A 68,751-nucleotide genomic window follows, 5' to 3' on the forward strand; every position below is an offset into this window, starting at 1 on the left:
GCTCTGTGGCAGACTGTTTCAGTACTGTAAGGTGCTCTGACTCACAGACCTTCGGACTCTACCTGTGTTTTAGGCTGTTTTTATCTCAGGATCCTCCCAGTATTTTATATTGATACATTCAAGTGGCGTTCTTCTACAAGGTCTACTAGCTTTGATGCATTCTGTCCTTTTCTCCTTTGTGATAAAATTTCTAATGAAGTCACTTTTGCCAAGCTTTGCTAGTGTAGTAGATATGATTATGTAGGTAGGTTGATTTCTCAGCCCTTTTTTTATTCATCTAATACCATTGTCTACATTTAGTATCTTTTGAAATTGTAGGTAATTATTTTTTTAATACATGGGAATTAAACCCAGAGCCTCGTGCATATTAGAGTAGGTAATTTTTATTACTCTGTTCCTTTGCACAATCTGATGTTCTGTAGCACTTTCTATTCTCTTGGACTTTGTCTTTATGGTCATGGACATTGTATAATGATTCTTCTTCCCCAGATTAGCTCTAGGTAGAGTGATTATATTGCATGTGGTACATATGAATTAGAAGAGTACTTTTGATTTCAAGATAATTAAGATTTCCCCTTAGGGTTGCAGGTGATTGGGGCCATTGGCTGAACTCAATTTAAAATTACGTTGATACATTTAGGGCAGGAGTAGCAAGCTGTGAGAGTAGAATTTCACCCAGCAGCTGCTTCTGCTTGTAATATGAGTGGACCTTGTATCATCTCACATTTACAGTACCCCTCCCCCAGAAGCATTTGATAGTATCAGACTAACTATGGGGAGGGCAGGATCATCCCAAAGTTAACCATGCCAGGTGTGAGTCAGTGCTGAGAGAAGAGCAGCATTGGGCAAACTCCTCATGCTTGATGCATCTTAGCGGCTCCAGTGCACAGTGCAAGTGCTACTGCTTAAATTCTAGAATGCCCATCTCTTCATATTCTTCTCACTATTCATTTTTAAAAAGTAGACTGTGCAAAGCCAAAGTGAAATGAAAACCAAGATCTTAATCCAGGTAGTAAGTAATCCAGGCCATCTGGCTCCTGCTTCTTTGCCTGTTAGAGATCTTCTGAAGAGGGTGTGGGACCTGCAGTGGCAGGTGTCCCATGCATGGCCTCGCCATTAGTATGCCAACAAGTGCATGGCATTCAGGGAGTTGCCAGCATGCCTAAAGGAAATTGTGCCCCGTTCCTGGACTCCAGCTTTTCGCATTTGATTCCCCCTCTCTCTCTTTTCAGTAGCATAGCTTGTGTGGGACACTGGAGCCGTTGTGATGGCAGCAGAAGTGTTTTCCCCTTAAAGCCAAGCCCATTATTTTTGATGGAACAGCAGGACGTACAGGGCATGTCTGAAGGGCAGGACAGCTGGCACGGCGGACGACCCACCCCTTGCCCCCTGGGAGGTACTTCACTTCTTGTGCTTAACCCTAGCTGTAGCCTGACTTTCATTGAGGAGCTTTCACTAGACTGAACTGACCCAGCTCTGTGGATCCCATACCGGCTGTCTGCTCCCAGAAGGTCCTGAGTGGCTTGCTCCTATTGGAGGGCCGGCCCTCCTTGCCTATCTTATGGCCACATCATCTTGCCTGGTGGTGACTGGCGGCCCCTATATTTTAATGTAGAGCAGTGGCCTGGTGAATCAGAGAAAATGCCCCAGTGTCTGGATACCACATTTCTGTCTTTAAAGATGAGAACGGTAGGGGTTGGTCTCAGTAGCCTCCGAGGTTGACTTATATTCGTCCCTCTTCTCCTTACTGAACAGTCCTGGGATTGTCTTTTCATGTTGTACCAGTGTCAAACTGGGGATCTCTCTGTGCCAGAGTAAAATCTCAGCATTGGGACTGGGTTTGGCTTTAGAGCTGTCAGAGGGGTTTTTTGCTGATTGTTTTTGCTACTTTATAGCATATTTCGATATTTTCCCCCTTTAGTTCATTTTATGTTTTCTTTCTTACAGTGCTTACTTTTCTGGTGCAGAAAGATTGTTGGGAACAGACAGGAGCCAATGTGGGAGTTCAATTTCAAGTTCAAAAAACAGGTATGTGGTCTTTGCTGTCCTCTCATTGTCTTTTAGGTAATATCTTTTTTCCCTTTAATGGAAAAAATAAGTTTATGTTGATTGTAAAAAATAAAGTGATGTTTTAGCCAATAGTTTTATGTGCTGAAAAAAGTAACATCAAAGTTCATTAAGTGTGTGATAATGATAGTAAACATAAAAAGAACACACAGGGGGGCTGGGAATTTAGCTCAGCGGCACAGCGCCTGCCTGGCAAACGCAAGGTCGTGAGTTCGATTCCCAGTACTGGAAAAAAACAAAACAAAACAAAAAACAAAAAGAAAGAAACAGAAACTGAATTACGTACGTAACATACTATCGTTAGTCTCTATCAAGTGGATTATAATAGGGAAGTATGAGTAAAAGAATAGTCATTGGATTATAATGTGTAGTAGCAAGAAATTGGAATAAGGTAGTGTCTTGTTCTAATGAATTTCAGTAGGTATATTAGGACGTTTGTGGTGCTATATGAAAATACCACAGAGTAATTTTTTATTTTTTTAAATTTTTAAATTTTATTTTATTTTTTGCTTTTTGAGACAGGGTCTCACTGTGCAGTTCAGGCTGGCCTTGAGTTCACTTTGTAGCCCAGGCTGGTCTCGAACTCACAACAATCCTCCTGCCTCAGCCTCCTGAGTGCTGGAATTACAGGCATGTGCCACCACACCCAGCCATATTTTTTGGTTTTTTGAGACAGGGTCTCACTATGTAGTTTGGGCTGGGCTTGAACTCACTATGTAGCGCAGGGTGGCCTTGAACTCATGATCAGAATTTAATTTCCTTATAGTTCTGCAGCTAGGGAAGGTCGGAGTTAAGGCACCTGCAGGTTCTGTGCCTGGTAAGGCCCTGGTCTCTCTGTTCCTTATTGTCTCCTCCTTCGTTGGAAAGGAACACTGTCATCACATAGCATGGGTGAAGGCTGAAAGGGGCTGAACCTGGTGTGGACCTTCATGAGGGCCTTAATCCCCTTCATGAAGGAGGAACCCTCGTGACCTCATTGCCTCACCTCTCAATACCACTGCTTTGAAGGTTAATAGATGTTCAAACTGTAACATTAGGCATATAATGACCTTACTAAAATCAAATAATACGTTTCAAAACTTATAATACAGTATACCCTCATGAAATCATGGTTCAGAGTTCATAGCCTCAGTCTTTGTGGATTTTCTTTAGAACTTAACTAATAAATGTTCATGGAAACCCTTGCAAGTCGAGGAAACTAATAAATGTTCATGGAAACCCTTGCAAGTCGAGGAAACTGCAAATATCCTCCACAGTTGTTTTTTTAGTGGAGGTTTGCAGATAGCCAATGCAAGAGCATTATTCAGTTCTCCTTGCTGCTGATTCCCTGTAACCCATCTCCAGCAGATGCACCAACATTTCTGCATCATGACAGGTTGCTATACCACTTGTAGCTATCTCGAGTGTTCTTGGTTTTGTTCTTTAAGCTTTAAGATCCCTAAGATCCTGCCAAAATGCCCCTGCACCTTCTAAGGCTTTATTAATACGGTATTTTATTAAATTACATAACTGCAGGAGACAAGCATATTTAGGGTTTAAAGTATAAAGATAGGCATTTTTCTGATCACATCGAAATACATTTTCATGGACTAATGACAAATTTTATATATGTAAAGTAGAAACAACAGCACTTAGGGCATTTTTCTGATCACATCTGAAATTGTTTTTCATAATTCACAGGTGTTCTAGGAATATAACCCCTGTGAATTTCAAGAGTCTACTTGTGCCATGAAAAGAAAAGGAGTAGGAGCTATTTTGTATTGAGAGCTTGTTTTAGAGTTTTTAGCAGGGGAGCACAGGTACTCTTAGACTTTGACCAAATAAATATTCTCCTCCATCGGGAAGCGTGATCCTCTTCCACCCAGCTGGCAGCATCAGGAGGGACTCACATAAGGTAGTGGGGGAGGAAGGGGCCACCCACCTAGCCAGCCAGATTCATCAGATCAACCCAATCAATGAGGTGACAGATGCTGTAGCCAGATCGCCCTCATATCCAACTATTTTATATTGAAAGACAAAGAGAACAACCTAATGGACAGAGTAAGCCTGAGTGGATCTGGGATCAGAGAACAAATATAAAAGATATTTGGGGGCAACTGAAGAAATTTGAGTATGCTGTGGTTATTAGATGATTTACAATGTGTGAATTTTCTTATTCGTGGTAATGATATTGTGGTTATGTCTGTCTTTATTCATGCTGGTTTTTTGTTTTTTTTTGTTTTTTTTTTTTGTACTGAGAGTCGAACTCACAACCTCACACCTGCCAGGCAGGTGCTATGCCACTGAGGTATATCACCAGCCCTCATGCTGAATGAAGGGTGGAGTGTTAATATTATTTCTAAAATGTTATTTCCAAATGGCTTTTCACCTCTTCTTTCCCAAAGTGTATTAAATATGTAGATAAAATGAGAAGGAGGAGTGAAAGAATTAGATATGACAAAATATCCAGTGATAGCATGGATACAAGAATTTAGTACACTATTTCATTAACCTTTTTATATTTTCAAGACTTAAGAGGGAAACATTTATAATAATGTACTGAAATTGCTAACCTAAATTTATTTTTGTGGTTCAAAATGAATGTGTTTGTAAATGAAAATAATTTATATGGTTTTGTGTCTGACGCATTTTGGGGAAGCCATAGTTCCCTTTGTCCACATTTTGCTCCATCTGTACTTATATTGGGCCACAGTAAGGATCTGTTTTGCCTGTCTTTACTTCTTAGCCTCAGTAGCTTCATTTTTTCCACCTGTCTTTTCTCCTTAACAGTTTACTGTGAGACATATTACAAGTGACACTCACTTGTCATTCCAAGGACACTCATTGTCCCTTTTTTCAAAGGGCAGGTTTTCCCGGAGCTCTGCATAAAAACCACTATGGTTACAAAGAGGTGATAAATAAAATTGTATCTCATTAGCTTTAGTTGAGATGTTGAATTTTCATTATTGGGGTCTTTGAGACGTTAAGTATTTCCTCTAGGCCATTAATTAAGTTAAGTTAATTTTCTTCAGTCCCCTAGATTAAAGAGCAAGTGTATGGAGCGATTGCAGCCTCCCATTCAATATGAAGATGTTCATACCAATCCAGACCAGGACTGCTGCCTTCTGCAAGTTACTACCCTCAATTTCATCTTTATTCCAATTGTGATGGGGATGATATTTACCCTGGTAAGTGGAAACTCAGGATGTTATCTCCTGCTGTCTATAGATTGTTACTATACCTAGAGCTTGAAAGAAGTTTGTAAATTTAACCATTGAGGAAGAAATCTCAGGAATAATGAAATAGGTTGAAATCAAACGTATATTAGAGAATATATTTTGTATATTATATAAACTTGTATATTATATTAATTATAACGTGAAATGTTTTACTTCTGTTTTCTTCTCCTTAGGAAGGGAAATGTTTTTCCATCTTTGTGTGTATGCAGTGATCATTAGTGATTGAGAAACTTATCATGAAAGGAATAATAATGAAGCACACGGGCACTGTATATCAGGACCTTTGACACATGCATATAGTGTCATAAACAGAATATTAAAACATAGGGTAATCAGCTCTGTCCTTTGTATGATGCTGTGACTACTCAAAAGCTTGATTAAGAATTAGATTAGTAAATGACGTATGTGCCTGTGGCTTATTTTTCCATATTTTAAAATATTTTAATTGGATTGTCAACTGGAAAGTTCATGTTGTCTTCTCTGTGTCTTAGGCTTATGTTCAGAGATACATGGTGTTCCCCTCAAAATGAAAATAGTTTTTTAAAATTGTAAAATAATAATGTATGCTTATGTAAAGAATTTAAATTATACATACATATATTGAAAAAGTAAAGGTGACTTAGATTTCCACTGTCTTACAACTGCATTTAAATTTCTGAAAACTTTTTTAATGTGTCCGTTAATATGCTCATGCATACATTCTCTCCCAAATAATTTGGTGTAATTGAGATTATGTCACACATGGTATTCTTAGTGAAGGTCCTTCTCCCAGCCCCCAGGTTAAGCCACATGGATGGCCAACTGTCTGCTTCTATTCCATACACCTCATGCTAATTCTGTGTAAACATACATATATATACTTGGGGATTTATTTTATGGTTTATTTTATAAAAAATGGGATCAGGTTTATGTTTTGTGCATCTTGCTTCATTTGTTCAACAGCACCTCATCAAAATCCCTCCAAGTCATCTCTCTGAGTTCTAACTCAATTTAAAGGAAAATTGCCTCTGTTGGTGTCTGTGTGTGCATCCTAATTTATTCACCCATCTGTGAGGCTTTCTTTAGTATAGTTTAAATGTATGAAACCGAGAAGACCTTACAAAATCATCCTAAGTTTTTATGTCTTTACAAAGGTGTTGGTATTCTAACCTAGAAATTCATCTTCTGTCCTAGCCAGTGTAAATTATATCTAGACTGTCTCGTTGTAGAGAAATGATGGAAACCGTGGTTACATTGGGTACTAAGTTTGCTTTTCCCTTCTAGTTTACAATCAATGTGAGTACGGACATGCGGCATCATCGAGTGAGACTGGTGTTCCAAGATTCTCCTATCCGTGGTGGGCGGAACCTGCGCAGCGAGCAGGGTGTGCAAGTCATCCTGGACCCAGTGCACAGTGTTCGGCTCTTTGACTGGTGGCATCCGCAGTATCCATTTTCCCTGAGAGCGTAGTTACTGCTTCCCATCCCTTGGGGCAGCCCTGAGTCTAGTCCATTAGTAATCAGATTCCAGTTTGGAAGGGGCAGCCGAATTGTATATCTGATTAGTAATGCACACGCTCTTTGGATTCCTGGGGCTTCTATTACAGGAAGGAGAAGGGTTCAATCAAGAGGAAGACTATGATTTATAAACATATTTTAATGTAAAAATTTGCATTTGAAAAGATAAACCTGACCCTGTTTTCTGTGTTAAAACCTAGTTTGGTGCTATTGAGTTTGTTTCTTTATTCTTTCGTACCAGTGGAAAAACGGATGATACTACTCTAGGGAAAAATTAAACTCAAATCTTCAAGCAAGGAAATTTCCCTCTATGGATCAGAGGAACCCCAAGGCCTAAAATTGTTCTACTGTTGCTTCCAATGTAGCTGTCCTTCAATTCAAGTGAATACTTTCTCTTCTTCCTTTACCCATCTCCAGAAATAAAGCAGGTGACAGGGTTTTCCGAATCTTACAAGGTTGACTTGTGTATCTTTTCTTAAAAACAATGTTTGGATATTTATTGTATAAATATTTTGCCAATTTGGGATTTTAGATGTTTTATTTTGTTTTGTTTTTACATAAGGCTGATAGTGATGATAATGACTGAGTCCTTAGTACTGTCCTGGGAACTTTAGCCTCAAAGGTAGGTGAAACTATTTACATTTTATGGTTGAGAAGCTGAGCTAATGACTTACCCAGGGCCGTAACAGCCAGTAAATATAGAGTGAGGGCTCTGACCCAGGTCTTTTTTGCTATCCACAATTTAAAAGCTTAGACTTTTAAATTGTGGGACTTTTTTCTTGTGGGAGATGTTGGTAAAAGGGAGCATGCAGAGTGTAATAGACCAAAAAATAAAAAATAAAATGGTGAGTAAAAATTGATCATGGTATACATAAGTCCTGACCAGGCTAAAAAGTATGTAAGAGTGATGAAAGAATACGTATATGTTATTGAGTAAAATGCAAAACAAACCAAGGAAGTTATTTTACGAAGGACAGTGGCATTTTTACGAAACTGTTAGGTATTTATCATGCTACAGGTGATTTCAAAAGTGTATGGTGCGTTAGAACCAGCCTCTGGAACCAGAGGTGCCCTGACTTTGCTCTGCTCTGCCCTGTGCTGTGCTACGTCTGCTGCTGTTGTCTGCGTCTGCAGGAGCCTGGCCTTTTGTTCATACAGAAATGCTGGTGTCTGCCTGGTGTGCTCTAAGAAGAGGGCCATGGGTGTTTTTGTTTGTTTTTTTTAAGCAGATAATCTTTCTGTGCCCACACTAGCACCACACCTCCCCCCTGCCCAAAGTAATCAGTGAGCTGGATGTTGTCAGGAATTGGGCATTAAGACAAAATTCTTTGAACATGAAAGCGCTGTTGAAAGCAGGTATTTTTGTGAGCCAAACTGCTAAATTAGTATGTTGTTTTATTCCTTACCCTCCTCCCAACCCCCTGCTATTTAAAGAACATTGTTAGGAAGCATCTGTTTATTTCTGTGACTAACAGTCTTACCCCACGTTGAGGGTGGTGCTGAAGCTCTTTACACAGAAAATGAGCCTGGGTCAGTGAAAAACAGAAGTTGGGCATTTAAGGAATAAAAACAACCTAAGGACCAAAAGCACTTCACAGATCTGTGCAATAAAAAGTTGCCTCTTTAGGGGCTGGGGATTTAGCTCAGTGGCACAGTGCCTGCCTGGCAAGCACAAGGTCATGAGTTCGATTCCTGGTACCGGAAAAAAAACAAAACAAAACAAAAAGTTGCCTCTTTGAAGCAGAAGGAAGGAAGAATGCAACCACTCATTCCCTGAACAGAAGATGCCGTGGAGCAGGAGGAAGTTGTCTGGGTGGAACACGTGCCTCCAAGTTAGGAGTCAGTTTAAAAGGGAGAGAGAGAGAAAGAGTGTGTGTGTGTGTGTGTGTGTGTGTGTGTGTGTGTGTGTGTGAAATAAAGTGGGCTTACTAATTGTGTTTCAACTTCTGAGTTTTTGGGTCAAATTCCATGGTGTGATGTTAGATGTAATGTTGGCTATTGCTTCTCCTGTTCTTTCTTACACATTAGGGGAAGGGTGTTGTCAGTGTTGTCCTGGCTTCAGCCTTCTTGCACTTTGGCTGAGTTACCTTTTCTAGTATGATTTCCTTTTGGTAACTCCAGGCCACTTAGAGTTGGAGCTTTCTGGACTTCAGGTTAAAAACTGTTTAATAATTTTTACTTCTTTAAATAGATTCATGATTTTGAAGGTCAAACAAAATATTACAAATTTAGCATTAGTCCTCTGCCCAAATTAAATCAGAATTCCAGCCAAATATTGGAGGAAAAATAATAAACGGTTCTATGTGTCATTGATCTCAATTATAGCCTTTGCTGCTGGTAGAGAACACACACACGCATATATTCGCGCATATGTGAACATTATGTGTGTATAAAAATTCTTCACACTTCCAGAGTGCTTACTGGGTATTTGTAAAGGATTGAGTAGGCACTGTGATGAAACTTCACAAACCAGATGGGCAAGATGCATTAATAGCCACAGGGTATTACACAGGACAGGGTAAGAGAGCAATTCAGGAGGATTTTAGATACAATTTGTCAGGAATTCTGGCATCTGAGTCTGTTTTCATCCTATCTATATATAATAGACAAACAGTGCATTTTATAGTAACAGCTTTAGAGCTGTCGGATGCTTGCAGGCAAATGACACGATTCACTGAAGAGCATATTACCCATGTATCCTGGTTTAAAGTTTAAGATAAAAAAATGGGTGGGAGAGAGCAGATGAGAAAGGTGACAAGCCAGTGGCCAATTGAGGGAACAGGTGGTTACACTAGAGACAGGGTGTGTGCTGCACCCCTGACCCCTACTGGGATCTTGCTTCTGCCAGGTAAAGCCCTGGCACTCTGTCACTGGTACAGGCCGAACCAAGATGGCGCACAGCATCAAAGCAGCTCCCGCATCACGTGCCAGCGCCCGGGGCAGGAGGCGGGGCCTCAGGAGAGGTGGCCAGGCCCCGCCCTTGGGGGCGGGGCCAAGGTGTCTGCGGAGGAAGGGGGCGGGGCCTCGGGGCCAGGCGCTAGGGCGGCGGAGGTTTCAGCTACCTCTGCTCCAGCTTGGCTCTCTAGGACCTGTCGCGCTGCCTGGGTCTGGGGCAGCTTCCTGTTGCCTCCGAGCTGAGCTGCCTGCTGCCGGGCCTTCAGCGACTGCAAGCAGGTGAGCCCGTAGAGGCCGACCCGGGGGAAAGATGCCTCTTTTCCCCAGCTCTCGCTCCCTGCAGTTTCGGGAGGGTCTCTGCCTAGCGCGTCTTGGGAAACACCCTCATTTTACCCTGTGTATGTTTCTGGCAGGCTTAGATACTGCTCGTCTTCTGCCCCTCGCCAGCCTTGCGGTGCCCTGTGCCCTTGGGGATGAGAATGGGGGTGATGCCCGATTTGCAGCGAGGGCATGGAGTTCTCTTTCAGCTTCTTTGCCTTCGCGGGAGGGGGTGATCTGGCTCGTCTCCTGGTGGGAGCTGGGTGTACTGCACCCCCATTTCCCCTCCAGAAGAGTCAGAAAAAGCGCCTCTCGGCTCACTCGAGGGCCGACTCTACTCTTTTGGACAAGCGCTACTGAGGGGTTGAGGTCTGTGTGGTTCCCAGGGGTTTTAATCCTTCCTGCTTGCTTCATTACACCCCTTGTTACTGCCTACCGCCAGCTCTCCATTCCTGGAACTGCCAGTTTCAGTCTGTGCCAGAGATGTCCCAATCTCCGCAGTGCCAGGGCGGTGGGGTAGAAGGAGCGGCCACTGGAGGCCTGGTGGGGGTGGGGATGAGGGTGGGCGCAACAGGAAGACAGCTGGAATAGAGAAATTCCTGAAATGGGAGGGTGGGAAAGGGGAGCTGACTTTTGGTCACGCAGTGGGGATGGTTTCCAGTACAGATCTTGAGGTTTTGATAGTGGGTAGCGAGAGAGGTCGGGCTGGAGGACTTGGGAACGTGGTGTAGGTGGTTTTCTTGAGAAGGAGTGATCCAGGACAAAGTGGCACTAGATGCTGATGTCACCTTTGAGAGAGATGTGCTGGTAGTGTTCCTTAGAGGGGTAGGAGACTTGAGGCTGCCCTTCAGCTCTATGAGGAGAGCAAGTGCTTAAGGAGGAGGTTCTGGGTAGCAAGGAGATTCCTTCCTGATGTGCGCTGAAGGGACTCCCGCAGGAGCCCGGTTTCAGGGTTCTGCAGCTCTTTCCAGAGTTCTTAGAACTGTTTCACTTAGTACTGTGTTCAACATCCACCCAGCATTTATTGGGTACCTACTCTCTGCCCAAGACCATGCTACCTGCTTGGTCTTGTGAAGGCAATTTAGGGTGGTGGAACTGTTAGAAGATACCCATAGTAGGCACACATAAAAGGCATTCTGTTAACATTCCCCGCTCCTACACACAAATTAGTTACAGGGCTACTGGATTAGCAAAAGAAAAAGTTTTAACTTGATTCAAGCCCATGAAGTTCCTACCACTAACTAGCCAGGTAATCCCAGGGAAGCTGCCTTAGCAAAAAGACAGTTTGAATGATTTTTCTTGGTTATTTCCTGATTGAGTCCTGAGGAGGCTTTCTGGGATAAGTGATAGCTTGGGGTAATGAAAGGATGGATTGCAGAGTGGTTATTGGGGCTCAAGGATGCACTAGATACAGAGGGAGACACCATCTCTGGAAGATGGAGGCGTATGGGGGCAGGGCACGGAGGGGAATCTCATCCTGTGGGGTTTGGGGTGTGCCGCTGAGGCTGTCATGATGTCAGAGGGTATGAGGCCTGTTGGCTGGGTTGTAAAAGAGGGATTGATTGAAGGGGCAGGGCAGGGCAGGGCAGGCAGTCAGGCTTCTGGATCTCCTCTCTGAGCTGATTGCTGAAAGCACAGAGGTAGAAAGTGTTATCAGGGATTGCTATGCGTACTTTGTGATAATCTGAAAATAGTAGGGCTGGAGCTAGGGACAGGATGAGTAGTGGAGCTGTGGTGGCAATGAGTCAGGGGTGAAGACTCACAAGGACCTGGGAGTAGGTGCAAAGGGGGCGTGAAGATACAGGGGAGGGCTGGGAGTGTAGCTCAATGGCAGAGACCTTGTCTAGCCTGTCTCGTTTGATCCTCAGCACTGAAAAATGAAACACAAAACCACAAGGAATTAAATAGCCCCCAAACACAGATGCACAAAACCTTCAAGCAAGATGTGAGAAACTAGCCGAGGCCTCCTTATGCACAGTATACTCTCCCTGGGGCCTTAGATGCTATTGTGTTGAGCACAAGGTGTGGTGACCAAATGGTGTAGAGTTGTGTGGGTGTGTGTATGTGTGCAAGAGTGCGTGCATGGGAGGGGGTGTCCCGAGGGGAGGAGTTACTGAGGAGCAGGCAGGATTAAAGGAGTAAAAGCTGCCTCAGGGTCTGGGTCCCAGATAGGGAATTAAGAGAAACAGAGGGGAAGGAGTGGGGTCAGAGGGAGGACCAAGTGTGTATTGCAGCCACATGAAGTCACCATCTGTGCCCTCTTGGCCTGCTAGCTCACTGACCTATAATTAGCTCTGGAGGGCAGACTGTGCTGGCTCACAGGAGCATGGCACTTAGGGTGGCCAGCAGGATAAAAAGGACTCAGATGGGCCATGGTGCTATGCTGAGGAATGTACGCCCATGATCATGGCCTCTTGAGTAGTGTACTCCAGGAGAGGTTGCTTCTAGGTACCTCTCAGCATTTGTTGTCCTGCAAGGGGCCTGAGGGAATTGAGAATGTCACCTGGGGGGGGGCGGTGGGCTGGTGGGAGAAACAGCAGCAGGACCAGGAGCTCCAAGCAAGGCTGGTATGAAACTCAGGAGCAGTCAGACCCTGAGGACTCCCTGGTTGTCCTCCCCTGGCCGCTGCTAGCTGTACACGCATGACTGCTACCCAGAGGTCTTGAGTCCTGCAGACCTGAGACCTCCTCCAGGTGTCCCCCTAGAAGTCAGCTGTATCACAGCTCTGCCTTTCCCTTGGAGGCTGAGAGGCCTCGGTTGGAGCATCTTCATTCTGAGAGAGCTGGGGGAGGAACTGCTACCAGTTAATTCAGTTGGTCATACTCCAACTGGTGCTTGGTACTGACCCCTGGGCAGGGCAGAGACTCAAGATTTGGTCACATGCTATTCTGTACTGCTCTTGAACAACTACATGTGTGTCTGTGTTCTCTCTCGTTACCTGTGAACTTCCTGAGGGTTGAGATGTATCTCTTGCATGTCTTGTGTAACAGTACTGGATTGGTGGAAACCACTCAGTCAGTGAGCATTAGATTGAATTCAAGAGGTTCTGGTCTCCTGGGTTCCTTGAAGCAGAGCTCCTTGCAGCTAGAAATATTTAACCTGGAGCATAGAAGCCTCTATAGACCCAGTACACCCCATGGGGGAATCATATTCTGTCAGTTGTCGATAAAGTGAAAATCTCTCAATCCCTCACAAAACATGGTCTGTGGGTTTAGGTTTATAACCTCGAACAATACTATGAATGTATAGATTATATACATTCTTTGTATAAATATATAAATATGTAATGCATATATCATAATTGTATGGTGATTAAAAATAGTATGTCCAATGTAATTTTGTAGTTAAGTGTTCGATGAAATCGCTAGTTTTTGTTGCTTCTTTTGCCCAGCCAGAAGAGTTGAATTCTTGTAAATTAAATGCATACCTGAGGAACTTTCTTAGAATGATCCAGCTTTCCTTATTTAGTAGTGAGTTCTTTGTTCCTGAGGGCTAATGGAGTAAAGGTTAAGCTGAGGGATGTTGTGAAGGGAACTCTCACACTGGGTGGGCGAGGGACTCTGTCGTCCCAGGTAGGGATTGGCTGGGGGTGTTGCTGGATGAAGAGGTCCTTGGCTGCTGCTTCGGGAAGAGAGCTCCCCTTTGTTTGGCTAAAAGGAGCACTGCTGAGAGTAGAGGCTTGGGAGGGAGGCCAGGCCCAAGGCTTGGCCTGTGCTGTTCCATGAGAGTAGGAATTCTGGGAGATGCAGTGGTGACTCCAGCTGTTTCTCATGGACAAGGAGCCCTGGGCCTGGGAGATCCTGTAGTGCATCCCTGATGGTGTGTGTGTGTGTGTGTGTGTGTGTGTGTGTGTGTGCTGGGCTTTGCTCACACCCTGGATGAAGCTATGGAGTGCTTGAAAGTTTTGGCCCCATGTGGGGTGGAGCACCCCATCCGCTTTCATCCCCGAAGTCCTCCCCACTGCCCCATGCATTCCCGCACAGGCTCAAGACCATCGGTACACGCATGCGTGCACAAGCTCTCATGGACCTCCCGTACTGTTAGGGGCATGCTTGATTTCATGTCTCCCAGATGTATGTGCACACACTCGCTGTCACAACTGCACACACTCACACATGCACTTCATGACCACAATCATATGCAGTTATGAGCCCTGATGCAGAATTACCAGTACACACATCCACATACTTTTCACATTATGCACGCCTGCTCACTTTCATGCACACATATAGGACTGTTTTCACAACCACACTCTGTACACATTCCCTGTCCTTCTTCCATGACCACACACATATACCATGGATTCTCATGACCACACACTTAGGTGACCCCCCTACATTCTGTTTTTCACAAACACGATCTTGTGACCACATACACATGTGCACTTTTTGTGATGCCTGCATTTCTCAGAGTGGTTCTGTACTCTGGCCCTTTTATGCCCTGGCACCTGGCAGCACCCTGGCCAGTCCTGTTTTTCCCTACGTGATAGCGCCCTAGTCTCATGGCTGATCTACTAATGCAGTGACTTCTAAGATTTTTTTTTTTTTTTAGCCACTGGAGGACGCTGTTTAATATTTGCCTCACACAGACTCCTGGTTTTTAAAGTGTTTTATTCTCCAAATCTACCACACTTACTGCTTTGTTTCTCCTTTGGCAAATATTTGAGGACGTATATGTTAGTTAGTTAATTAAATAATTAGTAGAAGATGGCTTGGGATGCTGCGCTCAGTAAGTTTTGGAAAAGCTGCTTATATTCAGTGGTGCAGGCTTAGATGATGGCTTGGGTAAGTATATCATCTCTACGAGACAGCTGGATTGTGGGAAATGAGTGCTGGGTCCTGGTGTCACCTATCTGGCCTTCCCAAAAGAAAGAAAAAGGGGACACAAACTAAGAATTTCTACAAAAACTATTTTAAAGGATTTTTCTATCTCTCTCTTTCTCTCTCTCCAGCACTGGGAATTGAGTGCAGGGCTTTCACACTGAGCTGCATCCCTACTCCATCACCATCTCCAGCCCCTCATCTTTTTTAAGTGTCTCACTATTAGCCCATGCTGGGCTCAAACTTGGGATCCTCCTGCCTCATCCTCCCAGAATGCTGGTAGTTTTCTAACCTCATTTAGGCTGGGATTTTAGACTGGGAATCCTTTTATACTAATGAAACTTAATCAAATGTCCTATAAAACTGACAGATTTGGAGTTTATTCAATCAAGTTGATGAGATTAAACAAAGAAGAGGGAATCAGAGTCCTTGAGGCTTATCACACCACTTCACACCCCCCACCCCATCAGCCCCTAAAAGAACTCTGTCGTAGAGCCAAGTTTGTAATCTCTGTCTGAAGTTTAGAGGGAGCTCTGATGGCTGTAATGTAGGTGTGACTGAGGAGGAACTATTTTAGATGTGCACAGAGGCTTGTATCCCTCCCTTTCTCACTAGTACCTGACATTAGTCTATTTGGGGTGGCGATAGTTAGGAGCATACTGCTGCATGTGTCCGGCACAGATGTGGTGTCCCACGTGAATGTCACCAGTGCTTCCTTTCAGTCAGATGGCCAGGCTTGAAAGATTATACACTCACTAAGCTCAAGGCTGAATCTTGGGAAGAGGCAACCCATTACTCCAGGGCAGCTGGAGAGTTGGACTTCTTAGACTCAGGTCCCCGGGAGCCCCTTGGGTAAGCTGATGCCTCCTCCTCCTGCATCCTCTGAGAAAGTGCCTGGCATTAGGGGACTGAGGGCCACAGGCAGCAGCTGGCATCAACCTGTGCCTGGCTTGCCAGTGCTACTTCTCAGAACTGTTTCTTGCCTTTTATTCTTTCCTGTGAGCCTCATGACAACCTGTGAGTTTTCTGGAGTGTGTTATGTGCTGCAGCCTTCATGTTCCACCTCTATAGACTGCAGCTGGGGAGGCTGAGTCCTGCTGCTGGTCTTGTAGGAGGCCGGAGGACTGGGTGCCTTTGTGGCTAGCAGGGAGAAATTCTAAATAGAGCTTGTCCAAGATTTGATTCTCTGGGAATGGATTCCTGTAGCTACATGGATTTTTTCTTTTCTTATTGCATTTAGAGTGGGCCCAGCTTGAGGGCTTTGGAGTGTGCTTAGTTCTCAGCCACTGTGAGTTAGCAGAGCATGCGTGTCCATCCGCTGGGCACCAGGCCCAACACTTATGGATGATTACTTTGGTCATTCTCCTGCCAGCTGTCTGAGGTGGGATCCGTTAATTACCCCTATTTCACAGAGGGAGAGCTGAGGCTCAGAGAGGTTAAGTGTGTTCCCAGGGAGAAGCCTACATGGACACCTGTGTGCCTGTGCCAGAATCTGCCTTTCAAGACAGGACTGGCCCCCAGCTTGCTTCCAAGAAGAAGATGTAGCTTTCAGAGGGCGAGTTAAATGACCCTATTCCCAGGCCTGGAGCCAGGTCTTCCTATTTTGGATTTCTGCTTTGAAGACAGCTTAGGATGGACTTTGCAGAAATCACTCTCGCTGTCACACGTATGCACTCAGTTCCATTCAGGTTAGGACCTGTGTTAGGGCATCTAGAGCCAAGTAGTATGTGGTTCTTACTGCACATGAGATGATGTAAAGTAGGCTAAGTGCCAGGAAGAGGTGCAGAGAAAGGCCTGTACTGAGTCAATGCAGGGCAAACCTTACCTGTTGGAGGAAATCAGAAAAGGCTCCCTGGTGGAAGTGGTGCTCGAGATGAGCTTAGAAGGGCGATCCGATCCAGGTTTACTAGAGAAGAAGGGAGATGAGGATCAGGCCAGGAGGGGCACAGCAGGCTGTGAGCAGGAGTGGACCCCGGGAGCGAGTGAGTGAGTGAGTGGGGCTGGGGGGTAGTGGCTGGGGGTGGGACAGGGGGCTGAGTGGGCCTTTTGGAGGAGAGTTTGAGTGGAAGCTGGTGTTCTTAGGGTGCTGAGCTGGACAGGGGTAAAAAGAAGCAGCTTCAGGGTTAGAGGAAATATGGGTAGCCTCAGGGCACAGGTGGGGGACTTCGGTGTGCCTGAGGTTAGTGTGTGAAAACCCACAGGAAGCGGAAGCAGTGGCCCTAAGGGGTGTCTGTCTCTGTCTCCATAGTGCCTGCAGCAATGTGGGATGGGTGTCGGGGTTCAGGGAGGCAGCTCATACTTGGTTGAGGAGTGTAAGTATGGAGCCATCTAGGGGGCTGAGGGAGAGATGCGGTTGAGTGGTGGGTGGGGCTGTGGAGACAAGTCATTGTCGGTGGAGAAGTGGCCGGCTGTGACCAGGATGGCTCCCAGCAGAAAAGCTCCCAGGCTTGAGGAGGAGAGGCAGAGGGAGGGCCAAGACGACTTGTCCCCAGACTGCCATCACCCTGATGAGAGTGGGAGGCGCTATGGCCCAGGGGCTTTGGTTCCTTGGAGACAGGATGTCATCTTTACACTTCCTCTTCTGCTGTCCCCCCCTTTCTTTGGAGTCATACAAAAGAAATGAACCCTGCTTCATCCTTTTACTTGCTGTGGAGACTTACAGATCTGTCTTGGAGTCCCGGTTCTCACATCTGTGAAATGGGAAGGATTACATCCTCCTCCTAAAGAATCTTGAGGTTTAAAATCAGTACATTTCAGCTGATTATGTAGTCCTGGGCATGTGGTAAATGATAGCAGCTATCAGAATCATTCTTATTTTCCTGGCCAACCACCTTCCTCTCCATTTCTTCAGGCCCTAGCTTCCCTGCAGTTGAGGGGTGTATGACCCTCCCTTTTTCCCCTCAGCTCTGAAGGGGTTCCCACCTCAGGCTCCCTCTGCCCAGCTTATGGCCACTCAGACTTGAGTGCAGTTCCCAGCACTTTGGCCTGGCCCTGCAGCCTCTATAGGGGCTAGCAGCCTTGGCCTTGCTGAGCTGGCTCACAGTGGTGGGTCTGGCCATCTGGTAGGACAGTGGGGAGCCAGGCCTGCGTGTGTGTGACCAGCTGGAGCATCAGACACAAGTACCCGTCCTTCCTGTTTGTTAGGAAAAGATGGAGGTGTCTTTGGGAAACCAAAGATGCCTCCGAGTTCTCCTTTCTGTCTTTTAAAAGCCAGAGGCCTACTTTTCCTCTGACCCTTGCCCTTCTCTGTCTTTTTCCACCTCTCTCGCTCTCTCCCACTTGCCCACTCATTCTTGAGCCTCCTCTGCTGTTTCATGGTCCTCCAGCAAAGCCCCTTGCACATGCTGGCTTGTCGTGGGGAGTGGCTCACAGCTTTCACCTCTGAATCAGGACCTAGGAGTGTTACTTAGAATTGTGCAGGGAGCTGAGGAGGCTTCTGCTAGGCTGAGATGATAATTGCGCTATTTAAAGACAGCCTGGGAGCCAGAAGGAGCCAGGTGTCCCCGTGGCTGTTCTTGGGCTCCCGTCTGTTCACTGGCTTGTGTAGTGGGCGGGGGCAGGGCAGGAGGTCCCAGGCAGTCATCTCAGGGGTATCTGTCTGGCATCCCTGTCTGGGCGTATCTTTGACCAGTTCTCCGTGCCATTTGGCTAGAAGTGGACTTGCTACCTGGCAGCATGTTTGGAGGCAGGCTGGGAAAGGCCTGGTGGCACCAAAGCCAGCTTTTCCATTGCCAAATGACCAGGAGGATTTGAGGAGGCCAAGTTGGATCACATGGCCAGCCCCTCACAGAGGCCACCTGTTCTCCCCTGCTGAGAACTTTCCCAGCCTCTTTCCTGTTGGGAGCTTAAAAGCTGCACCCACAGACCTGCCTTTGCCTCACATCCCATTGTAGGATGCAGTCTACTTTCCTGAGCTCTGCTCATCCATGATCTCATCCCTCTAAGGCAGGCAAGGCAAGGGTTGTGGGTTTCATTTTATACCAGAGGCCTCAGTCATGGTGATGAGTCCAAGGTCGTCTGCTGCTCTGTGGCAGAACTGCAGCCCAGATCTCCTAAGGCCCGGCTGTGGGCTTATGCTTTGCAAGCACTGCAGGCTGCCTGGGAATCTGCTGGGCTGAGGCCATTCCCAGGTTCCTGAGCTTCTGAGCACACTGCAAGATCTACAAAGGGCCGCCTCTGCCACACGGGGCCTTCCTGGCCTGGTCTCTTCTGGTCTTTCATTTCTTTATGATATATGTGAGTGAGTGGAGGAATAGAGAGAATGTGGGCCCGGCTCTTGATGAGTTTGGAGCATCCAGGGCAAAAGAGCCTGGGCACTGTGGGTGGGCGAAGTGGAAGAAGCATGTTATTAGCATCAGTGAGGGGGCAGCTCCAGCCAGGCTGGAGTGGCAGGCCCTTTCCTCCCCTACTGGCTGCTCTGTGGGGTGGGGAGGGGAGTGTGGGCTGCCCCAGCAGCAGCAGCAGCAGCAGCAGTGAGGAAGGTAGGGTGTTCACCAGGGCTCTGCCTTTCACCTTGGTAATTTCATGGGGCCCTGCCCTCCATGGTGGGTCACTAACTTGGCAGAGGGATCTTCATGATCAAAGTTTGTGTCCAGTTTGTGTGTCTGGGGGCATGTGCATGGCCACGTGTGTATGCACCCTAGGTCTCTTGTGTTCCTGTGTCTGCAACCGTGTGTGTGCAAGCGTGTCGGCTCGAGCCACAGGCCCCTCTGCAAATGGCTGTGGGTGTGAGCTCTGGAGTGTCCAGCTGGTACTCTAGCTTTCATCTGATCCAGGCCCTACATTCTTCCCTGTCTCCCCCTTACTACCCACCCGCTATTCTGCCTAGGTCCTCAGCACTCTGGGGAAGGGGCTGAGGAGCACAAGGTGAGGCCTCCTCTGCCCGCCCTGCTGGACTCAGGCCTGCCACTGTCCTGCTTCTCACCTTGCACTGGGTCCCGATGCCATCTCCACCCTCACCCTCCTGGTCAGCCTGTTCTCACTCCCGAGGAGGACAGTGGCTGCTCCTGTGTCTCTTGAAAGGGGAGAAGGAGAGGAAGGAAGGAAAGCACCGTTTGTGGAGGTTTCCAGTGTACTGCACAGGGGCTTCCCAGCCCTTCTGAGTGCTCCAGCAACAGGGAGACCTGGAGACAGTCGCTGGAAAAGTGACCATCCAGCGACGGGCCAGGAATTAGAAGCTGATTGTGGGCAGAGAAATTGCCAGCTTCGTGCTGCTGGCCTCCTTTTGCTTTCCTTGCTCTGATCACTGGGCTTCCCTGTGCCTGGCTCTGGGCATCACTAGAGCCAGGCTGTGCACAGGTTGACCATGGAATCAGTGACCTCTGGCAGGACTAGTGATGGATGACTAGAGCAGATTCCCAGCCACGAGCAGGTGGCCTCACACCAAGCCCCCCAAGGTGATTCCCTACTCGCCTGTGGCCCTTGAGTGCTTCTTCATCATTCAGTCCCTGCTCCAGTGCAGAGGTGGTTATGAAGCCAGAGCCAAAGGCTGTGGTCCTCCAGGCCTGTGCCTGTCCCCCCGACAGGTTGCAGAAGTGGGGAATGACTTCAGCCAGTGCCTCCTCCCCGAGTTATGGGCAGTGTACCAGGTCAGGGCTCTCCACCTGCCCTAGTGCCCAGCCTGTGCCTCTCCAGGGCCTTAGCCATGTGCCAGTGGCCAGAGCAGGAACTGCTCTGCCCCTTTCCTGTGGCCTCCCGGAGCCCCACCCCCTAAGCCCTTTAATGCCTGGGCACCTGCCTTGGCTTGAGTGTGCAGGTGAAGGGTGTGGGCAGCTGGCCCCAGACCCTGTTTCCTCCCCTCCCACCCTCAGGTCTCAGCAAGACTCTGGGCAGCCAGCCCGCTGCTCCCCTACCGCTGACTGAATCATTTCTATATTTGGCCAGCGAGCCACGTGGGTGGGGGAACCACTGCGGCTGCACTTCTGACAGCTGCGAGGGCGGGGGGCAGGTGCTGGGCAGTGGGCAGTGCATTCCTTGGGGGCGCTAAGGAGGCGCGGTCGGAGTGAGTGAGCCCGGGAAGGGCCCGTGCCTCCGCCCCTCCCTCTCCTCTCAGTTCAGGCTCAGGGTTGGCCTGCTCCGCTCCACCGCACCTCCTGCCCTTCTCCCTTCGCTTCCGCGGGTCCTCAAAGGCGCTGTCTTCTTCCACAGACCGCACTGCCCTCTGGGAACGATGGGTGTCGCTAGACCCAGCTGGGACTCCGCCGGGCTCCGGTGCTCAGTCTAAGATAAGGGCCTTCTCCGAGCCCTGCTCGCCTTGCCTGTCATGGCCACACTCCGATGCTGCCCGCCGGTCTGGGCACACAGGGCACCCAGTCCCAGCCCTGAGAGGTTAAGCCAGGCTTTCTGGCTCCATTCCATCGGGGAACTGCAGGCCCCAGGCTCCTTTCAGAGCAAGAGCAACTGATGGCACGGGAGAAGCCCCTGCCCGCCCGTCCACTGTCCTGGCACTCACCACTCTGAGACCGATGCACAGGGTCCTCCTGCAGGTGCCAACCCTGTGAGTCCCTCCCCGTCCCCTGACGCTGAAAAGGCCCTGCCCACCCCCACCATGTGTGAGGTGATGCCCACAATCAACGAGGGGGACCCCCTGGGGCCCCCGCATGGCGCCGATGCTGACGCCAACTTTGAGCAGCTGATGGTGAACATGCTGGATGAGCGGGAGAAGTTGCTGGAGTCCCTTCGGGAGAGTCAGGAAACCTTGGCAGCCACGCAGAGCCGGCTCCAGGATGCCCTGCACGAGCGGGACCAGCTCCAGCGCCACCTTAACTCCGCCCTCCCCCAGGTAAGGCACCTCCTTCGGCCCCTCCCCTCAGCCTCTGGTGGGCCTGAGCTTATCTGCATATATTTGCGTAGAAATACTGGAACTCAAGGCACACTTATGCTCCATCTTCCTACATAAATCATTCCCTGTCACCGTCCCAAGCTCCTCAGCCTGGAATTGGCTTCAATTGGCAAAACATGGAAATTGAGCTTTGATGCAGGAGGAAAATCCAGCTGTAGTTCCCAAATGCAGTGATGCCAGGCTGCCAGTAGGTGGCACGCTAGACTGGAACAAAATCTCAATTTTGCCTGTCCTCACTGAAAGGCTCTATTCTTGAAGGTGGTGGATGAGGTAGAGGGAATCACAGAAAGCGGAGTGGGCCGAACTTAGAGATTGTCTAATCCACCTTCCCTGTTCCATGGATGAAAAGCAAGAGCTGTCACATAGTCGATTACAGGCAGGACCAAAGTATCTTAACACACCATTTCTTGCTGCTCAACGACACTGCTACTCATTGTAACATAGTCACCGCTTACTGCATCTTTCCTTTGGATTGAGCACTCTGCATGGATTACCTTCCCGCAATGATGAAGTTGGTAGCGTTTCACAATCATCTTGTTTCACAAATGAAGAAACTGAAGTTTGGGGAGACCAATCGATTGCTCATGCCTGTGCAGTTGGAAGGCGGTGGAAGGAGAGTTGAACTCCAAAGAGCAGTGTCTTGCCCCACAAATATTTTACCATATTGGCCCAGGGGTTCTGTGTTGCTTCCTACTCATCCCTTTGGCAGATGTTCCAGGTAAAATGCATGCTCTGAGGATGCAGAACAGAGCAGGAACGTGAGCTATTCTGTTGCTTGTGAAAGGTGTTGGCACTGCCAGGTTAGCCAGGCCCAGGGAGCAGTGGGAGTCATCCGTCTGCAAGCACAGGGCGCAGAGTGACTGCCTAAAATTGGGCACTGGACACCCGCATGGCCCACCCTGAGCTGCTGAGGGTGCTGCTGGGGTTGGGGGAGGCAGGCCTGAGGACTATGGGGAGAACCAGGGATGGACCTGCGTGGGTGATGAGGGCAGAGGCCTGTGAAGCCTTCTCAATAGGAATGTGGAGCTCTGGTGAAAAGTTGGGGTGGGAAGATGGGCCCCTCCTACCTTTCTTTGTGAACAGGCCCTGAATGCACCCTGGGGTGAATGAGCTAGTTCCTGTGACAAAGGAGCTCACAGACCAGGAAGGAGACACAGGACCCAGACAACTAGGGGAGAATGTAGGAGAAGATAAGAGAGGCCCAAAGGGTGCTTAACAACATCGCTGATAAAAATAGCTGTTTTGATGGGCTCCTGCTAAGTGCTTTCTCTACTTTGGGATCATTTAATCCTCACAGCAGTTCCTGGAGAGAGGTCTGTGTTACAGGTCAGAGAACTGGGTTCAGAGAGGTTAGGTAATTTGTCGAAAGTCGCATAGCTAACAAGGGCAAAGGCCGAGCTGAGATGCAATCCCAGGCCTTCCTGATTTGACCTTGGAAGCTTCACAAGGGCAGGGGTTATATCTTTCTTGTCATTGTGTCCTCAGTGATCAGCACAGTACCTGGTACTCATACATATTTGTGATTCAATGGTAGACTGCCAAGCTGGTTTTGAATGGTTTCTTTCTTTTTTCCTTCCTTCCTTTCTTTTTTTTTTTGAGACAAGGGCTCGTTATGCAGTTCAGGCTGTCCTAGAACTCTTGGCAATCCTCCTGCCTCAGCCTCCCAAGTGTTGGGATTATAGGTGTGCACCATCACTCTTGGCCTGAATGGTTTTCAAGGGAGGGAGGGAAGGAGGGAGGTTTCCACTGAGGAGTCCAGGAAGATCCCCAGGAGACTAGGCTGTTGGTGATGGACTTTGGAAGGAATCTGCTCTCATTCAGGTGGCAGAGAGGGTTGGGCTCTGCAGGGAGAGGGAGCCCACCCAGCAAAGCTGTGGCTTGGGAAGGCTTGCTGGTATTTGGAAACAGGCAAGTGACCCAGGTGGGCTGGGTCTTACAGGGGAAAGGAGCCTTGAGACAGAAATTTGAAAACGGGGGTAAGAAATGCAAAGTACGATTGAAAAATACAGTAAATGTTAAATTATTTTTTAAAGAAAGTTATTACAGAAAGAGACACATTGTCATTAACTCCTCAAAATACTGTCCCTCATTTTACACACACTTGTCCCATCATTCCTGCCACTTGCTGAAGCAGTTCTGGAAATCCTCTTTTGTCTCTTTAGTTGAAACTCAAAACATTAACCTTTCATGGTCATTTTGACTTTGGGGAAGAGCCGGAAGTCACATGGTGCCAGATCTGGTGCATAAGGTGGGTGAGGACACACTGATGTTTTTATGAGCCTGCCTTTCTGTTGGATGGCAGTCAGCAGCAACATTCACTGAATTTCGGTCACATCTTATAAAAATGTGATCTTTATGAAAGAGGACTGCCAGAACTGCTTCAGAAAGTGGCAAGAATGATGGGATAAGTATGTTCAAAGTGAGGGGGAGGATTTTGAGGGGAGGGACTAAAGGCAGTGTGTTTTTTTTTATTATAATAATTTTTTTAAAAAAATGTAACATTCACTGTACATTTTGACCACACCATATGTGTGTTTAACTTTGTGGACAGTGGTGTGAATCGGGAGGTCATCCTAATAGCAGTCTGGCAGATGGGTTAGAGTTGGGGAAGGAGCGGCCAGGCATCCTGGGTGCAAAGACCAAGCTGCTACTGGGGTTGAGACAGGAGAGCAGAGTATCACAGCCCTTTGGGTTATGGCGTAGGGCTGGGGACAGGCCACTGAGTCCTGTCTCTGGGTGCAAGTACAGATCCTGGGGAAGGGACGGAAGAGAGCTCCCTGGGGCTCCCTCAGATATAAGCTTCAGCACACCCTTCCCTGCCATCTCTAATATCCATGTGCTTCGGTGTGGACCTCGCTCTGCCACACCGGAACTGGCCTTGCCCTCCACCAGTTTCTACAGGACAAGGCCACTGAAATGGAAAGGCCGAGTGGGGGCTGCAGAGGAAGGGGCTGCAGAGCAGACTCAGGGACTTGCTTACTCCTGGGTGAGAGCCGATTCCTCATGATCCTGACACATATTTAGACTGTACATTGGCCTCAGAGACACGGCATCCCTGGGGAAGCTCACACTAGCAGTTGGGTTTGTTGCCCTGCAGCGAGATGGGCAGGGCGTCTCTAGAGGCAGGTAGAAGTCAGGGGTGGGTGAGAGGTGCCTCCATGGACTCGAGCATGCGGGACACTGTTTAGGGTACAAATCCCCAAACACTGAGAGGCTCTGGGGGTTTTCAGGAATTTGCCACCTTAACCCGGGAGCTGAGCATGTGTCGGGAACAGCTTCTCGAGCGGGAGGAAGAGATATCAGAGCTGAAAGCAGAACGGAACAACACAAGGGTAAGTGGGGGTGACAGGGTGTGTGTGTGTATGTGTGTGTGTGTGTGTGTGTGTGTGTACACCTCCACCAAGAAGTAGGCAAGGCCAGGCACAGCCTCGGGGCCATCCTGACCTCTTCCTGCCTCACATCCTCCGTTATAGGAACCACCAGTGCTCAGCTTTTCTCCTATACTTGGCGGGTCAGGTTCCTGGGGGAGAGGGCAGGGCAGCTGAGTTGGGGCAAGTGTTGAATTTGGGGCAATGTTTTACCACACAGAAGAATTTCAACACTGTAACAGCGGGATGGATGGCTGTACTTATGTCTACTGGGTGATCTGATGGGCCCCGCTTGTAGCCCCTGAGGTGCATACTCACAACTGTCCCTCCTGCCCTCCAATGCTCCCTGCCAGCTGCTTCTGGAACATCTGGAGTGCCTGGTGTCCCGCCATGAGCGGTCCCTGCGGATGACTGTGGTGAAACGCCAGGCCCAGTCACCTTCAGGGGTCTCCAGTGAGGTAGAGGTGCTAAAGGCCCTCAAGTCGCTGTTTGAGCACCACAAGGCCCTGGATGAGAAGGTACCCACCTGGCCCTGCTGTCTCCCCTGGAGCCTCCTGTGTCCCTTTTCTGCATAAATTACTTAGGAAAAGCTGTCTTCTAGCTTCAGGTCTGGCTCCATCCTTCTACTGGCCTAATTCCATGTCCCACTAGGTTCCCTCCTGGGAGTTTGCCTTTGGGAGGCCCTCATTTCCCTTCATAGCTGACAGCAGTAGACCAAGCCCAGGCTCCTCCAACCTGAGTCCACTGGGGCCCCCTTCCTTCCTCTATCTCTCCTTACCCTGGGCAGGTACGAGAGCGCCTCCGGGCTGCGCTGGAGCGAGTTACCACCTTGGAGGAGCAGCTGGCAGGAGCCCACCAGCAGGTGAGCTTTCTGTCCACACCCAGTCTGCAGGCCACGGCTCCTGGAAGCCTGGAGCGTTTGCCCCGAGCCCCACTGTGTTCCTCATCACGGTGTTTCTCCTCACGGTGGCTGGACACTGGGAACCCAGGTTTGGGCCAGGCACCCTTTCCAGGAGCCTGGACATGAGGGGCCGGATGTGTAGTAAGTTCTTTCTCACTCACTGTGCTGGGTGTTGTGCCCAACAGGTGTCTGCCCTGCAGCAGGGGGCAGGGGTTCGGGATGGAGTGGCAGAAGAGGAGGGGACTGTGGAGCTGGGACCAAAACGCCTATGGAAGGTGGGTAATGGGGTGCTGCACAGCAGGGGCCTCTACTCCCCATGACAGGAATGGGAGACCCTACCTACCTGAGCTCGGTAGTCACTGCTTGAATTAAATATGGGGCTTTCTGCGATATTTCCACTTTGCTTTCCTTCTTCTCTGCACCCCACCTGCAAAGAAATGCATAGATTTTGATTCTGTGCAAGGCACGTATGGTATGCTTGTCCACTGAATAACAATCAAGGACCACGTGCCTTGCCTGTCAGCATCAGGCAAGATTCCTTCCCTTTTGGAGTCTTTGTTCCCCTAATTTGTCCTCTCGGGGTTACAAGAGGCTGAGTGAGGTAGCAGGTACAGGTAGAAACTGTGGCTTTTCAAGAAATACTCAGGAGAACATGGGTGTTTGGTCCTCTTCAGGAATAAGCTCCTGGGGCCCCCGAGGAGGAAAGTGTACCTGATGTGTGCCCCAGTGTTGGGGCAGAGCCGTGATCTGCTGTGGGTGTGTGGTCCTTCACCCCCCCAGGGTGGGGCAGAGGGTGGGATGCCCTGGGGGCCATGACTGACTGATGGCTCACTGTCCCTGGAGGAGGACATGGGCCGGGTGGAGGAGCTACAGGAACTCCTGGAGAAGCAAAACTTTGAGTTGAGCCAGGCCCGGGAGCGACTGGTTACCCTGACAGCAACTGTGACAGAACTTGAGGAGGACCTGGGCACAGCCCGCCGGGACCTTATCAAGTCAGAGGAGCTGAGCAGCAAGCACCAGCGGGACCTCCGTGAGGTGAGCAAGGTCTTATGGCACCTGCCGTCAGTTCCCTCATCTTGGAGGCGTGGTAGAGGTCCAGGCAAGAACTGGGAGTGTAAGACTGAAAACTCAGTGGGTCCAGTGTGGGGAGAAGTGATAGGATGATTGGCTCATGGCCAGACACCAAGAGGAGAGTGTAGGTCACACCCTGTCCACGTGTTGGAAGGGAGGTGCAGAGAGGAGTGGGCAGGGAGAGGCTGGTCACCTTTCCTCTCCTCCCCTCTCCTCCCACCCAGGCTCTGGCCCAGAAGCAGGACATGGAGGAGCGAATCACCACCCTGGAGAAGCGCTACCTCGCCGCTCAGCGTGAGGCCACATCCATCCATGACCTCAATGACAAACTGGAGAATGAGCTGGCCAACAAGGAGTCCCTGCATCGCCAGGTAACTCCTCTACATGGGGTAGGGATTACACTGGACAACAGTGGTCCTGATGATTTTGCCAGAACCACTTCTTGGTGACCCAGGAGCCCTTGGGATCCTGCAGATCCCCTTGGGAAAGGAGATGTCAAGAACCAAGCTTGTCCCTTGCAACTTCTGACCTGTTACCTGTTTTCTGCTGAGGCTGGGCCGGGGGTAGGGAGGCCTACTGTTCTCTCTTGAGTCACTTCTCCCGCCCTGTGCTGCTAGTGTGAGGAGAAGGCCCGACACCTACAGGAGCTGCTGGAGGTGGCAGAGCAGAAGCTGCAGCAGACGATGCGTAAGGCAGAGACGCTGCCAGAGGTGGAGGCTGAGCTGGCCCAGAGAATTGCAGCCCTCACTAAGGCAAGTGGACCAGGGCCTGGATTCTGCCATGTCCCCCATGTCCCCCATGTCTCCCATGTCCTGAGCTCTTAAAGAGCCAGGCAGGGCACAGGGAGTTGGCCTTGGTGTTCTCTAGGGTCTGTCTTTCTGGCACATTGGGAGGCACATTGGGCCTTGAGCCAGAGAACTGCTTCTCACTGCGGGATGCTAGGAAACACTACCTTGTGTCTGTTATAGGAAGAGCAATCCCTGTTCTCTTTATCCCACAGGGATGTGCCTTCCTGTTGGAAGGAGAAATAAGAACACTTTAAGGAGAAGAGACCATACTGATGCAAAGTATTTGGGTTATCGTGACACCAGTATAGTTGAGACTTCTTTTCCACTGGAGCTAAAGTGGAAAGATTATATGATTAATATGATCAAAGTCTGTGTATTCCTGGAGGGGTTGTGGGGTGGGGATTTAGGTTATACACCTCTTTCTTTAGCAATTGAAGGATTCTTGATCTAGGGACCACCCCTGACTGCTTGAAGGCTGCAGCTTTAGGATGAATAAAAAGGAATATCTTTACCTAATGAAGAACTAACTTTATGGAGTAAGAATTGCTAAGTGGGTGCAGGCTGAAAGCAAATAGGTGCTGGAGGAATCAGGTAACTTTATGGATCAGATGTGCTGAGGGTTAATCAAAGAATTTAAGCATCTTCTCAGCTGGACAGAGGCTTTGTCGGGTGGGTTGTAATGTAATGAGAATCATCATAACCACCACCAAACCCAGGGACAGAAGGCAACTAGTGTTAAGTAAACACCTCATCCTGGAGCCTCTGAAGGAGAGAGGCTGGCCAATGTACTAGTATGGCAGCTTGGGTACTCTGGGGAGGGAACCCATAGCCTGACTGTGCCTCAGTAGACCCAGGACCAAGTCTGCTTGTGCCACTGGCTCTATGACCTGGGAAAAGTCACCCCCAAACTGGACCTTAGTTTCCTTATCTCCGTGATGGTAGAGTTGGCCTTGGTGGTCTCTAGGGTCTGTCTTTCCAACCCTAGGAATGAAGGGCAAGGGTTTAAATTATAGCAGAGGATGTTATGTGTGGGCTGCAGAGCAGAAACTGACAAAAAGGGATGGGCTGAAGTGATTAATATGTTCAAATGAGTCACAGCAGGAGGATTTTAAGGACGGATTTCCTAACTGTGAGCTGGGGGATATTCTAGAATATCTTGTCAGCAGAAACAATAGGGTCTCCATCTCTGGAGACACATGAATGGCAAGAGCAACTGCTCTACCTGGGCTAGTTTGGTACAAAGGTAATAACCATAGTAAATGTCGCATTGTTGAGTGATTATTGTGTTCTGACTGTTTTCCAAGGACTGTTCCCTTCAGTTCCTGCAATGATCCACTGGGTATAGGTGCTGTTGGGCTCTCTTGGTAGCCTCCAGGGGAGGCTTCCAGAATGGTCCATTTTACAGTTGAGGAAACTAAGGAACATAGAAAAGTTCAGGGACTTAACCAAAGTCGCGTGGCTGGTAAGAGAGGGAACTAGGATGTGGACCCAGGACTCCCTTTGGAGTCCATGCTCTTAAGTGCAGTTCTATCTATCCGGAGGCACAGAGGTGATATATGGTAGCTTCTCCTTTCAAGTGGAGCCTTTTCTGGAAAGGTGGAAAAGATTGACAGCCTCTCTGTGCCAGCTCTGAGCGGGAAGAAAGTAGAAGACCCAGCAGGGGTCAGGTGCTTGGGAGCAAAGGCAGTGGGGAATTGCACTTCCACATCAAGAAGGTAGAAAGTAGAGGGCTGGCATTGTGTGGCAGCTGAAGTCTGGATCCCCAAGACTGCCCAGGACCAGGGCCAGTGGGGTATGGGGCCGAGGCAGGAGGGACAGAGATCTGTAGGATCCACTGAGCCGTCTCTGCCCCTAGGCTGAAGAACGGCACGGAAACATAGAGGAGCATCTGCGGCAGCTGGAAGGGCAACTGGAGGAGAAGAACCAGGAGCTCGCAAGGGTGAGGGCAGCAGGCTGGGCTCTCTTGGTAGCCTCCGGGGGAGGCTTCCAGAATGGTCTGTTGTGGCGGGTAGGGTGAGCAGAGAAAGGGCCTGGCTAGGGAGCGAGCCATACAGGGGCAGAGGCCTGCGGGATGGGGAGTAGGAGGTGACCAGGAGATCTGGAGAGAGCGGGCTCCCAGAGAACCAGAAAGGCACAGGCAGTGAGGGCAGAATCTCAGCGGAATGAGCAGGTCCCAGGGAGGGCGGTGACAAAGCTCTGAGGTGGCTTAGTGTAAGGTGGGCCGGCTGTGCAGGTGCGCCAGCGGGAGAAGATGAACGAGGACCACAACAAGAGGCTGTCAGACACCGTGGACCGGCTGCTTAGCGAGTCTAACGAGCGCCTGCAGCTGCACCTCAAAGAGCGCATGGCGGCCCTGGAGGAGAAGGTGCGGCGGGTGGGGCCGGGGGCGGGCCGGATGGCTGCTTGGAATGTGATAGGTTACTCAGGGGGCGGGGCGTGGGCCTGAAGCTGGGGAAGGGAGGAAAGGAGGAAGGGGAGGAGAGTCGGGGTCAGAACCCTGCAGAGTGGGTTGCCAGAGCAGGCCTGAGGAGCGGAGGGGAGTGCTCCCAGTTGGGAGAAGAAGGCACAGGCTTAATAAGAGTAGGGGAGCTAGCGGGTATGTGTGTGGGTCTTTGGCTCACAGCTGATCTCCCCCAGAACACGCTGATCCAGGAGTTGGAGAGCTCCCAGCGCCAGATCGAGGAGCAGCATCACCACAAGGTACCCAGCGCCAGCTGGCCACTCAACCTGCCGGGCCCAGGGCGCAGTGAGGAACGGACACACGTGGCTCTTCACGCACCTGCTGATACCCAGCACTGTGTTTGCTCCTGTGTCAGGCCATACACATAAGTTACTTACCACGCTTCACTACAGCCCAACACAGTAGACACTGTATCATTCCCCAGAGTAAAAAAAAATACACGGAGGCCGTAAGTGTAGGGCCCCGGGAACGGCTCAGTCCAAGGACTTGGAGTGCCCTCAAACCCTGGTGAGGCAAGATGCAGCGATTCTGGGAGGATTTGCCACCACCCTGCCTCAGTACGGGTGGGAGGGTGCTGGGTCCCTGCTGCCTGGCCTCGCTTGCCAGGCTTCTGTGAGGCAGTGAGGGTCAGCGGCCTTTTCCAGCAGAAGCCTGGCCCACACAGAACATACCTGACTCAGCCCTCTGAGGACCTTTCGCTCACTTCCCAGTTGGCGTCTCTTTTCATTAGTTCCCTGTGTGGCCTGGCCTGAAGCCCCTGGCTTTGGCCTTTGCAGGGAACTCTGCTTCTCCCTTACTCTCTTGTCCTCTTTATCCCTCTCTGATTCCCACCTTCCCCTTTCTGTCCCTCCTCGGCCCCCACCCCACCCTGGGTCTGCCTGGCACAGGGCCGCCTGTCTGAAGAGATCGAGAAGCTACGCCAAGAGGTGGACCAGCTGAAGGGTCGAGGGGGGCCTTTTGTGGATGGTATCCACTCCAGGTACTGGAGCATGGGAGGCAGGTGGGGGGTCCTGCACATACCCTCAGGAAGGAGACCTCCCCGACCAAAGACCGCCCAGGACCTCTGGGTCCTCCACCTATTCAGGATGGGACACTGAAGCTCAGAGAGTTGGTCAGGTGGGCAGTTAGGAAGGCAGCACTTGTCCTCTGAGGATGCAGAGGGGCAAGAAATCAGAAGCTGCTCTTCCTCACTGCTCTGCTTATGTCCTTGACAGAGGGCGTGCCCTTGAGAGGGTCTGCCAAGTTCTATGTCCTCCCAGGCCCCACAAACCCCACTGGTGGAGAGTACTACTCACTCTAGTTTTTCTGTGACACCATCATAGGATTGCTTTTTGAGAGTCAAGGATCTCCTAAGTTTAGATAGGAAGAAGTGGGCAGAAAGCAGCTGGATAGACTGAACTGAGGCAGGAAAATTTTCCTTACTGTTGGAAGTTAAGATGCCACGGTACTCGTACAGTTCTGGCATCCCTTTGCCTGAAAACAGTAGAAGAGATGGAGAATGGAATGTTTGTTCATGCCTTAGAGAAGCTCTGGACTTTTCTCCACATTTTGGGAAGCAGTTGGCATTGAACTCAGACGCCAAGCCTGTAACTCCCCACCCAGAGAGACAGGGTGAAGATCGAGGAGACTGGAGTGGTCCGTGCCACTCAAGGTTCAGGGGTCCCGGCTGTTTTCTCTCCAAACCACAGTCTCTCAGATTAGAACTTTGGGGGTTCTCTTCGGTCAATGCTCTTGTTAGATTAGGGAAATGGGGATCAGTTACTGTAAAGAAAGATGAGGGGAGGTAGATGTGTGTGGAGGAGCAGGAAATAGGTATGTGTGGAGAATGAGGGAAAAAATGAACTCAAGAGGAGAAACTTGTGAGATGTAGGGTAGTAGAAACGCAAGTGCCTTCTTCAAGTCCATCAGGATTTGCCGTAGCGGTATAGCAGTATGAAAAGAGGCGAGGAACAGAGCTGTATAATGGTAGCTGGGATTCTACTTTTTCCTTCCTATAGGTGTCCCGAAGGGCTACCCTTCATTTAATAAGACCTGTCTCAGAATATTCCAAGCCATTTACCACTGTGTGCTTTCCTTATTTGCTGGGAATTCTTAGCTTTGACTGTACAGTCACTGGACCCGTCACTAAAATGGAGCTAACTTGTAGTGGAAAAGAGGGGCCTCACGAAGTCCCCAGCTGAGAAAACACAGGGAAGAAACATCACAAGGGAGGCTTTTAGACTCTCCAGAGACTCTTACTGGCACCCTAAAATCTAGCCTGTGCCTCTGATACAGCATTGAAGCGTCCCAAAGCTTCCTAAGGATAGGGTGGGGATCTACTGGGAGGAATTTTAGCCAGATTAGGAGCTCAGTCTAGATTATCTTAAAACCCAAGGAAAGTTTTATGGGGAGAAGACCAAGAGACAAAGACCTTCAGAGATCATCCCTCAGACCTCTCCAGTGCCGGAGCCCTCCTACAGCTCAGCTCTCTTACAGATCTTGGCAGAGAACCTCCACTTGAATACCTGCCAGAGAGCTCAACTTTTTAAAAGCATAATAAACCATGAGAAGATCTCTTTTATGCTAAATGGAAAGCTGCTTGCTAGAACTTTCTCCCCTAGGTGATCCTGACCCTGGAGCAGCACAGCAGAAGTCTAAATCTTGTGCTTACATGGCAGCTCTACAAACACGTATGATAGCTACATGTCCGGTTAAGACTTCTCCGAGCTGAAGATCCCTAACTGCTGGGGTCCAGGGGGTGCAGGCTGGGTCTCTTGGTCCTCAGGACCTGTCCTTTCTTTCCCCTGCCACCCTCTCAAGGTCTCACATGGGCAGTGCAGCAGACGTGAGGTTCTCCTTGAGCACCACCACCCGCACACCCCCTAGCCTGCATCGCCGCTACTCCGCTTTGAGGGAAGATTCGGCTAAGGTGAGAGGGTGGAGGGGTGAATGTGTGGGGGTCTCCCTGGGGAGTTTGGGGTCAGTTCAGCCCCGTGCCTGGCTCCAGTTACACAGACGACTGGCATGTGGTGCAAATCCTCCCCTGCCCTCCCCTGTGTCCACAACAGCTGCAGCCCTGGGGTTGGGGCTATTGTCAGCTGCAACAGCTGTCCCCCCCACCCCACCCGCCTTGGCCTCCTCGTGGGCAGGAGGTAGGGGCTGGAAGGCAGCCAACCAGGCCCCAAGGCCCCACTGAAGTGTGTGTGCGTGTGCCTGGGTGTGCAGGCATGTGTTTCTTGTGGTCATGGAGAGGCCTCGGGGGTAAGATGCAATTGGCAAGCTTCCTGGAGCAACAGTTGTGATTTATAGGGGGGAAAGAGGGGATGACAGGTTACCTGGCTCTTGGGATGGCACCTGGAGTTTTCTGAGGAGCTCCTGTGGTCTCACCCTGTCTGATTTGGCCAGGGGAGAATGGGGGAAATAATGGAGAATAAAGTGCAGGAAAAGGCTGACTTCCATCTTCTGGAGAAGTCTGATTCCTGCCTGGCCTGCTAATTATTAGTCCCATCCATATCCAGGTCCTCTACGTGCTCTGGGGCACTAGGAGATACAGATAGAGACAGAAGGAGCTCCTTTGCTGCTGGGGGAAACTTACATGCCCTTAGGGAGCCCCAGGCTGATGAGTCTTTTTGTCTCTCCTTTAATCCTTCTCGCTCTGTTACAAAGACACAGCAGCTACTCAGAAGCTCAGACTGAGGTGACAGGAGCCAGAACCCTAAGAGAGAATTGGTGGGTCACCGAGGCTGCATGTTAGCAGCCCTCTCAGTCCTGGCTTAGTCCTTTCCTTCCCCTACTTTTCTGGCTGTCTCAGCTCCATCCTGGCTTGTTCTTCTTTGGGACCTTTCTCTCCTGAAGAGGTTTATAGGATGATTTTTGAAAAGCCACTACCTCTCAGAGTTGATCCTGTAATGTGCTCAAACTCTGGGAGACACAAGACACCCCTGCCTGCTTGGCCTTGCCTTGGTCCCCGGATCTAGTCATCTTTTGTGGGTTTGTGAAACAGAAACCAATAGCCTTTACATAGTATCTGTTTAGTGCCAAGTCCCTGTGCTAAGGAGGAGGAGGCACCTGCATTTCTTCACTTAAGCTTCATAACCACCAGCAGAGTAGGTACTGTTGCTGTGCCTGTTTTACAAATGAAGAAACTGAGGCACAGAGAGGTTCAGCAACTCTCCCATGGTTGTACAGCTAGTATTTGGTGGAGCTGAGATTCAAACCAAAGCAGTCTTGTGGAATCTGTTCTTAGCCACTCTGTTAGCTGACCCCTTGTGTGAGTTGGAGCAGCAGTTCTCAGACTTTACTGTGCAAACAAATTGACTGGGGATCAGATCTTGAATCAGCGGTCTGCATGTCTAACAAGCTCCTAGGAGATGCATTCCTGGGCAAGGTGGGGAGCTCTTGCTCCTCAGCTGTCTTAGTGTCTGATCACTGCTCCTTTACCCTCCTGCTCTGTTAAGGACTGGGAGCCATCTCCACTGCCTGGTGTGCTGGCCCCCAAGGCCACTGCTGCTTTTGACAGCGACCCTGAGATCTCTGACGTGGATGAGGATGAGCCGGGGGGTCTTGTGGGCTCTGTTGATGTTGTCTCCCCCAGTGGCCACTCAGATGCCCAGACTTTGGCCGTGATGCTGCAGGAACAGCTGGATGCCATCAACGAAGAGATCAGGTTGGGGCGGGACAGAGGCTGGGGTGCAGTGGTGCCTGGAAGGACTGGGCATCTTTGTGGTTGGGCACTGTGGGGAAAATTCTGCTTTTATTTGCCTCTGACAGCTGCACTTTACAGGGTCGTAGGCTGGGGATCATCTGTGGAGCATCAGGCACAATTCTGGCCCAGTGCTGATCTGAGACTAGCAGGACTCCTTCCTCAGGTGGTGGAGTGGCCAGGCTTGGCAGGATGAACTGTGCTCCTGGCACTCATCCTGACCATTAAGAATGTAGCTCCCACTACCAAGGCTGGGCCAGGGTGAAAGCTTTATGTTACTGTCACTCTCACTCCATTCCTTGGGGTAGGCAAGATGACTTCTGTGTTATAGATAAGAAAACAGAAGTTCAGACTGGTTAAGTGACCTACCCAAAGCCACAACTAGGATACAAACTTAGTCCGTTGTGCCATGGCTTCCATTGCTAACGAGGCATCAGACAGAAACTGGTGGCAGAGAAAATTATCAAAATCCTCACTTTATCCTTCCTGTGTCCTGAGCTTATTTGTGTCAATGACAAACAGCAAGGGAAAATGTGAGCCAAAGTATATAGTTTTATAGGCTGTTACGGTTCAGCAGTTCCTGTCCACTGGGATTTCACAAGCCATTTAGAAAGATGGGTGCACGCACGTGTGCGCTCACGCGTGCGCACACACACACACACACCAACTCTTTACTCAGTGAAGTTAAATGTTAAAGGTAACTGTCATTTACCAACATTAAAGATAACTGCCATTTACCATCATAGCCATTCCATAAAAGAAATGACATTTTAACATCCCTAGTGTGGGAAAGATGTCCTCTCAGAATATAAACACATCCTTCTCCTTGTAGGCCAGTTGACATCTCTACATCAATATGTGTATGGCGTACTTGTGTAGAAGTGAGTCCTGTACACATATTCCTTGCCAAGTGTCCCACACACCCCCTCCACACTCACACAGTCACATAGTTTTCACTGTTTTTTCTCATTTTTCCACAGAACAGGGAAAACCCCATTGGGGGCTGGCATCAGCTAAAAGCCTTGCATTTGGAAACTTATCCCTAAGTCCATCCAGACATTGCTTATATTGAAAACTGATGCACAGAAAGCAAAGTGCCTGATGCAAGCTCACCCTTGTAGTTATGGTAGATGCAGAATTCTGACTTGCAGGGTGGTTTGTGTTTCGCTGACCAAACTGCCTCCTTCCTGGCAGTGACTCTTGTGAAACTGAGAAGGCAGGCCAGTAAAGGGGAGAGAGAGAGAGGGAGAGACAGAGACAGAGACAGAGAGATGCTGCCAGGCTCCAGACATTCTATATCCTGAAGATGCCACAAACTATGGGGTGCCCCAGACCTTGCTTTATGTGTGACCCTAGGGTAACGAGTGCCAGTCCTTGCTGGGCTAATGGCCAGGTCTGGTTCTGCCTGCCTCCCAGGATGATCCAAGAAGAAAAGGAGTCCACGGAGCTCCGCGCGGAAGAGATCGAGACGCGCGTGACCAGCGGCAGCATGGAAGCCCTAAACCTGACACAGCTGCGCAAGCGCGGTTCCATCCCCACCTCACTGACCGCCCTGTCACTGGCCAGTGCATCTCCTCCCCTCAGTGGCCGCTCCACGCCGAAGCTCACCTCCCGCAGTGCTGCCCAGGACCTGGACCGAATGGGGATCATGACCTTGGTGAGAGCTTGTGGGCGGCTGATAAGTAGGGTTTCCCCTCAGTTGAGCCCACAACCTTCTGCCCACATGTGAGGCCGCCAACATGTCCCAAGTAGGAAAGGGCTTTCTTAACCCCTTTGCCTTGGACAAGCGTGTAATGCCTAAGAACCTCACCTACTGCCCACTCTGTGCCTCTCTTCCGGGGGTAGCTTTGACTTCATTTTCCAGGCCAGTGTTTTTCTGTGGTGACACTCTCTCCAGGCCTGTGAGACACTGAATAGTCTGTTCTCCTCCTGGGTTCCTCCTGGGGTGGGTTTCGGCCTAGGGCTTGCTCCCGCTCACCCTTTTCTTTCTCTTCCAGCCCAGTGACTTAAGAAAGCATAGGAGGAAGCTGCTGGTGAGTGTTGCCTGGTGGTCCAGGTACTCATGGGTGATTATTCTGAGGTCCTTCCCTTGTGGCTTCTCCCCCAGGGCTTTTGGGTCTGAGTCTGAACTCGAGAGGCCACAGGGCCTCCTGATAGTTGCTCAGGTTTCTTGTTCCTCTGCCTCATCTGGGCTGGGTAGGCAAGCCCCAGATCTCACCCTCTACCCCCTGACGGCTCCACTGTCTGTTCAGTCGCCAGTGTCTCGGGAAGAGAACCGAGAGGATAAAGCCACCATAAAATGTGAGACTTCTCCTCCTTCCTCACCCAGGATGCTGCGGCTAGAGAAGCTTGGCCACCCAGCCCTGAGCCAGGAGGAAGGCAAGAGGTAGGTGGAGCAGCCTGTCCTCCCGTCTCTCTGTCCCCAAGGCCGTAGCATCCTTCCCTCTGCCTCCAGAAAGACTATATTTCACCTGTCCCAGGTGCTAGAGCATCTGACTTCTCTTTGAAACACCCTCAGGTGTTTGATCAGATGTTATAATCAGATCTCCTGCTCTGATCATATCCCTTGCCCTTTCCTTTCCCCTAACCTCAGCACTGATGCTTAAGTTCTTTTGAGCTCTGACTTGCACCTCTCCTGCTGTAATTTAAGTATGTTTCTTCTTATTCTGCCCCCTCCTGGCTGTCATCCTCTAGTGCCTTGGAAGATCAAGGCAGCAACCCCAGCAGCAGCAACAGCAGCCAGGACTCGTTGCACAAGGGTGCCAAGCGCAAGGGCATCAAGTCATCCATTGGCCGGCTGTTTGGGAAGAAGGAGAAGGGCAGGCTGATCCAGCTGAGTCGGGATGGAGCCACAGGACATGGTCTCTGCCCCCTTCATAGCAGAGGGCTGGGTGTGCACTGGGACTCAGAAGCAGAAGGGTACCCTAGGCCTGGCTTCCTCTGCCTGCCTTCCTAGGGCTGGTAGGTAGAAGCTGCAGGCAGGCAGATTCCAGCTCCAGAGCAATTGCAGTTTTCTGTTAGCCCTGTCCCCATGTGACAGATGGCCTCGGGAGGGGGCAAGTGGCTGCGCCTCCAGTGTGAGACTGCGCCTCCAGTGTGAGACTACATCTCGATGGCCATTTACTTTGCCTGCTGAAGCAGAGATTCCTGGATGGAGGGAGAGGTCCGACTGCTATGGTTTCCTCCAGTCAAAAGGTTCTCTGGTGTACTGTGCAAGACCTTCAGGAGAAGTTTCTTAGTTCTGTGTTTGAACAAGTCAGTTCTTGATTAGAACTTACTTCTGGTACTCAGAATATGAAAACACCCACTGGTGGCTTTGCAGACGTTCAGTTCAAGAGAATGTTTGGTCAGGGCAGCACTGTTGTCACCACTGTGTACAAGCTCTAGGTCATGCCTGGTGTGTGGGAGGTACACAATGAGTGTTCACTTTGTTCCTTCCTCTCCCCCATTTCGTCTTTCCTTTCTTCTTTTCCCTCCCTCCTTTTCTTTCCATTACCTCTGTAGTCTTTTGCTCAGACACTTACTGAGTACCTCCTGTGTGGCATAGTGCAAGGTGCTGGAGAGACAGCTCATTCCTCAAGGGTGTTAGTATCTAGTGAAAAGGAAAAAATAAAGAGATGCTTCCAGAATAGTGTGATGAGATAACCCCAGGGCACTTCAGGAGCTCAGGCCTAGCTGTAGGATGGTGGAGGCGGCAGGAAGGGCTTCCTCTGCTGGACACCCTGAGCCAGAGCTGGAGGGCTAATGGAAGGGGTCTGTGTGTGCAGGCGGGGTGCACTCTGAGGAGGGGAAAGATGTGTGGGCGAGAGGGCTTTGTCTGCTGTCATCTGTGTTCAAAGTGAAGTAGGAGGAGAGGAGAGAGGGATGCCAGCTTCTGAGCTTGAGGGAGAGGCTTAGAAGTTCCCAAGGCAATGGGAACAATGATGAATATTTTGTTGGGGAGGAGCTTCATTAACTAGAAGAAAGAAAACCTTTGAACCCAAATGCATAATTAGACTTTCCTGCACCTCAGGAAGGTGCAAATTGGAACAGAGCTAGCTGAGTGAGGAGGATGGGGGAGGAGGAGGAAGGAAAAGAGAAGGAAGATGAGGGTGAGGGGGCCAGGAGGAGGAGGGAAAGAGGGTACCCCTGTTCAGGCTGTGGGAGTCTTAGCCCAGGAAGAGAACTCTGCCCTCCTCCCCATCCTCAGGGGCAGAGGGATGGGAAGGCAGCAAGGTCTGATCAGTGTCAGAGGTGTGCTGTGAAAAGCCTCATGATTTCCTGTGTCCCACACTGTGTTGGCACTGAAACCCACGACAGCATCTCAGACTGGTTACTGGACCTCCCACACCTGCTGCCCATGTGTGTTTTGAGGAGTGGCCAAGATACCAGTGAGTCCTAAGATGCTGCCCTTTGCTACAGATTCTGTAGGGTTCCAGCATGAATTCAGGAGACCCTGAGTAGAAGACAGCAGAATGTGTTCCTCTTTGCAATCTGTGCGAGTGGGCGCACCCAGAGAAAGAGGCTGGGAGATACATCTCTCTGTGCCGATATCCCCACCCTGAACCAAGTCAGGATAATCTTCTCGGAGCCTTGTAAGCCCTTTGTGTCTGCTCTCCGGGTTTGCTTTGCCCCTTGGCTTGGAGTAGGGGCAGATTTCTTTCTAGGACTCTAGGGTGGGGCAACTTTGGTCTATCTGGCTGGAAATATCCCCAGGGCTGAGGTTCTAGGGGGACACTGTCCAGATAACCCACCCAGTGCCACTCTGGATGCAGGACCTTGGGAGGAGGCTATAGGAATCATGTAAGGTCCCATCAGCCCTTTAAGGAGGAGCCTCTTGCTGCTTCTGCTCCTCTTCACTGGCCCAGGCCAAGGGAAGAGAAGTAGGGGGCCTGCTGACACAGGCATCTCTTCCCTTCCAGTTCTACTAACAGACTCCGAGCTCAGTCTGCAGGAGCCTATGGTGCCTGCTAAGCTGGGGACCCAAGCAGAGAAGGACCGGCGGCTGAAGAAGAAGTAAGAGCCGCCAGGGTGGGGCCCAGGCCTCAGCCCACTTTCCTTCTTCTCAGCTGCCATGGGACTGAGCTCAGGGAGCCAGAGCCCAGCAAGGCCCTTCCTGAGCTGAGCTGGTCCATGTGGGCACATCAGGGTATGTCCTGAGTTAAGAGGAGGTGCTTCGGATGACCCTAGGCAGAAGGAAGCAAGGGGATTGTGAGAAAGTGTCCCAGGGCTCATGGGGAGGGCATATTGAAATGTCTAAGTCAGTACGTGTAGGTCGTGTGCCCACGTAAGAACCCCTCATCCTCTGGGCATGGAGAGGTGTCCTGCCCACATCTCAGTGCCACATGGCTTCAGCATAGAGCAGCAGAGTCCATGGATGGGGAGCCAGGGAAGTGGAAGTTTCCACACTTGGCCCAGCCCAGTGGTCCCCAGGAGCCAGCCTGGTTGACAGAAGGAAAGACTAGTGAATCTCCTGTTCCTCCTTTTACAAGACACCAGCTGCTTGAAGATGCCCGCAGAAAAGGAATGCCTTTTGCCCAGTGGGATGGGCCCACAGTGGTCTCCTGGCTGGAGGTGAGCCTGGGCAAAGGAGTCTGCTCTGGGGTGTGGAGGGAAGAATATGTGGGTTGGGACAAGGATGCCGGGGCAGTGGGTGGTGCCCCTACAACTTCCCCAGAATGTTCCTCCTGTCAGGTGCATGTGCCACCCCAAGCATTTGTCTGTCCTCACAGACACACTTAGAACCAGCTTTGGAGGACGTAACTGATTCTGTTACAGATGCCTCACACGCAGCTAAGTTTGGGTAAGGGGGGCCAGTTAATAAGCATTTTGGTTCTCATAGGTTTCCACTACGAACTGCTCAGCTTTGTGATCCTGAGAAAATCCCTTTACCTTCCTAGGCCTCTGATCTTTAAACCATAAAGTGGTTTGATGGTAGTCACCTCTGTATTCCTAACCTCCTAACAGTGCTCTGTGTTTGCTGTACTGAGACGATGGATAAGTCTGGCCTTGGCCCCTGGCTTGGTGGACCAAGCTCTTGGCATGGGGGCCAGGTCTTGGGGAAAAGGGTTGACTTATCCCTGCACCTTATGTCTGCAGCTCTGGGTGGGGATGCCTGCCTGGTATGTGGCAGCCTGCCGGGCCAACGTGAAGAGTGGTGCCATCATGTCCGCCCTGTCAGACACAGAGATCCAGCGGGAGATCGGCATCAGCAATGCCCTGCACCGGCTCAAGCTGCGGCTGGCCATCCAAGAGATGGTGTCACTCACCAGTCCCTCTGCCCCGCCCACCTCGAGGACAGTGAGTGGCCTCCCTTACCCAGGAGATTTACAGAGGCCCTGGTATAGTGTTTGCAAAGCCTCCCATTGGTCTTTGGGATGTGGTAGCCATGGGCTCTGCCCCTTCCTGTCCTCATGAAAGGCTTTCCCCAGTCTTTAGGAGGGGGTCCCACAGGCCTGCCTTGCTGCCTCCTACATACCATCCATGAACTCCATTTCCCCTTCTCTGCCTGCCAGCAATTCCAGATCTCTACACAGAGTTTCTCCAATTTGAATTCTGGGGTTCTGTGTTATTGGTAGGTTGGAGAAGGTAGAGATATAGGGCATTTAAGAATTCTGTCCTCTGTCATCTAAGCTTAACAAAAACTAAAATCTCATTGTTGTTCAGCTCGTGATTATGATCAATCCCCATTTTGGGTCAGCACCATTCATTCATATCCATCCAGGAAACATGCCCTGAACAGTTTCTATGCATCAGGCCCAATGCCAAGCAGTGTAGATACAACGCTAAATGCAATGCTCAGAGCTAGCCAGTGTGCAGGGCTCTGGGCCAGGCATTTGGGAGGACTAAGGGGGAGTGAGCTTTGCTCTGGTCCTTGGGGTCTGGGCCTTCTGGACCCCACCCAGGACCAACTAGGTTTCCTTTCTGCCTGCAGTCTTCCGGGAATGTCTGGGTCACCCATGAGGAGATGGAGACTCTGGCAACATCCACCAAAACAGTGAGTCTAACTGTTGGCTCTGGGTCTGGGGTTAAAACTGGTGACTTCCATGAGGAGAGGGGAAGGTTGTGGGGAGTCTGAAGTGCTTGATGCCTCTGATGTTCATCAGGTTCTGGTCTCAGGGCGGAAGGTCGAGGGAAAAGAGTTGAAACTGGGAGCAATTTGTGTCTGTGGTGTGTTCCAGCAGGACACAAGCTTACCCATGGCCCTTGGCGCACTGCAGTAGAAGAGCCCTGGGCTAAAGAGGGCTTTGCCTTGGTATGGGCCTGAGCTCCAAGTTCCTTGCCCAGGGCTGGGAGAGCCTGTCATCTTGCTTGGCTCCCAAGTCAATCCTGGGGGGTATGAAAGTGTGTTTTTGCCACACACATTTGCTCCCCTCTCACCATGAACATGGATACAGGCACCAACCTTCTGCTCGCTGTAAACTACCTCAACAGCTTTCCCTAATCACCCACCTAGCTGCTGGGGCATCTTCTCCCTACTGTCTGTGGGCCCCGAGTTGAGCTTGCTGGGTTTCTTGACTTTGCTTGTTTCCCCTGACACGCGGCACTTGTTCCTGCTAGGACAGTGAGGAGGGCAGCTGGGCTCAGGTAAGACTCCCTTCCCTGCTGGGACAGCTCTCAGAAGGTCAGGACAGTGTCCTTCCCACAGGCTCCCTGCCCCTCAAGTCCCAATGTGTACGTCCTTCTTCACACTAGAAGCTCCGGATGTAGTTTCTCTGCTCCTGCTGAACTCCCTACCAGTGCCCCTTGAGCTCCTTATTGTAGTTTCTCAGGGTGGCAGGTGAGGAGCCCTGGAATATTGTGTCCCCCCTTGTGCCTAGCTCTGCACTGACTTGCTTCCTAGGAATGAGAGTGAGACTCAGATTGGTACGGGTCTCCCTCTCCCTGTCCCTCTCAAGGGCACACTGGTAAAGCAATAGAGGCCTCCCATTCATTCATTTAGTGCCTAAATGTTCACTGAGCAGCTACCATGCATTATGCCTTTCTGAGCTTTCTGGATATGAAAGTTGTTGAACAAGTACAGCACACACAGAGCAGTAAACAAAGGAATAATATCAACACACAATATCAATAAGGATCAAAAGGACAATGTTAACAAATAAACAAAGGGACAGTGTCAGAGAGTGACAAGTGCCACCAAGAATGAACCAGGAAGCAACATGGTTTACCCCTACAGGGAAACTCCATGCATAGGAGATGGGGACTGGTCAGAAATTGCGCGTTCCCACAGTAAAACACTACGCAGCAGAGAAACGGAGGGATCAGAAATATAGTGTTAAATGAAACATGCAAGTGCTGATAGCCTCAAAGAATCTGATACTAAAATTCAAAAACAAGCAAAGTTAATAATATATCATTTAGAAAAATAGACATTAGTGATTGTAAAAACTGTGAACACTTTTCAAGACAGGAGTGCTGGACAGAAAACCGAGCAGGGTGGTTACCTCTGGGAGGGGCGGTGGGAATTGGGAAAGAAAGAAACAGCACAAAGGCGGATACAAGGGTGCAGAGAATGGATGTCTGGTCTTTCACTTCAGTGCTGTCTGCGATGGTAACTTTATTTTATACTCAACAATGAACACACGTGACACATAGCTTTATATACACGAACACTTTCATGTTAAAAGGCGACAAAATAAATGTGAAACCGCCAAGGGAAGCATGGTGAAGAATCGCTGATAAGACTAAAGCTTTTGAGAGGTGTCAGTCATGGAGCCCCATCTTGCTCAGGAGGTGACTTCTGGTTGGCACAGGATTTGGGAAGGCAGCAAAGGGCCTACAGAAGGACCTTAGAGAACTCAGCTGGCTATTTGTGTGTAAGCCATCTGCCCTTTGTTTTTTTTTCCTGGCTTCCGCCAGTGTTTAACATCCCTGTGGACTGTGTGGTCAGCCGTCTTCCAGAGTGAGGCTGGCATGGCATTTGCTGCTCTGCAGGTCCACTGTACACAGCCTGTCTCCTGGGCTCAGTGCGCGTAAGGCCCATGGAGAATCCGGGAGGCAGGTCGGCTGCACAGTACCACATGTGCATTCCAGAATCAAGAAGGGTTCATATTTTCTGCTGTCTGGATGCTTGCTTGCTCCCGTTCATTAGCATAGATAATTGATTCATGAGTGGAACTGGATCACTCTGAGATCTTGGAAAGCTCCATTTTAAAATCTCCCACCTCAGCTGGCCATGGTTGTACATGTTGGTAATCCCAGCACTCTGGGAGGCTGAGTCAGGAGAATCACAAGTTCAAGTCCAGTCTAGGTAAGATAGAGACTTAGAGAGAACCTGCCTCAAAATTTAAAAAAAAATGTAAAAAGGGCTGGGGATGTAAATCTGTGTGAAGGCTGTGGGTTTAACACTGAAAAAAAAATAAATAAATAAATAAATACCTCCCTCCCAGCTTGCCCCTTAGTTGAAGGAAACTGAAATTTTATTGGACCACTGTTCTTCTCTCTTTGGTGGAGGACTGATTAGTTTCTCCCAAGCAGATATGGCAGATGTAACTTGGTGGCACTGTCTTCCTCCCCACACAGCACCTCCTTTTTGTTCCCCAGACCTTGGCCTATGGAGACATGAACCACGAGTGGATTGGGAATGAGTGGCTGCCTAGCCTGGGGCTCCCCCAGTACCGCAGCTACTTCATGGAGTGCCTGGTGGATGCACGCATGCTGGACCACCTCACCAAGAAGGACCTGCGGGTCCACCTGAAGATGGTGGACAGCTTCCATCGGTGAGTGGAGCTGGAGCCAGGGCCACCGCCCCCAGCCAGGGGTGGGGTGGGGCAGGGTGGAGCTGTGTCCAGGAACGGAAGTACCTCTCTTTCCATGGCCAGGTCTACTTGGTAACAGGTTTCCCTCTTGGGAAAGTTTCACCCTTGTTGAATTCTCATCTTATCCTGCCATTTGAGGATTTGATCTTCTTATCTCTAACCCTACAGACAAAAAGTCATTCTCTTTAGCATCTTCTTTGAGATTTTTCCGAGGCCTGAATTTCTTAGCTTGTCTTTGGGCTGGTAGAAATCTGCTTACCCTGAAAAGACTCAAACTGAATGTGAAATTTAGTTTGGGTGTCTCACTCCCTCTAGGCTGAAGGACAAAGGATGTCTAGGCCTTTTTCCTGCTGATATTGCAGACTGGAGCCCCTCAGCTTTGGACCCATATTCTTTGGTGCAAGGATCAACCAACCCTCTCTTCCTCTTTGCTGAAGAGACCTTCTGTTCAAAAGTGTGGTGGCAGAGGTTCCAAACTGGCAGCCCATGGGCAGAATTTGGCCTACAGATAAGTTTTGTTTGGCCCACATGTATTTTTTTTTTTTTTCTTTTTGGTTTTTCTCCAGTACCAGGAACCGAACTCACGACCTTGCGCTTGCCAGGCAGGCGCTTTTGCCGCTCAGCTAAATCCCCAGCCCCGGCCCACATGTATTTTAAAAACCATGAATTTGGTTGCCGGTACTTAAACAAGAGAAGATTTTATACAAACTTCCAGACTTCTGGCTTCTCTTGAAAAACCAAGAGCTCTGTGTGCACATTCTGGTGTGGAAATGATCCACCACAGGTGGACAGTGGTACCCTCACAGGGTAGTGGGCATTCTGTGGGTCCTCCCAGCCCCCTCCAACCTGCCTCCCTCATGTACATTTGCCTGCCTGGTCCACTGGGCATTTAAGTTGGAGAGCGAGCTGGGTGGCGATGGTTCCAGGAACCGACAGCTGTTGGAGTCCTTTGTAGCATCCAGCTCCAAGTAGCACAGACTGCTGTTTCAGCCAGGTCTTCTGCCTTGAGTGGATAATGACAGGGGTGAGGCTGCAGTGTGTGCGTTTTCAGGGTTTCTTCAGGACCCTGTGCATGTCCCCCAAGGATGTAGGGGAGCATTGATGACCCCCAACTCATAAAACAGAACTTATGTCTGGAAGGGATCTAGTTAGCTTCCTCATGTCATGGAGCCCAAGGTCATGCAGGGATGATGGCAGAGTCCAGGTGGAACAAGTCTGCCAACTCAGGGCTGCCACCCTGCAGAGACTTCTGAACTAGAACCCTCACCTTCCTGACCCCAGTGCACCGCACACAACTTGTGAGGGCCGACTTCTGAGGGAAGCCTGTGTGCTCCCTCTGTACTCTCCTCCCCTCCCTTCGCTGGGGCTGAAAGGGAATCCTTTGTCTCTGCCCAGGAGACTGCCAGACCTAGCTGCACCTGTCCTCTGCCTGGTGATTGATAGGGCTGGGGAGAAGGACTGGGCCTTTGCCAAGCTGGGATGTGCTGGGCTGCTGGAAGATGTCAGCCAGCCTCACCCTGCACTGTGGAAGTCCTCCCACTGCCCCTGTTGCCAGTCGGGAGCTCAGCCCAGCCTGCTGCCTGGTTCCAGCTCCGGCTTCACATCTCGAGTGTTTTGGAGTTTCTAAAGCGTTTTCCATGTGCCTCAGCTCGGTTGTGCATTTACCTGTTTTTCTTCCACCTAACATTTCATGAACACGTTCTGAAGTCTGGAAAATTTCTTAGAAATTATGGTTTTTATGACAAGAGAGGGATGTGTAAAAACTCTTATTTTACAAAGAAAACAAATCCAGTAGAAGTTGAGGCCCCGCATGTGACTCAGCCAGGTAGTGATAGAATGGGCTAATTCTCCCATCTCTTGACACCCAGGTCAAAGGGATTTTCCTTGGACAGGGTGTTCTGCTGGGCAGGTTTCCCCAAGGAGCTCCTGTTTGGATCAGACTTGCACACACAGTAACCAGAGCCTTCATTCTAGCAGTGGTCTCGTTTCTGAGTGCCTGAGATGTCCCGGGGCTGGGCTGAGCCCTTCCACCCATTGTCATCATACCCTGAAAAGGGAGGTAGGATCCTATTTCACAGTGACCCTTAGCTTGCAAGTGGCAGAGCCAGCATTCAGACCCAGCCTGACCTATGCTGTGCAGCAGCTCTAAAAGTCATAGGAACAGTCCTGAATATTATAGCAAGTGAGGTAGAATTAGACAGCTTCTGCCCCCTCATGATAGATCAAAGCTTAAGTCAGCAGCTCAAGCGTAAATGGGTATATGGGTTTGTTTTTTTTTTGGTATCGGGAATTGAACTTAGGACCTTGCACTTGCCAGGCAGGCGCTGTGCCACTGAGCTATATCCCTGGCCCATAAATGGGTATGTGAACCAGAGAGGATTCCTAGAAATGATGCCTCTGAGCTTTAAGGGAGACATTGTTCTAGGCAGAAGGGCTTGCTGGGCAGAACTGAGGGGAGAAAGGATGGAACAATCTCCTTAACTTAATCTCACGAAGCAGTAGCCTCACAAATAGAGTCAGATGCAGCTGCACTTGGGAGGAACCTTCTGTTCTATTCCTCAATGGGCGGAGAAACCCAGGAAGGCTGAAGGACAAGGCATTGTTCATATTCAGCAGGAGCCCTCTGAGTCTTCCAAGGGGGGATGAGCTGCCTTGAGAAGCGATGAGTGCCGGGTCCCTGCAGCTGTAAGGTACTGGCTCAGTTACTCTGAAGGACGCTCTGGGGGTGACTGCTATAGTAGGAGGAGCTCAGACCCATGGCTCAGGTGTCCCTTCTAAGCCATAGTGTCTGTGGTCCTCAGGCTGGCTTAGGTTTCATTTATGCAGTGCCCACTACGGCCTTCTACTTGGTAAGTTCTCTTCGTAATTTATGTCAATTATTTCACCAGGCACTTATAAGAGGTACCTATTATGTGCTAGAAGTTTAAGATCAGTGAACCAAACAAAATCCCTTGCCCTCCTGGAGCTTATATTCTAACATTCTGTTAGAATAATAAGGAATGCTAAAATGCTGTCCTTACATTCTCAGGAACAATACATGTAAGGTACGTGGCTAGATAAAAAGTTGGAGAGGAAAAACTTAGACCAGGTAAGGGGAATTGGGAGTGTGGGACAGGGGTAGTGAGGGTGATGGTGTAGTTTTAACTCCGATGAACAAGGTGATGGGTGGGTTGGACTGAAAGAGTGACTTAAAGTAGAGGAAGGCATGAGCTGTGTTGCAAGGAGAGGATGAATGTTCTGGGCAGAATGAGTGGCCAGTGCAAAGGCCCTGAGGCGCAAAGATTTAGGCAGATTTCTGTGTTTGAGGACCCGAAGGGGTGTGCCTGTGGCTGTCACAGAGAGTGAGGGTGAGGGTAGCCACAGGAAGGATCAGATGAGTGAGGAAGCCCGTCGTGCATCATCGTGTAGGCCACTGAGAGAGCTCTGAGAGAAATGGTAAGATAAAAGGAGCAGCTTGCTTTTTCCTTTTTTTTTTTTTTTAACTTGTGGTTAATGGGAGTCTTTGTCATTTGTGTGCTGGAGAAAAGGGATGTGTGGTTCATTCAAAGCACTTCTCTTCCATCAGTCAGTCCCACATCCTGGCTGACAGGGAAGATGAGAGGTAGCAGAGAGAGAGAGAGAGAGAGAGAGAGAGAGAGAGAGAGAGAGAGAGGAGTAACGTTGGCTCCCGTGCAGCCCCGCTGGCAGCAGGAGGGGCAGGAGGGGCTGGGTTCCTCTGGTGCTGGCTCTGGAACCTGCTGGGGCAGGTGGGGCAGGTGGGAGAGAGCAGGACCCCGCTGAGGCTGTGGCTCTGGCTGCTGTGTGCCTACAGAACCAGTCTTCAGTACGGCATCATGTGTCTGAAGAGGCTGAATTATGACCGGAAGGAGCTGGAGAAGAGGAGGGAGGAGAGCCAGCATGAGATCAAGGGTAAGGCCCTCAGGCCAATGGCCTGCTCTGAAGGGGCGCAGCAGGCAGCGGAGAAACAGGAGAGAAAGCTTCTGAACCTCAGGAAGCTCCGAGCCCTAGAGGGAAGAGGCAGCCCCAGCCCGGTGAAGGAGACATTGTCCATGGCCAGGGCACAGTCATACCCTCTCTAAACCCCCTCCCGGACAGCAGCCACCAACCAGAAAAATGGGACGTAGCCCCAGGACAGTGCCTTAGACTGGTGTGTTCATGGGCCTTGAGCTGGTGGGGTGGATGGGAGAGAGAGGCAGGTTTTAGAAGAGACTTTGGACGTGGAAAATGAGGAACGGCCACTCTGGCCTGGGGAGGTGGGAGTGACCTGTGCAGGGATCCTGGGGAGAACACCCGGACACTGTTGGCCTGACTGGGATGGAGGGAGGAGGGGAAGGATTGGAGAGGTGGGGGCGGGCAGGAGCCAGAGAGCAGGGTGCTGGGCTCTGAGAGCTCTGTTTCTGCCCCTGAAGAAGTCTGGGCCAAATCTGCTGTCTCTTTCTGCCCTTCCTTCCTCTGCCCTCCAGATGTGCTGGTCTGGACCAACGACCAGGTGGTTCATTGGGTCCAGTCTATTGGGCTTCGGGACTATGCGGGCAACCTGCACGAGAGTGGTGTCCATGGCGCCCTGCTGGCCCTGGATGAGAACTTTGACCACAACACGCTGGCTTTGGTCCTCCAGATCCCCACACAGAACACACAGGTCCGCAACCCGTTCATCAGGCGGTCTCCTTGTCACTCACATGTACAGGCTCTGAGATTTGCCGGGGGTGAGGGGCTTTTCTGGGCCATGGCAGCATGCTCAAACCTCCAAGTGTGGTACCCGGGCATAGCTAAAGCCCGTAGGGAACCCATGTGGCCTTCACCTGTGTTCGTCCCCACACTGCTGTGGCCACTTCATTTCCTCCCAACCCTGTGTTGTAGCTGAGACTCTGCCTTCCTTGGCGTCGACCTGCTTCTTTGATCAGAACATCCAGATCTCCTTTGTCTGCCTGCCTAGAGATCTACCCCTGGGCCCATGGGCCTCAGAAAGCTAAATATACCAGATAACACAGCCCAGAGCCTCCCCATGCCAGGACTTTGTCTGCCTGTCAACGCACAGAAGATTAGACATCTTCTTGAATTACATTTCATAATTATTATGGAGCTGTCATCCAAGAATATATCTAAATTCTCTTGAACCTATTTATATTTTTGGCCTTTCTAACTTCCTGTGGGTAATGGGATTCTAAAAGTACTAACAGTTGTGTAAAGTACTTCCTGATTTTATTTGTCCTAAATAAGCCCTTGGGGAGGGAGCTGCCTCCTGCTCATAATTTAAGTTTGGTAAGGATGCTAGTATTTGACCAGTTCTCACCTTTTGTGAAAACTGAATTTCATACACTCTGATCATATTGCCCCTGGGCCTGAGCCTTTGTCTCCCCAGCCAGAGTGATCTTAATTCTTTTAGCCTTTCCTCATATAGACCCGCCCCTGTCCCCTGATCGGTTTAGCTGCCCTTGTCTGGACTGTTTGCAGCTGCCAGATTGCTTTTGAAACTCAGCCACCAATGCAGCACAGGCTATTCTGGGAGTAGACACGTTTTGGCTTGAGGGAGGGTAGGGCTGCGTTGTCTCACAGTTCTGGGTGGTGAGTTGGCCTTTGGGGTTTACAGCAGCATGCAGGGCCAGTGTGTCCTTAGTGACCCCTCGTGACCAGTGACCTCTCCTAACCAGTCAAAATGGATAGTGCAGATCCCCACTTCTCTAGTAAGAGGTTGGACTTCCCCCCAAACATACTCTATCAATACTTGCTTTAGCTTCCACCTCATTTGCCTCTTTCCTGGCTCCTTACACAGCTCTGTGAGGTGTTTGTGAAATTGGTACCTATCGACTTAGCCTTTCCTTAGTCAGAGGAACAATGTCATTGAACACTGGAATATTTAGTATGCTCCTTTCAGGATGTTTGTAATAATGTTGTATTCCCAATACTGATAAAGACAATCCTTACAGAATGCTGTATTTATTATCTTCCACCAGAAATGGGCCTTTCTCTTTCCTTTACTTCCCATTTACTTCGAAAATGCATTCCTATTCTACTTCAAAATGCATTCAGATTTTGTGGTGATCCTGTCAGTTGTAGCAGGGATGCAGCCCTAGTGCTTTCTCAGCCGTCATATTTTCCTGACTTGTTCATTTTGCTTAGCTATCAGCAGAATGGGGTCTGATCTGATATGGAATTCTTCATTTCAAATGGTCAAAATATTTGGTGGCTGAAAGTTTTGAAATTTTCTTGTGTCTGGTGATTTTCTTAATGAGTTAATTTCTAGGGCGCTGAGAGACAGCTGTTATGCACTCTACAGCTCAAAGCCACTGATTACCATGATTGAGTGGTCTTCCTAATTTTTGTGATGCGGCCCTTGAAATGTATTTATTTAATCCAAGTAAGTTAAGTTCTGTTTGCCCATGGTATGCATGCTTTTTCTCACACCCTACCAAAAGGCAGGCAGGTATGATTTTCCTCCAATAAGTAAAGCCAATCCTCCATTTTTTCTATGATCCTACTTTTTAAAAATATTTTTTCTAATTTTCTAAGGTTAAAAGTTTCACTTCTAATAGGACAGAGGTTTGTTAGAAGGAATAGCCTCAGGAAGGTGGTGAAGGTTTCAAATGAACTAAGTGCACCAAAGTCCTGCTCCATCTGCCCTTGGTCCCTGGAAAACGGGGAAGATGGTGCGAAGGTCATTGACTGCAGAATTTCCTCTCTCACCCTGTGGACTCCAGGCCCGCCAGGTGATGGAGAGAGAGTTCAATAACCTGTTGGCCTTGGGCACAGACCGGAAGCTGGATGATGTGAGTACCTGGCCATGAATCAAGGGTCCCAGAGATTTGGTCACTGAAGTTCATAAGTTCTGCTTCCCTGGGCTGATGACTGGTGGGCGGCCTAAGGGAGGCCAGGTGTAGCTGGGCTTGTCTTTGGGTGGCAGTAGGCTGTGGAGAAGTCTCTCTGAAATTCCTTTCTGGTATAAAAGCAGAAAGCCCCTCTGTGTTATACTTCTAGTATCTTCCAGGTCTGTGCCCAGCACTTCTTGCCACACAGGATCAAAGGTTTTTCCCCTGAAGACCACATCATTGGGATAGCACCTTTGTTTTTGTCTCTCAGGCCAAACTAGCACATCTCCGTCCTGCCCAGTAAGACCTGCTGTTAATTTTATTAGGTAGGGCCTTGGAGTTTAAGGACAGCCCTGACGTGTGGAGCCACAGTGCTCCCTTAGGGATGTCTGCAAAGCTCACTGGTTTCCTGAGGACGTGGCCCCTCCTCTACCCTGCCTCCTCCCTGCTCACTTTCCTACTGCCAACCTTGCTTGCCCTTGCTGGTCAGGTCTGCTTCAGGTCTGATTTGGCTCCAAGCAAGTTAAAAAACAGCCCGGACTCTGTTTATTTTTAGCTTTTCCATCTTCAGTCAGATCACTGTTGCTTAGTTGGGTTTAACAGGGCTACAAACCACCTTGGTAGAATGAGTGCTTTGTCTCAGTAGACAGGCCACACTCAGGAATCTACCTAATTTGAAGCTGGGGGAGGAATATATATATTGATATATATGTATATATATTCCAGTCTGAGAGATAAACTAATACCCCTCCCGCTGTCTCCACTCTCGGAGACCTCAATTTTCCCAGTGCTCCTGGGATAATGACTGCACTACTCCGTCCTCACATACCTAGGCCCTTACCTTTCTTTGTTGCTTTCTGGAAAAATGACTCCTGTATGTATTAGCATGGTACTTTCTCATATAAAAAAAAAATGACTCCTCAATTCTTATAAAATACTGTTTGAATGCCTGTGCCAGGGATGGGCCAGGCATGGTGCCACAATGGTGACAGACATTTCACTTTATGCTCGCCATCACTTATGAGCAGGTTATTATCCCCATTTTACAGGAAATTGTAGCTCAAAGAAGTATGTTACTACAGCCCCAGGGCTGATGTATGGCAGAGCAAGCCTGGAACAGATAGACTGTCTCTGATTCCTGCCTCCTTCTCTGCATCGCAGTCCTCCCAGGAGCTCCTGGAGCTGGCTGGCCTGGGAGGTTTCAGGCCTTAGGGTGGAGTGATGGAGTTAAACCCCACTGGGCAGCACAGTGGGGTTTCTGGGATGCACGTGGGGGGCCAGCTACAGAGGACACTTGCAGGAAGCTTAGAGGGGAAGTCAGGTCCCAGGAGTGAGGTGAGAGTGGTGGGTGGTGGTACCGGCGGAAGTCTGAGGTCTGAGGAGGAGACCTCTGGTCCAGCCACCTAGCACTTCATCAATACCTTGAGCTATCTCTTCTTACAGCTAGGCTTCCTGCCAGTTCTGGTTCTGTTTCCCCTCATGGCTCTGAAAGGCTTCATCCAGCTTTCCCTCTTGGTGAAGATCAGGACCTAAGAGAAGAGGAGAAGCAGGAAGAACACACTGGTCAGGGCACAGAGGAGCAATAGAAACTAACCCAGAGGGTTGGTTGAAGGTGGAAAGGGGGCTGAAGGAAAGAGGTGTGGACTAGGTGAAGGGGAAGACAAGGTCCTGCTAAACACAGGAATGGGACTCGTGTATAGGGAGTTAACTGCAGTCCATCCATTTAACAGGTATTTATTGGATGTCAGCAGTATTCCCAGACACTACTCAGGAGCTGGGGATACAACAGTTAGAACAAAACAGATCATAGAGTATAGCTTCTGGGTCCTTGCAGGAGAGAGTGGAGAGAGGAGGGAGAAGAGAGAGAAAAGAGAGGGAGAGAGAGGCAAAGTAAAAGGGATGGGGGGAGGCAGAAAGTAAGGAAACAAGGGAAGGAGGACGCAGTACTAATGAAATGATCTCCTAGTCCATGTAAAAATGCTACTAAGGTGGGAACTATGACAGAGAGGTACTTGGTGCTAAGAATTGATCAGAGCAGTTGACCTCCACAGGGCACAAACAACAAATCCCAAGGGTATGGGGCCAGGACGGCAACAGTCCCTATTCATGCGGATACCACACTGCCTGCAGCCTGCAGCCCCTGAGAACACAGAGGTGAAAGGAGGCATGGCTACAAAGCAGGGTGGATGTGGATCTGAAGGGTCGGGCAGGGAGGCCTCCACTTCCTGTAGGGCTGTGGCCCTGCCTGCCTGTTGGCAGAGATAGTTATTTAGAGACCTAATGGGAATCCGTGAAGAGGTAGATGGAGGGGCCGCTTGCCGTGTCCTTTGGAGGAGCGTGTCTCTGATCCTCTGCCTGCACTGTCACATCTGATCCCATTGGGGTAGGTAGCCTGAGAATACCTAGGGCAGATGTACCCCCATTTCACAGATGAGGACGCTGAAACTCCCTAAGGTCACGTGCTAGAGACATGGCTGACCCAGGGTTGGAAGCCAGATGTCCTGACTGGAGGACCTAGAGGGACAGGAGAGCAAATATGGGAACTGGTGGGTGAACCGTGGGGGTCTCAGAAGAGGACTAGCTTGGAAGATCAGTGGGCATCCTGAGCTCAGTTTGAGAAGACCCGGGTGAGCAAGGAAGCACGGCTTGACTGCTGGATGACAGATCTGACCAGACGACCTCCCCAGACCCAGGCAGGGGCAGTTCGTCTCCGGGAGTCATCCACATCAGCCCGATTCATGTCCCGCGGGAAAAACTGAGGGCTACAAAGGGGAAGTGACCTTGCTAGCTTCATTCCAAAGGGGTAGGAAGGAGCGGTGCCCTACCCAGCCACAGCCGCCCTCCCCAGGCTGGGAGCGCGCGCGCGCGGGGGGGGGCGTGCAATTCCAACCCGCCCTCCCTTGCCCCCTTGGTGCAGGGGGAGGACAAGGTGTTCCGGCGCGCGCCCTCCTGGAGAAAACGCTTCCGGCCGCGGGACCACCACGGTGGCGGCCTGCTCAGCGCCTCGGCCGAGACCCTGCCGGCCGCCTTCCGCGTTTCCACCCTGGGGCCCCTGCAGCCCCCCGCGGCCCCGCCCAAGAAGATGCTGCCCGAAGGTGAGTGGCGGGCTCCGGCCCGCCCGGGAGAGGGCAGGCTGGCGGCGGGCGCCCGCGCTGCGCGGCTGTGGCTGCACTAACGCTGCGGGGGGCGGGGCGCTGCCGGGCCGCGGCCGAGCGTGTGCGCGCACTAACCCGCCGCTCTGTGTGTTCTCCCGCGGCTGCCGACTCCTGCCAGCCGGGACGGCGGGGGCGCAGAGACTGGAGACCTCCACGGTTCGGACCTACTCCTGCTGACCCCCACCCTCCCGCCCGCCCCGGGTCTGACGGGGTGTGCCCCCGGCTCGGGGTAAGTGGCCAGGCCTGGGACGCGGGCCTCTGCCGCCGGCCCCAGCCCCATGCGCCTGCCTCTGCCGCCGGCCGGCCCTGCAGCCCCCGCCCCGCTCCCCAGCCCTGCCCGGCTGCCTGCCCGCTTCAGGGGCCCGGGGCGCTTTGCGCTTGGGAGCATGCTGCAGGCCCTTGCCACCGCGCTGCTGCCTGGGATTGACTCTGACCCCGCATCCCCTGTCTCTGTCTCTTCTCTCTTAGCTCACTCCCACTATCTCTATGGACACATGCTCTCCGCCTTCCGGGACTAGCCGCGGCCCCCAGGGCCAGTGCCCTCCTGGTTTCACAGGCCCAGCTGGCCCTGACCTCACCTGCTCGTGCCCCTTCCTCCCACGGCTCCTACTCTCGTCCGTGACTTTTCGGTTGTCCTGGATCTCAGAATATACTCATCTAGCCCCTCGGCATCCCACTACCCAGACTCCCACTGCGTGTCCTTTGTAAGTCTCCTGGATGTGGCTGGAGTCTCCTGGTGGAGTGGAGGTGCCCGGGTTGCCCGTGCCTGGGATTCTCTGGGAGGGAGAGAAGGGCAGCCCTGGTTGGGTGTAACACTCCCCTGTCTCTTCTGGACCTAGCCCGGTCTGGACTTCACCCTCTTCCGGGATCAGGATCCTAGGCCAAGGGCCAAGATGGTCCTTCCAGGAAAGGGGCACTTCAGACTCTGTCCTGCTAGAGTTATGCTGCCTCGTGGTCCCTGTCCACTCTGGTCCTTGTGCCAGATGGTCTGAGGTTGGTTCTGACGCCTCCAACATCACCCATCCTCTATACCATCACCACAATTTGCAGATCCTGCCTCTAGGACTTGCTTGGGGGCTGAAGAGGTACAGGAGACCACATTCTCTCTCAGGACGGTGAGGCCAGAAGGACTAAAGTAGAAATTCAGGAGCCTGGCTTAAGCTGAATCCTAAATATGAGTTTAGGAAGAGTCAGAGGGAAATGCACCACAGAGCTTTGGACCAGGGGTGACCGAGGGTCCAGAGACGCTCAGCCCTTGCTTGGTGAGAAGTGTAGCAGGCAAGTCAGAGGGAGGGCTGATGGCTCCTGGTAGCCTGAAGCCCAAAGGGCAGTGGGAATGCCCCCAGCCCCAACCCTGGGGGTACGCCTTCTGAGCCGGGGGGATCTCGGCCTCAGAGGCAGAATAGATCTAACTGTGCTGCTAACTCTGCCACCAGCATCCCTGCCCCACTGCCTCTGCCTCATGTTCTTAATCCCAACTCCATAAGAATAAACCTTATGGGTCGACTGAGTATGCATTGACCATCAAATCAGGTTTGAGGGAAAGGCAGCCTGGAATTTCCTTCCTCTGACCTGCCAGGAAGAAAATAAAGCTTCCTTTTCAGTGAATCATGTCCATGGCTCAGGAGATCTGGTGTTGATCAAGGCAGTCACTCCTTGTCCTCAAACCATCCAACCCTGGATTGGGGTTCTTGTGGTGTCCAGGGACTGTCTTCTTTCTAGAGATTCCTGAGGCCACCCAGCTTCCACCATTTAATCTCTTTCTCTGGCAGCATGGTGGGAACTGGGCTAGAGGGATGCAGGTGCTGGTTGGGAGGATTATTAGTCCCTCTTCCTCACCCATCCTTCCAATTTAACAAGGTGCCTAAAAGTGTTCAGTAGGCTGATGGAACTCTGGGCTTCCTTGAAGAGAGAGGAGGGGGAAAGCATCGGGCAGGTTTATTGGAGCGGGGCCAGCGCAGTGCCATCCTACAGGTGGCTGGAACAGCTGGTTTGTGACCCGATCCATTTGAGTTGAGCAAGGGCTGGGCTGGCAGGTGGGACAGTAGGCCAAGCACCCTGTCCAGAGGCCTGGCAGAGAGCCGTGCCTTGTCTTAGAGCCTCATGCTGCTGCCTGGTAGAGAAGAGCTCACCAATGGGGTAGCTGAGTGGGCTCTCACCTGGACTGGGGCAGGTAGCCACCTGCCCTTTTTCTTGTTCCTTGTTTCCTGTCCTTCCTGTCAGGCTACTGGGAATGGCGATGGAAGAATTATTGAATGGAAAATGAATTGGGCAGAGAGAAAGAGCCCATTGCAGGGAATGGATGCTGAAGTTATGGAGAAACCCCAGGTTCTTAAGATTAGTGGAGTGAAGCCCTAGGAAGGCCATCTAACTCCTTCAGGGAACCAACTGTCCATGGGCTGGGTACAAGGCAAGGCCAGCCCTGGCCTGTCCTCCCTACAACAACCCTGGCACTGTTGGCCATGTCATAACGCAGCAGGTTGGGGGAGCCGGGGCCATGCAGGGCCCCTTGGGAAGGATTACAGGGAAGGGACAGAGGAGAGAAAACTGCACGCGGTGATGGACGGCTGTTGTCTTGGTGTACCTCTTGCCTCATAGTCAACATATTTTCTTTGGAGAGTCACAGTGACCCAAGCCCTCCTCGCCAGCCTTGTCTCCCTAGGTCTTCTCCGTACTGTATTGGCTCAGTGCATCAGGAGCAGGTGTGTGGATGTGTGTAGGTGCGAGTGTGGGTGTGTACGTACCAATAAACAACCTGGTTTTAACACAACATACAAGTGACCTCTGTCCTTTTTTTCTTTCTTCCTTTTTTAGTTCGAGCTTACCTGACACGTACTCTTTCACAATCCCGAGGGCTGCTGTGCTCTGGGAGGAAGTATCGGAGTTCTGAAAACATGTGGTCAATAACTGTCTATTTCCTTATATAACTGCAGGATTGATGGGGTGGACAGTGTCTGGGTTGCCTGTGCCGAGGGAGTTGAGGACAAGATGAAGAAGTGAGGAGCCCGGCTGCTGGTGCTGATTGATTTCCTCCTTCATCTCTCCCCTCTTCCCAGGCTACTCTGCTTGTCCCTTTCACACTGCTCCCACAGTTACCGCTGCTAACCCCCCTCTGCTGTCACACTGCTGTCCACAATTTCAGCAGCTCCCCATCACCTATAGATGGAGTCTAGCTCCTCCTCCTGGTGGCCTAAGAGGTCATGCATGTCTTGGCTCCTGTCCCTCCCTTCTCCTGCCAGTCTAGTCTGCCTAACTGAGAAACAGCAGGTCCATCCAGCTCCCCTGCCGGAAGGGAGCTGCACTACTTTCCTTGCCTTTGTAGCTATAAAACTTCAAGACCCATATCAAGCCTGAGTGGGGGTGGGGAGGTGGGTGCAGTGTCCCCTCCCCCACAGAATTAGTTAACCAACAGCCCTTCGCTCCCAGAACCCTCTCAGCACGCTCAAATGCCGTACATGCATTGGTGTCTTCTTGTCTGTCTCCCACACTGGGCTGCAAGGATGGTCTTTCAGGGTAGTCCCATTAATCTATACGTCCCTGAGTGTACACACTTGAATGCATGAATCGACCTTATATCAGAGTATTGTGAAGAGAATTAAATTAATAAAAGTTGAAAATTACTAAGTACAATTACTTAGAACAGTGCCAGACAACATTCTAAGCCTTCTGCCTGAGCCTGTTCTGCTGCTATAATACCTGAGACAGGGAGGTTTATAAATAACGCAAATGTGTTGCTCACTATTCTGAGGCTAAGTCCAAGGTCAAGGTACCATCACATTCTGTCTGGTGAAGGCTCGCTTCTCAGAAATGGCACTTTCTCAAGATGTTCCTGTGTGGAAGAAGCAGAAGCATGAAAGACTAACTGGGGTTTTAATTTTAGAAGAGTACAATCCCATTAATGAGCATGACGCCCTTGTGACCTAATCACTTCTTAATGACCTGTCTGTTGGTGCTTTTGCATTGGGAGTTAAGTTTCAACATGAATTTTGGGGAGATACAAACATTCAAATCTTGGCACACAGTAAATGGTATAACTTACTTGATCTTCACAACCCTGTGATGTATTAACATTACCGTATTTTATAGAGCAGTAAATTATAAAGCTAAGATCACCCACACAGCTGGTAAGAGATGTGGTTCTCAAACCTCATTCTCCCTGTAGTTGGTGCCTTGTTCTTTGTAACTAACTACAACATGTATGTTAAAGTCCTGACCCAGTGCCAGGAGTGCTTGAGAGTATGACCTACTTCTCTACATGAATTCAAGCCTTCTACAGCTCTTTCCCTAGGTTCTTTGCCTGAACCATCTTGGCCCTTGGCTCCTGTGAATTGTCACAGGGCTATGTTTGTCCTGCTGATTTAAATGGCAAACAGTACAATGCATTATGCATCCTGTATCCTCTCCATGGCCAGCAGATTCAGTCTGGTGAAGGCTCGCTTCTCAGAAATGGCACTTTCAAACACTGATGAAGCAAGGATGGCCAAGTCCACAGGCACAGGTGGCAGAAGGAAGCAAAACAAGAGAACCCAGACATAGCCCAGGAAGGACAAGCAGAGGTGAGGGAAGGTGCTGACCTAGTGCCTACAAGCCTCTCTGGGTCTGCTCCCACCCTCTGTGTGAGCAGAGGTAGAATCGGTAAGCTTGGTGACCAGCAGGCCATAGAGATGTGCTCTGAAAGGTTCCAGGAAAACCAGGACTTGCCAGTGTTGCATGCACTGGGTTGGAGATGCAGAAGGAACAGGCTTAGGTAGAGATGTGTGTTGATGATGGACATGCTGGGCTTGAGATAAGACCTCTGTATCATGTTCCCTTCAGCATCAGTAGAAAAGAAAAAAAAGGAATGTAGGTTTTTTTCCTAGAGCCCTGTCATCTGCTCCTCTAGGAATTCTAATCAGTGAGAGCCAGGGAGCCAGTGATCGCCTGTGGCTGAGGGAGAACACAGGTGAGGCCCAGCCAGAGTGGCCAAGAGGTGATGATACGTGTTCGCTCTCAGGTCTGGCCTCAGCTTTGGCCAAAATTGCAGCTGAACTTGAAAACTTGGAGTCTTCATTCTGAGCTCCAGTTTACCTTGAGGCATCTGCATCATGGCCAGCAGCCCAGAAGCCAGGAATTCAGAGATGTCCAAGAGACACCACATGCTGGAGGTGGTGTTTATCAGGGAAACAAATGCCAGAGTTGAGAGGACTCCTGTCTTCCCACTGTCCATCTTCTCCAGCTGCTCTAACCACCTACAACCTTAACGAGGTTTTCTGACTTGCTGAACAAACTACCTGAGAATTGAGATACTTCAGAACATTTGTTAGTGCACAAATAGTAGTCTAGATATCCTGCAGTTCCCACTAATTATCCAAATACTCTAAGAAGTTCCTATTTTCACATAACAATTGGTATGTCAATTTTAAGTAATTCTTTTCATTCTAGCAGATTCCCTACAGTCCATTTTAGGCAACATTTGATTAACCCAGTCTGATTTATTGTACATGCTTCTACTAAAGAAGGAATTTACTCTCATTTTTGTAAAGAACTCAGCCTCATTATTCATTAACTGGAGTCTTACCTGTAATTCTATTGTGAGGGTTAAGGATTTGTTAATTTAAGAAAGTCCCTGTGCTTTGATGAAAGTTGTTTATTCTGTGAAAATAATGAGTGAGTCTGGGCCCCTCCTTGGCCTAAGTTTGCCATTCACACCTACGTAATATCCAGCAAATTGTTTCTCCTCTGGGACTTAAAGCCTGCATGAGAGAGTAAGCACTCTTGTAACCTGACAAGGATACCTGACAGTGGCCAGGGACTTGTTGACTCCCGTGGCTCTTGCTAAGGACTGTCATTGTTTCTGGATATGAATATGAACCTCAGTTTCCAATTGTCATGATAACCAAAGGGGAGTGGACCTGAAAAATAGATCCAGCATCCTCAGAGCCTATCAGCTTCTTAGCATTGTTGATGCCCTTCTTCTTGGCCATCCCTAGCCCTCAGTAGGAAAGAGGACAAAGGACAGGTAAGTCATAACTAAAGCAATGGGGGGCTGGGGATACAGCTCAGCAGCACAAGCGCCTGCCTGGCAAGTGCAAGGTCCTGAGTTTGATTCCTGGTACCAAAACCAAAAACTAAAACAAATAACTAAAGCAATGGGGCTGTATCCATTCTCTGAACTTGGGAAGTGCCAGGGGCAAAGGAAATGAATCTGCAGGGAGAAAACCACTCCTTGAGTGGTGGTTCAGTATTTTCAGTGGGTATAAAGGGAGTGAATGTAGCCCGTAGAAGCAAGACATGGCAACCATCTCTGTTCCCTTCCTTACCCTAAGGGCAATGAGTTAAGGTTAAGGGTCATGGCAGTGACTTTGTTTTTTTATTTTATTTTATTTTATTTTTTGGTTTTTCTCTGGTACCGGGAACCGAACTCATGACCTTGCGCTTGCCAGGCAGGCACTTTTGCCGCTGAGCTAAATCCCCAGCCCCCTATGGCAGTGACTTTGATATTCCTCTCCAGCCTATCTAAGATGGGAAGATTGTAAACATAGTGACACAAACTTAAAAAGAAGAAAATCCAACAAACCAGGACAAAGTACACCAATATGTGACTCCTAGTAGGGCTAGCCCTGCTGTTACTTGGGGCAAGCAGGTCTTGGAGAAACCCCATGTTCTGTAACCTCACCCAAGGTCTGTGGTATATTGCTGAAGTTACCTTCCTATTCTCTTCTCAGGCAGAATTTCTGAAGGACCTGGGGGAAGGTGTTAATACCCTCCAGGAGCAAGGTCAAGAGGGCAGTGTATATAGATAGCCCAGAGCATGTACAATCTTGTCACTAGTTCCTGAAGGGTAAAACTGGGTTGAGTCAGTTGTCCAGGACCCCAAAGAACAGAATGGGGGGTGGAAGGTACCATTCTTCTGTAATGATTCTGAAACATATTTTGCAATAAGTCAGACAAACTTATCCCCAAGCAGTTAGAGTTAATAGTTTTTTTAGTAGGTGTTCTTGGTCCATTCCAGTTCTACTCCCTGTTCACGCCCTGGTTAATCCTTATGTAACCTCCATCCAAAATCTTTGTTCTTAATTTCTTGACAATCTTTTCCTCTTAGGAAGTCAGTCTTGGAAAAACAGTATCCTAAGTGATAAGAACCCCAGATTCTCTGTGATGGTTCTTTGTGAGCCCCGCCATCTCCCCCAGCAGAGTCTCCTTCATCTCTGGGCTGTAGGCAGGGACAAGAACTTCTCTCTGCCATGGAGAAAAGGAAGAGAGTGGTCAGAGGACATGCCATTTGGTCTGTGAGGAAATGACAGTGTCTATTGTCATTGTCCCTATTCTGATCTAATCACTTCCCAGTTCTCTGCAAGGCTCCTAGTAATATGGAACCAGGGGAAAACCAGGAATAGGGACAAGAGCCCTGTCAGTATCAGCTCTACCCTACTGCAGCCATGGGAGTGGTCTGAGCACAGGTACGTAGGCATGCTTAATGAATTGGAGGCCAATGAACCTTTGGGCGATAGTTGGAATGCAGCAGACTGTGAACAGTGTAAACTAATGTGCAATGGCGTACTTGGCAGGCCTTCCTCTGTGTCCTATAGGATTTCTGTGGAACCTGGTCTCATCCAGGTCATGTGTCAGACCCACTTTGACTCCACTGTAATGGTCAAAGGAGCAGGACTCCCCAGTGCCTGGACACTGTCACAGGATGATGCGTGTGGTGCTTTTGGAGTCCATCCCATACCAATCCTTAGAATTCTTGGAAGTCCTGCTCCTACAGTGTGTCTGGACCTCAAGTAGAAAGGGTCAGGGCTGTCATTCATTCTACATCGTCGTCATTACAGACACTCTTGTAGCAACCAGTCTTTATTCATTTTTTAAAAAAGGAAATCCAAATAAGTTAGCAAAAAATACAAAATAATGGCAAAACCACACGATGCTTAGTTAACAAAAGAAATCACCCCAAGACCCACCCCCTTTTCCCTGCCTGTCCCTGGCATCTTCAGCACAGGAGACCTTGGTCAGATGGCAGCTTTACAAACAACACACGAAACAAAACAAAACATAAAACCACTGGAAGGTTCCCAATATTAACTGCAAAAGCTTGGCCCCCCAGGAACTTGGGAACAAAGGATTGTTCCTCTCCCTTTCTTTCTCTCAGTTCAGGGCAGGCCCAGCCCAGCCACTGGCATCAGGGAGAGACCAGAACAGGAGATGTGCACTCTTATCCAGGTAAGGATACTGTCTTTGTCTCTCAAACCGTTTCATTTAGAGATTGGAGTTAAAGGATAAAAAGGAAACTCCTGAGTTTCCTGAGGAGGGAGCATCCACAAGGGAGTTCTGTGGCCCCATCTGTACCTCCTTGGAAAGGGGATGCCTCTGCTCTAAGGAGTCAGCTAAGTGAACGCATCCATTCCTGTGCTGAGCGGTGTGTTAACTTATATGGATGAGGAGGGGGATAGTCTGGCCTATGGCAGCCCAGGGTTATCTTCCCGGCATCAGGATAGGCTAGTGGAAGAGTCTCCTGCTGCAGAAGTGGTGGCATCTATGGCCAGCATGGGGGCTCACATGAACACCCAGCCTGGCAGACACTCAGTTAGGCATAGTTTCATTTGGGAAGGCCACAGAGACATCCTCCACTGTGATGCTGTCCACGATGGAGGTGAGGGAGTGCAGATTGTGGGCGTCAGTAGGGTCAGCAGCCAGCAGATGATCTGAAAGGAGAAGACGGGGAGGAAAGGATGGCTGAGACCTTGGGGTGATGCAGGAGTTCCAGGACAGATGGGTGGGAAAAATGCGAGAGTTCTACTCCCTACTCCCTGCTTTTCCCATGTTGTGTGTGTGTGCATGTGTGTACTTGCAGGTGCACACACGTGTGTATGTGCTCATGTGCATGCCTCTTCTGAACTTCCCTAGTGGAGTCTGGATTTGTCAGCAGTGATTCCAGGGTGTAGCCAGGATAGTGTATCTGTGGAGACCGGAACTGTCCTTTGCTGGACAGTTTTGCAACACTGCGTCAGCAATTCCCAGGGACAGTTTCCTCTCTGCTGAGAAGGTCAGTCACTAGGCACCAGCTGGTTGCTGCAAGAGCCATGACCACTCCTTAGCTAGCCGAGGCTACAGGAGGGCACAGGGCCTCCCAGCCTTCTTTCTGGGGCCGTGGGTCAGCAGGTCCCTGGAGAAGGCTCAGGAAGAAGCCTGGAGCAGGGGTTAAGGTAAAGGGAGGACCCCGGCTAGGGAGGAATTGAGGGATCAAGTCAGGGTCAGGCTTCACTCACCACCTGGGTTGGGGCTGAACTCCAGTGCGCTGCCCCACTCCGGACTGCAGGAGGCACTGTGGGAGCTGCATTCACTGGGCACCTGCAAACAGGACCAAGGCCCAAGGTCAGGGCCCAACCGTCCCTGGATGGATCTCTGCCTTGCCCAAGCCCACACAGCTGCAGTGGGCTCGGAGGGTGGGCCACAGGCTGGGGCCCTCCCGCCCAGGGTGCCCCCACCCTAGAAGGTTCACACCACCGGCCCTGCTTCCAGGCCTTCCTGGCGTCCATCCTAGATGGTGGCTCTGTCTTCCTACGGTATCAGCTTAAAGGGATTTCTGGCTTTCCTGACCCTGGGGATAGGGGTGACTAAGCAGAGCGGCCCAGCTATGGTGACTTCTGAGCAGACCTGTTGAGGTTCTAATGAGATGAGTTGGGCTTTGTCTGCTTAGTCACGCCCAGGATGGGGATGGTGATGTGGATGGGGAGGTGTTCGGGGAGTACGTGGCTTGGCCCTTTAGGCTGTAGCATCGGCCTGGAGATCAAACTGTCACTCTCACCCAGGCTGTGGACTTGCTCCTGGACTCCTTCTCAGTCCTGTGCCAGCCTCCCCCACCCTTTCTTTCTCTTGCCCGCCGCCCTTATCTTATCTGGAAAGAGCAGGGGGGACAGGTGGTCACCAGGAGAACTAGCTTTGACAAAGGAAGGGGTCCTGCAAACCCCCAAGTGCCTGCCTGGCACCTGCTCCAACCCATGGATGAGTCCCTCCATGGCATCCTGGGCTGTTTGGGAGCCTCCCCTGGGCCCTAACCCTGGGGCAGGTGGAGGAGCCACTTACCGCAGGCTGCGGCCCACCCCCGCCTCTGTAGCGCAGGTCGCGCTCCTCCTGGTTGAGGGAGCTGAGCAGGGCCTGCAGGCGCTCAATGTACTGGATGGCGCTGCGCAGGATCTCCACCTTGGGCAACCGCTGGTTGGGGTTGAGCAGAGTGCTCCTCTTCAGGGCCTCAAAGGCCTCATTCACCTTCTTGAGCCTGCGCTTCTCCCTCAGTGTGGCCGCCCTCCGCCGGTCCACAGACACCGACTTCCTCTTACACACCTTACATGCCCACGGCAGGCACTGGCCTGGACAGTGCTCGGGGGTCCCAAGCCCCTTGTCTTCCAGGGGCCCTTGGGTCTCCGGGCTCAGGCTGAGCTCAGTCCGCTCATAGCCTGGTGGCTCAAAACCCTGGAGGTGGACAGGCAGGTAGTTTTCCCCATCATAGAAGCGGGGCTCCTGGTAGAAGTAGGGGGATGTCTCATACAGCTCCATGGGGTCGGAAAAGACTTGTTCCTGCCACTGGCCCCCAAGCTCCTGCAGCCCCTCTCGCCAACTGCTGGGTGCCATTTAAACCCTCCCTGCTGGCATGGAACCAGAGATAAATATAGCCAACGCCACAGAAACCTGAGCCCCCCTCTAAGCTGTTGCTGCACATCAAGACGTTTACAGTGGATTAGATGTGATTCCCCTTCCCTCTCTCCACGGCCCCCACCCCACCCAGCCAGCCTGCCCCTGCTGGGGTGGCTCCTGTGCACGGGTCGGGAAGCCGTCAGTGTAATTTGATTAGTTTTCATTTCTGGACAGCCCCTGTGGGGCAGGGAGGTGGGGGAGGACACATTCCCCTCTCATCTGCTCCTTTCAATTACTCCTGGCTGGGTGGTACAGGCCTGCTGCCTCCTTGCTAGTCCCAAAGAAGCCGGGTGGGTGCACGGGAGGAGGGGACGTAGAAGGGGTTTTCATAGGCTGGAAGGGGTTTTAAGAGTCACTCTGTCTCCTGGCTTCCTGACAGCACCTTAACTACTCCGTGTCAACCCCATAGACTTCACTCTCCAAAAAACAGGATTGCTTGAAATTTGGGGCATGTGTGGGTCCCCTGGGTTAAGAAGGACTGCAATACAGAGGCACGAACGGACTGACCTCTGGGTTTTCAAAGCAGCTTTGATCTTATATATTCTTTCAGGGGATTTTTAAAAATTAGGGGCCAGGGGGAGGTTTTCTGTTTAATACAGTTGGTCAGGGTCAGAGTAAGGATCAGGATTTACAGCCCACACATTGCTACCTTCCCCAGTGGCAGGGTCAAGTGCTATTAAGCCCTCTGTCTCCTCCCTCTGTTATTCATTTATCTGCCACCCTGTGTTGTCTCTTCCTGCCCTGTTTGGACACTAGAATCTCCCTGACTCCTCACAGTGGATGGGAACAGGAAAGGACAGGAGACTGAGCCCTTCAAACTCAGTTTGCACCTTCTCTCTTCTGGACCACCTGGCTGGTTCCTCTGCCTTCCTGTCTGAGTCATCAGTTTTGCACTCAGGCAGGTCTCAAGTGTCAGGTGAAGGCGGGACTATTTAATCTTCAGGTGGCTCAGTCCATGGTTACCTCTTGGCAGAGGGCTCAGGGTCTGAAAGGACCAATTCCTCCCAAAGTGGTGGGCAGGCTTCAGCTATCAGCAGTGGGCAGGACTCAGTCTGGGCTGGGCATTTTGGGGATGCCCAAGGCATGATGCCCACCCTCCATTTACAACCTCACACACCACAGTGGTCACCTTGTTTGAGCCACCCTGATGCCCGGATCCCCTTCCCAGGTTGTCATTGTCCAGCTCCTGTTGACCTCAGAAGATAGCTTGTTCCACCAAATCTTCAGCTTCAGAAATCCTGGGCTTTGAACTGTACCCATGTAGTCTTGTGTCTCAGCATTCTTTACCACAAACAAAAAAAAAAAAGAAAGAAAGAAAAAAAAAAACCTAAGGCCCTATAGACCAAGTCTAATCTAATCCTGTTAGCTGTGTTCCTATGGGAGAGGAGACTGATAAGTTAAAACCTGTTGCAAGGACAATAAGAGAAAGTAAATTTGTGAGGAAGACTCAAGGAGGACCTGCTCCATGGGGAAGCTGAGATCTGCACGCAATTTGAAAGACTGGCCTTTCTTCCTCCCCTTATCTATAGTAAGGAGCCAGGAAAATCCTGGTACCCTTTTGGGTTAGGGCTGGAGCTAGGAGGGGATGTAGCTGGATAGTGATCTCAAGGAAGTTGCAGGGAGCAGTGAGGTCTCAATTTGGTTCTGGGCTTTACCAGGGTGCTGGAAAGTACAGCACGGAACCATGGATTCTAAACCTGGATCAGACCTGGACCAGCTGGGCTGAAGACAACTCTTTATTTCCAATACACCCCCCCACCCCAAAAGAAAACAAACAAACAAACCAAACAAGCTTGCCTTGGTTTACACTCTAATGCCACAAGCCCTGAGAAAAGAGTGATGTCAGAACTACTATGGCAACCCAGACATGACATCTTTCATCCTTTTGGGATGTAAGCTGAATAATCCCTAAACATTGTGTCTTCTTTCCCTAAAATGAGGGCACAACAGGCTTATTCTGTGCTGGCTCCCAAGACCTTGCTGACTAGTAGGTGAGTTGGGACCCAGAACCTTGCATGCTTGGTTACACAGGCTAGGGGGAGCTATGTTCGTTCTACAGTCAGCAAGGGAACGGTAAGTACTTGCAAACAAGTGGATTTGTCAAAAGTGTGATTTAGGAGTTTGTTAGAATAGCAAAACAGCTGCATGCTGGAGTCTCTGTGGAGGAGTTGTGGAGGAGCAGTGAGCTCGGCCGGTCTGAGAATGGGAGAGTTTAGACAAGAAGAGAGGAGGTGAAGGGATATTGGGTAGAGCAGTTGGTATGGAGCTCAGGGTATAATTTGATTAGCCTTGGAAACAAGGCTGAAAAGATGGGAGCAATCCCAGCTGAGCTTGGAGGGACTTGGAAACTGAGGTAGAGTGGCCACTTGGACCAACAGAGTAACCCAGGAGTGTGATGAGGGTCTCAGGGGTGGATGGGTGGATTGGGCTGGGAAAGGACGCATGCTATAGGCTGGCAAAAGATGAATATGTGTGTATATGTGTGTGTGTGTTTGGGGATTGTACTAAATGAAAAGGCACCTGGCACGTGGAAACATCCAATAAATAGGAGGCCTGTTTCTTGCTTTGTCCTTTCCTCTACTCTTGAGCCACCAACCCCGAAGCCCTCTCTACCAGGTTGTCCCTTTGCATCCAGGGGACCACAGGAGGGAGAACCTATCTTACCCACCATGTGTGGATATTCATTTAGCTCCATGTGTGTGCCAGGTGCCAAAGTCACTGACATGAATAGGACATAGTCTTTCTGCTGTCATCATGCTCACAGTTGGATGAGGGAGATGAGGACACAAAATCACCTACTCAAGGTAGGAAGTTTTAGGTAACAAAAGGGCAGGCTGGGAAAAGTGCCCAAATAATTCAGAGAAGGAACAGATTAATTCGCTCCTGCCTCTGCTCAACACTTACTGAGGACCTACTCTGTGTTTGCCCCTGGCCAGAGCCAGACCCAGGAAAGAGCAGAGAATAGACACAGCCCTTGTCTGCAGGCAGCTGTGCTAGGTGTGAGTTTGGCCTTGTGTGTGCATGATGTTTGCCTCTGACCTAACATGAGGGCAGGGCTGGCAGGTTAGGGTGACCCTGTGTGTCTGGGTCTCTGTGGATCCAGTTGTAGCAGTGTTTGTGTATGTCTGAGTAAGGTGGCCCAAGGGCTGTGTCAAGGCCCACTGTGGAGCACAGATTCTCTTAGGACTGACGCCAGCAGTGATCCAGGTGCCTCACCTCAAAGCCCTGATGGCAGGATTGTCCCTTCACCCACCTTGTTCTGCTCTCAGCCAAACTGTGGGGGAGCTGTGTTGAGGGGGCTTGGTCTTCCTCCCCTGCGCACCCCTCCGCCCTCACAGGCTGCCCTCTGATGGATGGGAACACATTGGTGCCAAGCACAGAACAGTCTTTGTGCTCCGCCACCAGCGTCGATCCATCAGCTCTAACCTGACAGCACGGCGTTCGGCCCTAATCCCCA

General features: G+C 50.3%; 3 protein-coding genes across 11 annotated transcripts in view; 2 read left to right on the forward strand and 1 right to left on the reverse strand.

The window, feature by feature from the left end:
• Positions 1-7,232, forward strand: part of Tmem183a (transmembrane protein 183A) — a 15,113-nt gene extending 7,881 nt beyond the window's left edge. For both annotated transcript variants that reach the window (XM_005375243.2, XM_005375244.2), the window contains exons 6-8: positions 1,948-2,028; positions 5,079-5,234; positions 6,549-7,232. In XM_005375243.2, the coding sequence (XP_005375300.1) occupies positions 1,948-2,028; positions 5,079-5,234; positions 6,549-6,734 (423 nt within the window). In that variant the 3' untranslated portion in view covers positions 6,735-7,232. The remainder of the gene's footprint in view (positions 1-1,947; positions 2,029-5,078; positions 5,235-6,548) is intronic.
• A 2,566-nt stretch (positions 7,233-9,798) lies between these two features.
• Positions 9,799-57,393, forward strand: Ppfia4 (protein tyrosine phosphatase, receptor type, f polypeptide (PTPRF), interacting protein (liprin), alpha 4). 7 transcript variants are annotated; one of them, XR_001236928.1, is made up of 31 exons: positions 9,799-9,955; positions 20,962-21,595; positions 24,886-24,987; positions 25,377-25,541; positions 25,811-25,885; positions 26,110-26,199; positions 26,768-26,959; positions 27,220-27,366; positions 27,613-27,747; positions 29,639-29,722; positions 30,017-30,148; positions 30,421-30,483; positions 31,132-31,223; positions 33,044-33,152; positions 34,681-34,889; positions 36,342-36,582; positions 36,923-36,958; positions 37,178-37,311; positions 37,620-37,786; positions 39,827-39,920; positions 40,397-40,478; positions 41,004-41,204; positions 41,839-41,901; positions 42,465-42,491; positions 44,448-44,623; positions 48,474-48,571; positions 49,126-49,301; positions 51,361-51,429; positions 54,386-54,563; positions 54,742-54,852; positions 55,092-57,393. XR_001236928.1 is itself a non-coding variant. In XM_013522498.1 (30 exons), the coding sequence occupies exons 2-30, from the start codon at positions 21,362-21,364 to the stop codon at positions 55,139-55,141; spliced, it is 3,621 nt and encodes a 1,206-aa protein (XP_013377952.1). In that variant the 5' UTR covers positions 9,799-9,955; positions 20,962-21,361; the 3' UTR covers positions 55,142-57,393. The 7 variants fall into 7 exon arrangements, 4 of the variants coding, with proteins under 4 accessions (XP_013377952.1, XP_013377954.1, XP_013377968.1 ...); XR_001236930.1 differs by lacking the exon at positions 42,465-42,491; XM_013522498.1 differs by lacking the exon at positions 54,742-54,852.
• Positions 57,394-61,773: 4,380 nt separating this feature from the next.
• Myog (myogenin (myogenic factor 4)) lies at positions 61,774-65,209 on the reverse strand. Of its 2 annotated transcripts, XM_005375247.1 has the most exons (4): positions 64,686-65,209; positions 63,869-63,950; positions 63,159-63,304; positions 61,774-61,841 (listed from the first exon to the last, which is right to left on the reverse strand). In XM_005375247.1, exons 1-3 carry the CDS (start codon positions 65,154-65,156, stop codon positions 63,183-63,185), a joined length of 675 nt encoding a protein of 224 aa, XP_005375304.1. In that variant the 5' UTR covers positions 65,157-65,209; the 3' UTR covers positions 61,774-61,841; positions 63,159-63,182. The 2 variants fall into 2 exon arrangements, with proteins under 2 accessions (XP_005375304.1, XP_005375303.1); XM_005375246.2 differs by lacking the exon at positions 61,774-61,841 and having other exon boundaries at positions 62,515-63,304.
• Positions 65,210-68,751: the final 3,542 nt, after the last annotated feature.

This window comes from Chinchilla lanigera, unplaced genomic scaffold, assembly GCF_000276665.1.
Source record: "Chinchilla lanigera isolate Chin_1 unplaced genomic scaffold, ChiLan1.0 scaffold00005, whole genome shotgun sequence".
NCBI lineage: Eukaryota > Metazoa > Chordata > Mammalia > Rodentia > Chinchillidae > Chinchilla > Chinchilla lanigera.

Bases quoted from the DNA above. Each gene is read 5' to 3' on its own strand.
- Ppfia4 (XM_013522498.1), top strand. From the start codon at position 21,362: ATGTGTGAGGTGATGCCCACAATCAACGAGGGGGACCCCCTGGGGCCC. The intron at 39,921-40,396 runs GTAAGAGCCGCC...TCCTTTTACAAG, and splicing joins GACCGGCGGCTGAAGAAGAA to ACACCAGCTGCTTGAAGATG. The intron at 48,572-49,125 runs GTAAGGCCCTCA...TCTGCCCTCCAG, and splicing joins GAGCCAGCATGAGATCAAGG to ATGTGCTGGTCTGGACCAAC.
- Myog (XM_005375247.1), bottom strand. From the start codon at position 65,156: ATGGAGCTGTATGAGACATCCCCCTACTTCTACCAGGAGCCCCGCTTC. The intron at 63,951-64,685 runs GTAAGTGGCTCC...TCCTGTTTGCAG, and splicing joins GGGGTGGGCCGCAGCCTGCG to GTGCCCAGTGAATGCAGCTC. The intron at 63,305-63,868 runs GTGAGTGAAGCC...TTCTCCTTTCAG, and splicing joins GTTCAGCCCCAACCCAGGTG to ATCATCTGCTGGCTGCTGAC.